Source organism: Taudactylus pleione, unplaced genomic scaffold, assembly GCF_031769625.1.
Source record: "Taudactylus pleione unplaced genomic scaffold, aTauple2 ptg001336l, whole genome shotgun sequence".
Classification (NCBI taxonomy): Eukaryota; Metazoa; Chordata; class Amphibia; order Anura; family Myobatrachidae; genus Taudactylus; species Taudactylus pleione.
In genome coordinates this window covers 190,408-262,496 of record NW_028285736.1, presented here as the reverse complement: position 1 = coordinate 262,496, position 72,089 = coordinate 190,408, and the positions used below count along the sequence as shown (strand labels likewise).

Below are 72,089 nucleotides of genomic sequence, written 5' to 3'. Positions count from 1 at the left end.
AGTTTTTAACGAATTGATACACGTATTTACATATTTTTAAAATATTTTTTAATAAAGTGTACACATTTTATATCTTTATGAACCTACCTAATCGTTATTATTTCCAAAGATTCCTTTTAGTAGATTTTATCACCAATAAATGTCATATTAGATTACTGAGACTCTGAGTATGACAATCGTATATTTGCTCACAAACACTGGAAATTAGCCAAAAATGGTTGTTCAGACAAACTGGTTAAAACACACAAATGTAATAAATGTGAACAATTTTTTTTGTCCTTTTTTCAGTGTTTAAAACCATATGATGGACTGTCATGTGCTCCCATACATTACCAGGTTTTCATTCTAACCAGCCAGGTGGACAGATATCTGACAGAAAATTGTATACTGTATGCTCAGCTTAAGAGCTGGAGCTAAAGCAGAGCTGAGCGGTGACCGATTGCAGCTGGAGCTAAAGCAGAGCTGAGCGGTGACCGATTGCAGCTGGAGCTAAAGCAGAGCTGAGCGGTGACCGATTGCAGCTGGAGCTAAAGCAGAGCTGAGCGGTGACCGATTGCAGCTGGAGCTAAAGCAGAGCTGAGCGGTGACCGATTGCAGCTGGAGCTAAAGCAGAGCTGAGCGGTGACCGATTGCAGCTGGAGCTAAAGCAGAGCTGAGCGGTGACCGATTGCAGCTGGAGCTAAAGCAGAGCTGAGCGGTGACCGATTGCAGCTGGAGCTAAAGCAGAGCTGAGCGGTGACCGATTGCAGCTGGAGATAAAGCAGAGCTGAGCGGTGACCGATTGCAGCTGGAGATAAAGCAGAGCTGAGCGGTGACCGATTGCAGCTGGGGATAAAGCAGAGCTGAGCGGTGACCGATTGCAGCTGGGGATAAAGCAGAGCTGAGCGGTGACCGATTGCAGCTGGGGATAAAGCAGAGCTGAGCGGTGACCGATTGCAGCTGGGGATAAAGCAGAGCTGAGCGGTGACCGATTGCAGCTGGGGATAAAGCAGAGCTGAGCGGTGACCGATTGCAGCTGGGGATAAAGCAGAGCTGAGCGGTGACCGATTGCAGCTGGGGATAAAGCAGAGCTGAGCGGTGACCGATTGCAGCTGGGGATAAAGCAGAGCTGAGCGGTGACCGATTGCAGCTGGGGATAAAGCAGAGCTGAGCGGTGACCGATTGCAGCTGGGGATAAAGCAGAGCTGAGCGGTGACCGATTGCAGCTGGGGATAAAGCAGAGCTGAGCGGTGACCGATTGCAGCTGGGGATAAAGCAGAGCTGAGCGGTGACCGATTGCAGCTGGGGATAAAGCAGAGCTGAGCGGTGACCGATTGCAGCTGGGGATAAAGCAGAGCTGAGCGGTGACCGATTGCAGCTGGGGATAACGCAGAGCTGAGCGGTGACCGATTGCAGCTGGGGATAACGCAGAGCTGAGCGGTGACCGATTGCAGCTGGGGATAACGCAGAGCTGAGCGGTGACCGATTGCAGCTGGGGATAACGCAGAGCTGAGCGGTGACCGATTGCAGCTGGGGATAACGCAGAGCTGAGCGGTGACCGATTGCAGCTGGGGATAAAGCAGAGCTGAGCGGTGACTGATTGCAGCTGGGGATAAAGCAGAGCTGAGCGGTGACTGATTGCAGCTGGAGCTAAAGCAGAGCTGAGTGGTGACTGATTGCAGCTGGAGCTAAAGCAGAGCTGAGTGGTGACCGATTGCAGCTGGAGATAAAGCAGACTGAGCAGTGACACAGGGCAGCTATAACTGCAGGATACAGCAATAACACAAGGGAGCACAGAGAACTAGCACACAGCTAGCACTGTGTATAACGTTGCACTGGCAACTAAAGGACTTCCACACAGCCATTAAGTACCCAAGGAAGGTGCATGATTGGTTGCTAGGACTCCCAGGATGATGCTGTGACTGGATAGGCAGAACAGGTCACATGCCCAAATCCAAGACGGCGGCACCCAGTAGCTGCTTGTCATGAGCCACAGCCTGCAGCCCAGCCACCGTCCCTCAAGACTAACCTGCACCCCCGCCGAAGGGACCCCGCCAGAGCACACGGACAGGTAAGGACCGCAACCTCCGGCGCTGCACAGCCCTGGTCGTGACAAGGATTCTATCAGGAGATACATTGTACAAAACATTATACTCTGGCTAATTTGTCTGTACTGTAAAAGGAATCAGATGATATTCTCTATGAAAGATCTGTGTTGGGATCACCAGTGAATGTGATATAAATAGACATAAGAGTACAGAGAATAAAACGCTGATCAATATTGAGGGATTTGGAATAAAGAATTTATTATCTCAATGAATAACAATATATAACAAGTGAGAAAGACACGTATATATACACATAAATACGACCAATGGTAGGGCCGTACGGCTCAGTATTTCCTTATTACACACGCTTCATTCTATATTCACATTTCTAATTCTCTTTCCTTTAATATCTCACTGACTGCATATAATCTATACATGTTACAGCTAACAATAAGTTATATATTATACATGTGTACCAATGACAGACAACCTCTTCTAGTTCTTCCTTGGTGTTAGCAGAACAAGGCAGTGACCCTCCTGATGAGTAGAGGAGACCATTGGGAGAGGCAGAGAGGAGGTTACAGAGAGTAGATTGGAGACATGAGGTGATTGGGGACTGTCAGTAGTGATACTGATATCACCCATGATGATGGTGGAGATGTCTGAGGATAGGAAGTGAGGGAGCCAGGCAGAAATATGTTGGGGTGGCCCAGGTGGGTGATAGACAGCAACACGCAGGGAGAAAGGGGTGACAGTCCTGACAGAATGTACAAATAATGTAAATGTGAGTGATGGTACCTGTGGGAGAACTGGGTATGTGATAGATTGGGACAGTAATATTCCAACCCCACCTCCTTTACTATTACCAGGCCTGGAGGTGTGTGTGACATGTAGTCACCGTGTGACAGTGCTGCAGGGGAGGGAGTGTCTGATTGTGTGACAGTGCTGCAGGGGAGAGTGTCTGATTGTGTGACAGTGCTGCAGGGGAGGGAGTGTCTGATTGTGTGACAGTGCTGCAGGGGAGGGAGTGTCTGATTGTGACAGTGCTGCAGGGGCGGGAGTGTCTGATTGTGTGACAGTGCTACAGGGGAAGGAGTGTCTGATTGTGTGAGCCATGTTTCTGTTATCGCCAGAAGGTTGAGGTTTTTGAGATAAAGGTTACAGACAGAGCAGCATTCCATAAGGCACATTATAGTGACTGGGAGCAGGGGCTGGCTGGCAACTTTTAGCCTGGGGGGCAAATGCATGCAGGTGGCCTGGCAGAGGAGTAGCGTGTAGCCAGGGTGCCCAAAAGAACGTGCATGCTACGGCGCCCCCCCCCCTGAAGTGTTCTAGGAGGAGGCGGGTCCATATGGGATTAATGTAAGGTAAAAATAAAGATTAGGGACAGCCCTGTCGTAGTGCCCATATGCAGTGCCACAGGAGAGGACACCCTTAAGCAGGCCTCGAGTAGTGCCCCCAGTAGTGATCCCCCCTATGCAGTGCCCCTTGTGCCCCCAGTAGTAAGCCCCTTATATAGTGCCCCCAGTAGTGGTAACCCTTATGCAGTGCCCCTTAAATAGTGGCCCCAGTTGTAGTCTTCCCCCTATGCAGTACCCCCACTATTGTATATAAAGCCCCCAGCTGTGGTCCCTCGATGCAGTGCCCCCAGTGGTAGTCCCCTCCCCCCTATGTAGTGCCCCTAGTAGTAGTCCCCTCCCCCCTATGCAATGCCCCTAGTAGTAGTCCCCCCCAGTAGTAGTACCCCCCTTGTAGTGCCCCCAGTAGTAGTCCCCCCTTGTAGTGCCCCCAGTAGTAGTAGTAGTCCCCCCTTGTAGTGCCCCCAGTAGTAGCAGTCCCTCCGTTGTAGTGCCCCTAGTAGTAGTCCCCCCCTTGTAGCACCCCCAGTAGTAGTAGTCCCCCCCTTTGTAGTGCCCCCAGTAGTGGTCTCCTCCTTATAGTGTCAGACCCCCCGCAGTAGACACACATATTAAAAAAAAAAAAACACTTACCTGACACCAGCTCCTGCTCCTGGTCCCACCGCCGAGATCAGCTCCTCCGTCCGCCGCTTTGCATTATGGGAGTGACGCGTCATGGGAGTGACGCGTCACTCCCATTACCCACTGCGCGAGCCGGAAGATGTCCGGCTCTGGCAGTGGGAGCAGCAGCCGATGAGAGTCTGTCTGACTCTCATCAGCTGCTAAAGCAAACACACAGCTGCCGGCTCCGGCGGCTGTGTGTTTGTGCTGTTTAGCGCTGACCGATCGGTCAGCGCTACACACGCGGTGCAGTCTGTGGACGCTGCGGCCCGGGGGGCACATGGCTCCCTGCCCCCCGGCCCAGCCCGCCACTGCCTGGGAGGGTGATGGGAGAAACATGATGTTTATGAGGTTTCTTGGATTATGGTCCGTTATGAGTGGGGCCTAGATTTGGAGATATGTCACCAGCAAATAGAAGCAGGAGAGAGATAATTATAGTTGTAGGAGGTCTATGAAAGATTTTTATGGCGACAGGTTAAGGATGTTTGTCAGTGTATATAGATAAGAAAATAGCTCATGTGTGTATATAATAGGGGAGTATAGTAATGAGGAGGCAATGTGTACAGAGGGGTGAGATATACAGGGAGAGTGACGGGTGTAATAGCCTTAGAGAAGATACCATGGAGTGATATAGGAAAAAGCTCATGTATGTATATAAGAGGGGAGTAGAGTAATGAAGAGGCAATGTGTACAGAGGGGTGAGATATAGGGAGAGTGACGGATGTAATAGCCTTAGAGAAGATACCATGGAGTGATATAGGAAAAAGCTCATGTGTGTATATAAGAGGGGAGTAGAGTAATGAGGAGGCAATGTGTACAGAGGGGTGACATACAGGGATAGTGACAGATGTAATAGCCTTAGAGAAGATACCATGGAGTGATATAGGAAAGCTCATGTGTGTATATAAGAGGGGAGTAGAGTAATGAGGAGGCAATGTGTACAGAAGGGTGAGATACAGGGAGAGTGACGGATGTAATAGCCTTAGAGAAGATACCATGGAATGATATAGGAAAAAGCTCATGTGTGTGTATATAAGAGGGGAGTAGAGTAATGAGGCGGCAATGTGTACAGAGGGGTGACATACAGGGAGAGTGACAGATGTAATAGCCTTAGAGAAGATACCATGGAATGATATAGGAAAAAGCTCGTGTGTGTATATAAGAGGGGAGTAGAGTAATGAGGTGGCAATGTGTACAGAGGGGTGACATACAGGGAGAGTGATGGATGTAATAGCCTTAGAGAAGATACCATGGAGTGATATTAGAACAATCAATATTTAAAACATGTTGATTTTGGATTAAAAGGGTGAAAATTGTAGGACAGTACATAAACAAATGTCAAGTTTGAATATGAAGTTACCTGGTCACAGATGGTGATCAATGTTTGTTACACTGTTTTTTTTTTACTTGTTTAGAAAACCCACTTAGTTATTCTACACTTTGCGTATTACCACAGTTAGTTGCCCCCTCAGCTAGCTGCCCCCTAAGACTGAATGGTAAGATATAGTATGGCTGATAAGACACAGGCCTACATCTGAGCCAATTGGTCAGTGGAATGAAATGCAGAGTGATGAGAGGACATACATAGTACTGTGTGTGTGAGTATATAACAGGCAGTGTGCTACTATAATCTCTGCCTCACTGATCCCCATCACACACAGGTAATGACAATTACAGCAACTCATTACATCACATATGTATAACATCAGATGGAAGATGTGATGTACTCCACGATGGACTGACATTGGGAATATATCACCACATGGATCTCTTGGCTAGAGTTTAAGGAAACTAAGGACTACTTGCTTTCGGTTAGCAACACAAAAACATCTTTCCCTCCCTGCTCTTTGCAATGTCTGTTCCCTTCTGTTGTACATGATTGTGAAATATATACTTCTCTTTTATTACAGGTTGATTGTTGGGTGGAAAATGTACCAATGTTTAGTCTACTGATGACGCTGTTTATTGTCCATTCTACTATTGCTGATATTCAAAACACAAAAGATTAGCCCAAAAAAATCTAAGCATTTGAATAATTTAAAGTATTATGTTTTATGTCTTTCAGCTCTTTTTTTTTTATGTATTATTTGATGTGTAATAAGATTTGATTTCTGTGAAAAACATTTCCCACACTCCGAGCATGGAAATGGCTTCTCCCCTGTGTGACGTCTCTGATGTGTAACAAGAGATGATTTCTTTCTTAAACATTTCCCACACTCAGAGCATGGAAAAGGTTTATCCCCTGTGTGAGTTCTCTGATGTGTAACAAGCAGCGATTTCTGGGTAAACCATTTCCCACACTCAGAGCATGGAAATGGTTTCTCCCCTGTGTGATGTCTCTGATGTCTAATAAGAACTGCTTTCTCTGTGAAACATTTCCCACACTCAGAACATGGAAATGGTTTCTCCCCTGTGTGATATCTCTGATGTATAACAAGATGTGATTTCTTTGAGAAACATTTCCCACACTCAGAGCATGGAAATGGTTTCTCCCCTGTGTGATATCTCTGATGTGTAACAAGACTGGTTTTCCTTGTGAAAAAATTCCCACATTCAGAACAGAAAAAGTTTTTATCACCTCTGTGAGCTGTACTGTGTGTAGCAATATTGGAGGTATCAGGGGAACATTTCCCATGATTAGAGGGACCAGATGATATATCTGCACTGTGACATTCTGGATGCAAATATTGAGTAATGGGGACGTCTCTTGAAGAACCCTCTCTGATGTTGTCTTCTTTTTTAAAATGTAAACACAAAATGAGATCTCCTTCTGAGGTATTCTTGATTGTGCGTCCATCTGTAGGAAATAAAATAAAGTGTATGGATAGAATTGCTTTTACTAAGTTCTCAATGTTTAGTGGTTTTGTTTCTTTTTCCAGATTGTAAGTAAGATACATTTACAAAATAACAAAGATGACTCTTGTCTTAAAATATAAAGAGAATCACATAACCTAGCAATGACAGCCCTCGTCAGTTGGCATTGGATATTTCATGGTTTGTACAATTGTGTAGCATATACTGTGGGTGAAAGGTATAGACAGCACATAAGGGGGTGTATAGTAGTACTGTGCAGCATATACTGTGGGTGAGGGGTATAATGGGATGTATAGTAGTAATGTGCAGCATATACTGTGGGTAAGGGGTATAGACAGCACATAAGGGGGTGTACAGTAGTAATGTATAGCATATACTGTGGGTGAGGGGTATAGACAGCACCTAAGGGATGGTATAGTGGCAATGTGCAGCACATAATGTGGGTGAGGGGTATAGGCAGCACATAAGGGGGTGTATAGTAGTAATATGCAGAATATACTTTGGGTGGGGGGTATAGGCAGCACATAAGGGGGAGAATAGTAGTAATGTGCAGCATATACTGTGGGTGAGAAGTATAGGCAGCACATTGGGGGGTGTATAGTAGTACTGTGCAGCATATACTGTAGGTGAGGGGTATAGACAGCACATAAGGGGGTGTATAGTATTAATGTGCAGCATAAACTGTAGGTGAGGGATATAGGCAGCACATAAGGGGGTGTATAGTAGTACTGTGCAGCATATACTGTGGGTGAGTGATATAGGCAGCACATAAGGGGGTGTATAGTAGTACTTTGCAGCATATACTGTGGGTGAGGGGTATAATGGGGTGTATAGTAGTAATGTGCAGCATATACTGTGGGTAAGGGGTAAAGACAGCACATAAGGGGGTGTACAGTAGTAATGTATAGCATATACTGTGGGTGAGGGGTATAGACAGCACATAAGGGGTGTATAGTGGTAATGTGCAGCATATACTGTGGGTGAGGAGTATAGACAGCACATAAGGGGTGTATAGTAGTAATGTGCAGCATATACTGTGGGTGAGGGGTATAGGCAGAACATAAGGGGGTGTATAGTAGTAATGTGCAGCATATACTGTGGGTGAGGGGTACAGACAGCACAAAAGGGGGTGTATAGTAGTAATGTGCTGCATATACTGTGGGTGAGGGGTACAGACAGCACATAAGGGGTGTATAGTAGTAATGTGCAGCATATACTGTAGGTGAGGGGTATAGGCAGCACATAAGGGGGCGTATAGTAGTACTGTGCAGTATATACTGTAGGTGAGGGGTATAGACAGCACATAAGGGGTGTATAGTAGTAATGTGCAGCATATACTGTGGGTGAGGGGTGTAGGCAGCACATAAGGGGTGTATAGTAGTAATGTGCAGCATATACTGTGGGTGAGGGGTATAGACAGCACATAAGGGGTGTATAGTAGTAAGGTTCAGCATACATTGTGGGTGAGGGGTATAGACAGCACATAAGGGGGTGTATAGTAGTTATGTGCAGCATATAATGTAGGTGAGGAGTATAGACAGCACATAAGGGGGTGTATAGTAGTAATGTGCAGCATATACCGTGGGTGAGGGGTATAGACAGCACGTAAGGGGTGTATAGCAGTAATGTGCAGCATACACTGTGGGTGAGGGGTATAGACAGCACATAAGGGGGTGTATAGTAGTAATGTGCAGCATGTACTGTGGGTGAGGGGTATAGACAGCACGTAAGGGGTGTATAGTAGTAATGTATAGCATACATTGTGGGTGAGGGGTATAGACAGCACATAAGGGGTGTATAGCAGTAATGTGCAGCATATACTGTGGGTGAGGGGTATAGACAGCACATAAGGGGTGTATAGTAGTAATGTATAGCATACATTGTGGGTGAGGGGTATAGACAGCACATAAGGGGTGTATAGCAGTAATGTGCAGCATATACTGTGGGTGAGGGGTATAGACAGCACATAAGGGGTGTATAGTAGTAATGTTCAGCATACATTGTGGGTGAGGGGTATAGACAGCACATAAGGGGGTGTATAGTAGTAATGTGCAGCATATACAGTGGGTGAGGGGTATAGACAGCACATATGGGGGTGTATAGTAGTAATGTGCAGCATATACTGTGGGTGAGGGGTATAGACAGCACATAATGGGGTGTATCGTAGTAATGTGCAGCATATACTGTGGGTGAGGGGTATAGACAGCACGTAAGGGGTGTATAGCAGTAATGTGCAGCATACACTGTGGGTGAGGGGTATAGACAGCACATAAGGGGGTGAGGGGTATAGGCAGCACATAAGGGGGTGTATAGTAGTAATGTGCAGCATATACTGTGGGTGAGGGGTATAGACAGCACGTAAGGGGTGTATAGCAGTAATGTGCAGCATACACTGTGGGTGAGGGGTATAGACAGCACATAAGGGGGTGAGGGGTATAGGCAGCACATAAGGGGGTGTATAGTAGTAATGTGCAGAATATACTGTGGGTGAGGGGTATAGACAGCACGTAAGGGGTGTATAGCAGTAATGTGCAGCATACACTGTGGGTGAGGGGTATAGACAGCACATAAGGGGGTGTATAGTAGTAATGTGCAGCATATACTGTGGGTGAGGGGTATAGACAGCACGTAAGGGGTGTATAGTAGTAATGTGCAGCATGTACTGTGGGTGAGGGGTATAGACAGCACGTAAGGGGTGTATAGTAGTAATGTATAGCATACATTGTGGGTGAGGGGTATAGACAGCACATAAGGGGTGTATAGTAGTAATGTGCAGCATATACTGTGGGTGAGGGGTATAGACAGCACATAAGGGGTGTATAGTAGTAATGTTCAGCATACATTGTGGGTGAGGGGTATAGACAGCACATAAGGGGGTGTATAGTAGTACTGTGCAGCATATACTGTGGGTGAGGGATATAGGCAGCACATAAGGGGTTGTACAGTAGTAATGTGCAGCATATACTGTGGGTGAGGGGTACAGACAGCACATAACGGGGTGTATAGTAGTAATGTGCAGCATATACTGTGGGTGAGGGGTATAATGGGGTGTATAGTAGTAATGTGCAGCATATACTGTGGGTAAGGGGTAAAGACAGCACATAAGGGGGTGTACAGTAGTAATGTATAGCATATACTGTGGGTGAGGGGTATAGACAGCACATAAGGGGTGTATAGTGGTAATGTGCAGCATATACTGTGGGTGAGGGGTATAGACAGCACATAAGGGGTGTATAGTAGTAATGTGCAGCATATACTGTGGGTGAGGGGTATAGGCAGCACATAAGGGGGTGTATAGTAGTAATGTGCAGCATATACTGTGGGTGAGGGGTACAGACAGCACATAAGGGGGTGTATAGTAGTAATGCGCAGCATATACTGTGGGTGAGGGGTACAGACAGCACATAAGGGGTGTATAGTAGTAATGTGCACCATATACTGTAGGTGAGGGGTATAGGCAGCTCATAAGGGGGCGTATAGTAGTACTGTGCAGTATATACTGTAGGTGAGGGGTATAGACAGCACATAAGGGGGTGTATAGTAGTAATGTGCAGCATATACTGTGGGTGAGGGGTGTAGGCAGCACATAAGGGGTGTATAGTAGTAATGTGCAGCATATACTGTGGGTGAGGGGTATAGACAGCACATAAGGGGTGTATAGTAGTAATGTTCAGCATACATTGTGGGTGAGGGGTATAGACAGCACATAAGGGGGTGTATAGTAGTAATGTGCAGTATATACTGTGGGTGAGGGGTATAGACAGCACGTAAAGGGTGTATAGCAGTAATGTGCAGCATACACTGTTGGTGAGGGGTATAGACAGCACATAAGGGGGTGTATAGTAGTAATGTGCAGCATGTACTGTGGGTAAGGGGTGTATAGTAGTAATGTATAGCATACATTGTGGGTGAGGGGTATAGACAGCACATAAGGGGTGTATAGTAGTAATGTGCAGCATATACTGTGGGTGAGGGGTATAGACAGCACATAAGGGGTGTATAGTAGTAATGTGCAGCATATACAGTGGGTGAGGGGTATAGACAGCACATAAGGGGGTGTATAGTAGTAATGTGCAGCATATACTGTGGGTGAGGGGTATAGACAGCACATAATGGGGTGTATCGTAGTAATGTGCAGCATACACTGTAGGTGAACGGTATAGACAGCCCATAAGGGGGTGAGGGGTATAGGCAGCACATAAGGGGTGTATAGTAGTAATGTGCAGCATATACTGTGGGTGAGGGGTATAGACAGCACGTAAGGGGTGTATAGCAGTAATGTGCAGCATACACTGTGGGTGAGGGGTATAGGCAGCACATAAGGGGGTGTATAGTAGTAATGTGCAGCATGTACTGTGGGTGAGGGGTATAGACAGCATGTAAGGGGTGTATAGTAGTAATGTATAGCATACATTGTGGGTGAGGAGTATAGACAGCACATAAGGGGTGTATAGTAGTAATGTGCAGCATATACTGTGGGTGAGGGGTATAGACAGCACATAATGGGGTGTATCGTAGTAATGTGCAGCATACACTGTAGGTGAACGGTATAGACAGCCCATAAGGGGGTGAGGGGTATAGGGAGCACATAAGGGGATGTATAGTAGTAATGTGCAGCATATAATGTAGGTGAGGAGTATAGACAGCACATAAGGGGTGTATAGTAGTAATGTGCAGCATATACTGTGGGTGCGGGGTATAGACAGCACATAAGGGGGTGTATAGTAGTAATGTGCAGCATATTCTGTGGGTGATGGGTATTGACAGCACGTAAGGGGTGTATAGCAGTAATGTGCAGCATACACTGTGGGTGAGGGGTATAGACAGCACATAAGGGGGTGTATAGTAGTAATGTGCAGCATGTACTGTGGGTGAGGGGTATAGACAGCACATAAGGGGGTGTATAGTAGTAATGTGTGGCGAGGAGACTGGTCAGATCTCTGGGCTGGTAACAAACAGTGACATGATGTGAGGAGGAGAACAGTAGTATAATAGGGGCTGATGGCTCCTGATGTATGAGATACACCAGAGAGTGCAGGAAGGAGACTGGTCAGATCTCTGGGCTGGTAACACAAAGTGACAGGATGTGAGGGAGAGAGCAGGAGTATAATGTATGAGATACACCAGAGAGTGTGGGGGGAGGGGGGGAACTGGTCAGATCTCTGGGCTGGTAACACGACATGATGTGAGGGAGAGAGCAGGAGTATATTAGAGGCTGATGGCTCCTAATGTATGAGAAATACCAGAGAGTGTAGGGTGGACACTGGTCAGATCTCCGGGCTGGTAACACACAGTGACATGGTGGGAGGAGGAGAGCAGGAGTATAATAGGGGCTGATGGCTCCTGATGTATGAGATACACCAGAGAGTGTGGTGAGGAGACTGGTCAGACCTCTGGGCTGGTAACACGAGATGATGTGAGGGGGAGAGCAGGAGTATAATAGGGGCTGATGACTTCTGACTCCGCAACTGGGCAGTTACATTTTCTTTATTAGTCTGTACTGACAGAGCAGGGTGTAGGATAAGACATTATTGTAGTGATTGAGAAACTGTAATAAGTGTTTTTTCCTCACCTGTGCTAATATCTGTAGGGATTTCCTCATGCTTATACTGCAGATTACTCATCACATACGTCTCTTCTTCTCCCTCTACATCATCTGCCTTCATATCAGTCACATACGTCTCTTCTTCTCCCTCTATATCTTCTGCCTTCATATCAGTCACATATGTCTCTTCTTCTCCCTCTATATCTTCTGCCTTCATATCAGTCACATACGTCTCTTCTTCTGCCTTCATATAAGTCACATACGTCTCTTCTTCTCCCTTTATATCTTCTGCCTTTATATTAGCCAGACTTTCACCCTAAGTAACCCACAAAACTAGAAAATAACATTTAAAAAATGTCAGAAATTAATTCACATTAAGTAAAAGAGTTATGGTTAATAATACACACACAGTTTCTATAAGGATCACATAGTGACAGTCACTTTGGTATATTGGTGAGACTATAAATCCATCTACCTGATGATCCTGTGGGATCCTGTGATTCTCCTCTGTACAATACTGTAAATACAGAGGACGGGGACATCTCTCTGGGGTATGTCTGAAATTGGGTCCATCTGTAGGTGACACACAGTGACTTAGTACATTGTATATATGTGATTATCAGATGATGTGTGTATATAGGGGGCACCCATACCTGCTCGACCGTGTACAATAAATGACAGTCTCGTCTTACCCAGTGATGTGAGGGGCCGATGTTTCTCCATCATCACATCCGTGTTCAGACCCCTGTGTTCCTCTATATACTTCCCCTCCTGCATGGAGACATAGACAGTGACATCCAGACACCTTATAGGAACCTGACACACACAATGATACAGTCATCGCCCAGACACATCCCCTGGTGTTACTGTATAATGTCCCATTTCCAGCACCACCCAGACACATCCCCTGGTGTTAGTGTATAATGTCCCATTTCCAGCAGTCACCTCTCCAGTCATCACCCAGACACATCCCCTGGTGTTACTGTATAATGTCCCATTCCCAGCAGTCACCTCTCCAGCCATCACCCAGACACATCCCCTGGTGTTACTGTATAATGTCACATTCCCAGCAGTCACCTCTCCAGTCACCACCCAGGCACATCCCCTGGTGTTACTGTATAATGTCCTATTCCCAGCAGTCACCTCTCCAGTCATCACCCAGACACATCCTCTGGTGTTACTGTATAATGTCCCATTCCCAGCAGTCACCTCTCCAGTCATCACCTAGACACATCCCCCGGTGTTACTGTATAATGTCCCATTCCCAGCAGTCACCTCTCCAGTCATCACCCAGACACATCCCCTGGTGTTACTGTATAATGTCCCATTCCCAGCAGTCACCTCTCCAGTCATCACCCAGACACATCCCCTGATGTTACTGTATAATGTCCCATTCCCAGCAGTCACCTCTCCAGTCATCACCCAGACCCATCCCCTGGTGTTACTGTATAATGTCCCATTCCCAGCAGTCACCTCGCCAGTCATCACCCAGACACATCCCCTGGTGTTACTGTATAATTTCTCATTCCCAGCAGTCACCTCTCCAGTCATCATCCAGACCCATCCCCTGGTGTTACTGTATAATGTCCCATTCCCAGCAGTCACCTCTCCAGTCAGCAGCTGAATGATCCTTTTGGTGAGTTCCAGGATCTTCTGGTCATTGTCTCTCTCATGTATCAGTGAGTGAGGTGGAGGCACCGTGATGGGGCTCTGGGTCCTGCTCAGTTCTCCTGACACACAGGGATGCCTGCTGGGTGTCTGACACTCACTGGATGTCTTCTTCACTACTGTGTAATCCTTTTGAGATATCAATAAAAGGGTAACATTATACTCATGGAGCTGTTTACTTAGGTGTCATCAGTGCACAATATGCAAGATGGGTCAGTCTTACAAATAAAACCCCTATCCTATCTGTAACCATTTACCATATATAGGAAAGTGGACAGAATATACCACATCTCCTGCCATCTTGTGATAGAAAAGAAACTAAACATGATACCCGTGAGCAATGTGATATATCCCAGCTACTGTGAGTATTGATGCACTGATAATATGTAGGTCTATATATTATTACTATAGATATGTGATGTCACTGTGATACTCACAGATCCCTTCAACTCCCCAGTCATATATCTGTCTTATAACCATAGATATAAATGATGTCACTGTGACAGTAACAGATCAGTTTACCTCCCGTCATGTCCATGTATTACTATATATATATGTAATGTCACTGTAATACTCCCAGATCCTCACCTCCCCAGTTATGTCCCTGTATTACTATAGATATAAGTGGTGTTACTGTAATACTCCCAGACCCTCACCTCCCCAGTCATGTCCCTGTATTATTACTATAGATATAAGTGATGTCACTGTAATACTCCCAGATCCCCTCACCTACCCAGTCATGTCCCTGTATTACTGTAGATATAAGTAATGTCACTGTGATACTCCCAGATCCTCTCACCTCCCCAGTCATGTCCCTGTATTATTACTATAAAGTGATGTCACTGTGACACTCCCAGATCCCCTCACCTCCCCAGTCATGTCCCTGTATTATTAGTATAGATATGTGATGTCACTGACACCCAGATCCCCTCACTTTCCCAGTCATGCCCCTGTATTATTATTATAGGTATACCGTATATACTCGAGTATAAGTCGACCCGAATATAAGCCGAGGTACCTAATTTTACCACAAAAAACTGGGAAAACTTATTGACTCGAGTGTAAGCCTATGGTGGGAAATGCAGCAGCTACTGGTAGTAATCCCCCCTCTGGTACTGTCCCAGTAGTAATTCCCCCCTGGTAGTGCCCCCAGTAGTAATCCCCCCCTGGTAGTGCCCCCAGTAGTAATATCCCCCCCTGGTAGTGCCCCTAGTAGTAATATCCCCCCCTGGTAGTGCCCCCAGTAGTAATACCCCCCCTGGTAGTGCCCCCAGTAGCAATATCCCCCCCTGGTAGTGCCCCCAGTATTAATCCCCCCCTGGTAGTGCCCCAGTAGCAACATCCCCCCTGGTAGTGCCCCCAATATTAATCCCCCCCCTGGTAGTGCCCCCAGTAGCAATATCCCCCCCTGGTAGTGCCCCCAGTATTAACCCCCCCCTGGTAGTGCCCCCAGTAGCAACATCCCCCCTGGTAGTGCCCCCAGTATTCCCCCCCTCCCTGGTAGTGCCCCCAGTAGCAACATCCCCCCCTGGTAGTTCCCCCATTACTAATCCCCCCCTCTGGTAGTGCCACCAGTAGCGATATCCCCCCCTGGTAGTACCCCCCGGTAGTAGCCCCCCCAGTAGAAAGAAATGTAAAAAAAAACAAAACACTTACCTGTAACCCCGCTCCTGGTCCCGACCCTGTTACAGGCTCCTCCGCCGCTTTGCATAATGGGAGAGACGTCGTCTGACAGACTCTCCGTGGCTGCTGATTACACCAAACACATAGCTGCCGGCTCCGGCGGCTGTGTGTTTAGCAGTGTGTAGTGCTGACCGAACTCCGTCCGGTCAGCGCTACACACGCGGTGCAGGCTGTGTCACAGTGACACAGTCTGCACCGCAGCCCGCATGGTACGCTACTCAGCAGCATACCATGCGGGCATGACTCGAGTATAAGCCGAGGGGGTGCTTTTTCAGCACAAAAAATGTGCTGAAAAAACTCGGCTTATACTCGAGTATATACGGTAAGTTATGTCACTGTGACAGTCCCAGATCCCCTCACCTCCCCAGTAATATCCCTATATTATTACTATAGATATAAGTAATGTCACTGTTACAGTCCCAGATCCCCTCACCTCCCCAGTCATGTCCCTGTATTATTATTATAGATATAAGTGATGTCACTGTGATACTCCCAGACCCTCTCACCTCCCCAGTCATGTCCTTGTATTAATACTATAGATATGTAATGTCACTGTGACACTCCCAAATCCCCTCACCTCCTCAGTTATGTCCCTGTATTATTACTATAGATACATGATGTCACTGTGACACTTTCAGATCCCCTCACCTCCCCAGTGATGACCCTGTATCATTACTATAGATATGTGATGTCACTGTGACATTCCCAGATCCCCTCACCTCCCCAGTCATGTCCCTGTATCATTACTATAGATATGTAATGTCACTGTGACACTCCCAAATCCCCTCACCTCCTCAGTTATGTCCCTGTATTATTACTATAGATACGTGATGTCACTGTGACACTTTCAGATCCCCTCACCTCCCCAGTGATGACCCTGTATCATTACTATAGATATGTGATGTCACTGTGACATTCCCAGATCCCCTCACCTCCCCAGTCATGTCCCTGTATCATTACTATAGATATGTGATGTCACTGTGACACTCCCAGATCCCCTCACCTCCCCAGTCATGTCCCTGTATTATTACTATATATATAAGTGATGTCACTGTGACACTCCCAAATCCCCTCATCTCCCCAGTCATGTCCCTGTATTATTAGTATAGATATAAGTGATGTCACTGTGACACTCCCAAATTCCCTCACCTCCCCAGTCATGGCCCTGTATTATAACTATAGCTATAATTAATGTCACTGTGACACTCCCAAATCCCCTCACCTCCCCAGTCATGTCCCTGTACTATTAGTATAGATATAAGTGATGTCACTGTGACATCCCAGATCCCCTCACCTCCCCAGTCATGTCCCTGTATTATAACTATAGCTATAATTAATGTCACTGTGACACTCCCAAATCCCCTCACCTCCCCAGTCATGTCCCTGTACTATTAGTATAGATATAAGTGATGTCACTGTGACACTCCCAAATCCCCTCACCTCCCAGTCATGTCCCTGTATTATAACTATATCTATAATTAATGTCACTGTGACACTCCCAAATCCCCTCACCTCCCCAGTCATGTCCCTGTACTATTAGTATAGATATAAGTGATGTCACTGTGACACTCCCAGATCCCCTCACCTTATCAGTCATGTCCCTGTAGATATACAGTCAGGTGCATAAATATTGGGACATTGACAGTATTCTCATATTTTGGCCTCTATTTACCACCACAATGGCTTTTAAATGAAACAAACAAGATGTGCTTTAACTGCAGACTTTCAGATTTAATTTGAGGGTAATTACATCCAAATCAGGTGAACGGTGTAGGAATTACAATGGTGTCTATATGTGCCTCCCACTTTTTAAGGGGCCAAGAGTAATGGGACAAACTAAACAATCCTAAATCAAACTTTCACTTTTTAATACTTTGTTGCAAATCCTTTGCAGGCAATTACAGCCTGAAGTCTGGAACGCATAGACATCACCAGACGCTGGGTTTCATCCCTGGTGATGCTCTGCCAGGCCTCTACTGCAAATGTCTTCAGTTCCTGCTTGTTCTTGGGGCATTTTCCCTTCAGTTTTGTCTTCATCAAGTGAAATGCATGTTCAATCGGATTCAGGTCAGGGGATTGACTTGGCCATTGCATAACATTCCACTCTTTAGCCTTAAACTCTTTGGTTACTTTTGCAGTATGCTTCGGGTCATTGTCCATCTGCACTGTGAAGCGCCGTCCAATGAGTTCTGAAGCATTTGACTGAATATGAGCACATAATATTGCCCGAAACACTTCAGAATTCATTCTGCTGCTTTTGTCAGCAGTCACATCATCAATAAATACAAGGGAACCAGTTCCATTGGCAGCTGTAAATGCCCACACCATGACACTACCACCACCATGCTTCACTGATGAGGTGGTATGTTTTGGATCATGAGCAGTTCCTTTCCTTCTCCATACCCTTCTCTTCCCATCACTCTGGTACAAGTTGATCTTTGTCTCATCTGTCCATAGGATGTTGTTCCAGAACTGTAATGGCTTTTTTAGATGTTGTTTGGCAAACTCTAATCTGGTCTTCCTGTTTTTGAGGCTCACCAATGGTTTACATCTTGTGGTGAACCCTCTATATTCACTCTTGTGAAATCTTCTCTTGATTATTGACTTTGACACATACACACCTACCTCCTGGAGAGTGTTCTTGATTTGGCCAACTGTTGTGAACGGGTTTTTCTTCACCAGGGAAATAATTCTACTGTCATCCACCACAGTTGTTTTTTGTGGTCTTCCGGGTCTTTTGGTGTTGCTGAGCTCTCCGGTGCGTTCTTTCTTTTTAAGAATGTTCCAAACAGTTGATTTGGCCACACCTAATGTTTTTGCTATCTCTCTGATGGGTTTGTTTTGATTTTTCAGCCTAATGATGGCTTGCTTCACTGATAGTGACAGCTCTTTGGATCTCATATTGAGAGTCGACAGCAACTGATTCCAAATGCAAATGTCACACCAAGAATCAACTCCAGACCTTTTACCTGCTTAAATGATAATGAAATAACGAGGGAATAGCCCACACCTGTCCATGAAATAGCTTTTGAGTTGATAGTCCCATTACTTTTGGCCCCTTAAAAAGTGTGAGGCACATATAGAAACCGTTGTAATTCCTACACCGTTCACCTGATTTGGATGTAATTACCCTCAAATTAAATCTGAAAGTCTGCAGTTAAAGCACATCTTGTTTGTTTCATTTCAAAGCCATTGTGGTGGTGAATAGAGGCCAAAATATGAAAATTCTGTCAATGTCCCAATATTTATGCACCTGACTGTATGTATCACCGAGAAGAGGTGAGGCGTATAACACCTGCGCACTCCCAAGTAGGCAACAAAAACAGCCCACAAAATGGTACTGAGTAGTATGTGACTGACCTCACAAATACTTTGATTTATATAAGTGAGGTACACAGAAAAACGCCCCTCCCCAACACACCTGCCCGGGCCGTAGGAGAAGGAAAGGGATAGGTATAAGCTGACAGTAAGTAGAAATAAGTCACAGACAGCACTAGCAAAAGTCTCATACAATATAGAGAAGATATACTCACTGCACCTTTTGCTACAATCAACCGCCCAGATTCAGTGTCTGGGATGGCTATAGCGCTGTGTACACTGTCCTTTAGCAGGGGAGAGGTACACAGGGGGACCGGACCACTTGAACCGCCTGGGAGATCTGCGATGCTTTGCCAAAAGAAGATGGCCACCGGAGACCTCAGAGGAGGAGTGGCCGCAAGATAAGAGCAGCACAGCGACGCCAGCACACTTGAGCGAAGGCGCGCTGAGCTGAGGGGAGGAGCCGCTAGACAGGGAAGGCTGCCTCCCCTGGCTAGCAATAAACCCCAGGGTTGCCGGTTCCCGCTGCCAGCCTGACACCCTGGTGGTCTAGCGGTCACGCGGGGCATGCCTCCTCAGAGACCGGAGGCATCCGACTGCATTTAGTAACAGCGGGCCACCACACTCGGCGACCCGCGGCTTACCTGATCCCTGGCGCTTCCGGCAGCAGTCGAAGGGAGTCCCCAGAGCCCGGCTAGTACAGACTCTGGTGTCCCGCCGCGATCCCCAGATCTGTACTGGCGTCGCGGCGCCAGCGGGGTGTAGGAGAGGCAGTATAAACGTCCTAATGGACAGTCTGATGCTGCCGCTCTGAAGAGTGTAAAAAACAAGAAAAAATAAAAACTTTTCTTCTTTAAAGATAAGCTTAGGAGCTGCTCCTGCAGGGTGACCAGACTCCAGCCGGGCACCAACGAAAACTGAGGTGCCTGTGGCTCAGGGGCGGGGTATAGAGGAGGATGGACCCAAGTGCATCCTGGGAGCAGGAAAAGCTTTAATTGCGTGGTGCCCGTGGATCCAGATCCAGCTATACCCCCAAGGTCAACCCTGTGGACCCCCTATGGACCCTGAAGTAGAAATCGTTCATTACACTTTAAAAAATCTGACAGATAATCGTTCATAAAATAGTTCATAAAATCGTTGGTAAAAAAATCGTTGTGTGTGTATGCAGCTTTAGAGGTCGATCCAATTAGCCATGATGATGTCGCCAGTGCAAGTCATCGCGGCAATGGCCGCACTTACGGCAGCCCGAATTTGTGGAATTTTTCGCAGCCCCATTGGGCTGCGAGCAAAATTCTGCGAATTTGGGCTCAGTGCGGGCCGCGAAGGGTGCGAGATGCCGGTCTGTTGCTGGCGTTTTTTTTTTATTACATTTGCAAATATCTAAAAAAAATGTTTTACTCGTTGTCATTATGGGGTATTGTGTGTAGAATTTTGAGGGCAAAAATTTAGTTATTCCATGTTGGAATAAGACTGTAACATAACAAAATGTGGAAAAATTTGAAGTGTTGTGAATATTTTCCGGATGCACTGTAGATAAAAGTGATGTCACTGTGACACTCCTATATCCCCTTCACCTTCCTTTTCATGTCCCTGTATTATTAGTATAGGTAATAGTGATGTCACTGTGAAACTCCCAGATTCCCTCACCTCCCCAGTCATGAACCTGTATTGTATAGGTAAAAGTGATGTCACTGTGACACTCCCAGATCCTCTCACCTCCCCAGTCATGTCCCTGTATTATTAGTATAGGTAAAAGTGATGTCACTGTGACACTCCCAGATCCCCTCACCTCCCCAGTCAGCAGGTAGATGATCTCCAGGGTGAGATCTATTATTCTCTCAGTCATGTGACTCTTGTCATTGTCCATCCTCAGTAATTTATACAGGACTCTCACGTGAAGTCTAGTATAGACTCTCTGGTTCCTTACAGCTGAATTATCTAAGAATGAAAATATTATTTACAATAAATATCAGAGTACATGTCACATACTCAGGTAGGAAACACCATGTGACCAGTAAGCCCTCCTCCCCGAGCTATGGAGATCTGGTCAGTGTTTCTTAGATCCAGCTACATAAGGCGCCTCAGATGCAGTCACACAATCCTATGTTGCTAAAGGACAAACCACCACAACTGGCGGCTGGGGGCTAGAATTAGCCGGCTGCCAATTCTTTGCAGTTTAAAACCAGAAATATAAAACGGTAAGGCCCAAGGAGCATTGTTCCTCCCAGACACCTCTTTTATTCAAATTGCTCAACTTTAATTTTGTTACAAAGGGATTAATTAAAGAGAATTATTATTTATGGCTTTTGTTATATCATTCCAGAAAATTTTAGATTTTCATGCCCACAATCACATTAAGAGGAGAATTCAATTAGACACGATATGCTTCTTTTTCATGAAAAATGGATTATGGTGCAAATATATACTTATCGCGCAATCTTATTAGATGCGTTTTTCACGGGTGCAAATTCTACATAACTTTTTTTGCGACTTTATTATAACCAAAGCAGGTGAAAAGTTGGGGAAAATCCCTATATAAAGGAAAAATGTCAGGACTTAGGCCCTCATTCAGAGCCGGACGCTCTGAGCAGAGCGCACGCTCTGAATGAGGGCCGTCCTCCATAATTATGGAGCGTCCTCCTGGACGCTCGTATAGCTGTGGGTCACCACCCACAGCCTATACGAGCGTGCAGGTTGATGGCCGCGATGGTCTTGACCATCGCGACCATCGCCACTGCGAGCCGGAGCCAGCGGTTGAGTTTCTCAACCGCAAGGCCCGGAGTGATTTTGGCTCTATCAGAACCAAAATCACTCCCACTGACATCACTAGTGATGTCAGTGGGCCGGCTTCTGACGGTAGGCGTTCCCTTGGGAACGCTCCCGTCTGGGAGGCACGCCCCCGGCACGCCCACCAAAGGGGGCGTGCTGTCAATCAACATCGACAGCACGCCCCCTTTGATCAGACACAACGAGCGAAGGAAAGTCCTTCGCTCGTCGCGTCTGGCGCATGCGCACGACGGAGCTCCCGCCGTCGTGCGCATGTGCAGTGCACACCATCGACCCACTTGCGAGCGGACAGCCACTCGCGAGTGGGTCTGAATCAGGCCCTTAGTTAAGAAACAATGGGACACCCTCCTTAAGGACTTATTTGGCAATATGAATTTTTTAAATAACGCAACTTACCCAATAATGATATGTCATTTTTGGAGTGATAAATTGCAAAGTGGAGGAAAATTGCATAATTGATGAGTACTGTAGAGTCCCTTCTCCCCTATATAATAATACCAAATATCAGTGTGTGATGAGAGCTGTATTATTCCCCCTCATATATCACAGTACGATCCCCTCTCCCCTATATAATAATAATACCACATATCAGTATGTGCTGGGAGCTGTGTTATTCCCCCTCATATATCACTGTACGGTCCCCACCCCTATATAATAGTAATACCACATATCAGTGTGTGCTGGAAGCTGTGTGATTCCACCTCATACAACACTGTACATAGGCCCTCATTCAGAGCCGCTCGCTAGCGGCAGTACGCTCGTTCCGAGCGATGTTTGCACATCTGCGCATGCGTACGGTTTTTAGTACGCATGCGCGAACCAGTCAGTGCGGCCGAAAATCGTTTGTACGCTATATAGCGAGTGCCTGCTATTTTGAGTGACAGAATGAGGCGTATGTGGGTGGTAACAGGGGAAGGTGCTTGAAAACGGGGGAGTGGAATTCGAACGCAGGCGTGCTTAAAGGTCAAAACGGGCGTTTTAAGGGAGTGCATAATTAATACAGCAGCGTCATTGACCACGTCACTTGGTTTTTTTTAACTCAGAACTGCTCGCAAAATAGCGGTTGAAAAAAACCAACCACAAGAATAGCGAGCAGTTCATACGCTGTACGATGTACTCGATTAATCTAATAAATAGCGGACATGACGTATGGTGCGAGCGGCCAGGGGGCGTTTTTATCATATAAACGAGCGTATGTTTTGCTCGCTCGTTCAGACTTAGAGGTGTGAACAGACTGCAATGTGCGAACGGATCATTTGAATAGCCACCCCTTGTTTTTGAACGAACGACCGCAAATAGCGAACGGCTCTGAATGAGGGCCATAGTCTCCTCTCCCCTATATAATAATAATACCACACTGATATGTGTGTGCTGGGAGCTGTGTTATTCCCCCTCATATATCACTGGACAGTCCCATCTCCCCTATATAGTAACAATACCACATATCAATGTGTGCTGGGAGCTGTGTTATTTCCCCTCATATATCACTATACGGTCCCCTCCCCTATATAATAATAATACCACATATCAGTGTGTGCTGGGAGCTGTGTTATTCCCCCTCATCCATCATTGTACAGTCTCCTCTACCCTATATAATAATAATACCACATTGGTATGTGTGTGCTGGGAGCGGTGTTATTCCCCCTCATATATCACTGTACAATCCCCTCTCCCCTATATAATAATACCACATATCAGTGTGTGCTGGGAGCTGTGTTATTCCCCCTCATATATCACTGTACAATCCCCTCTCCTCTATATAATAATAATACCACATATCAGTGTGTGCGGGGAGCTGTGTTATTCCTCCTCATATATCACTGTAGGGTCCTCTCCCCTATATGATAATACCACATATTAGTGTGTGCTGGGAGCTGTGTTATTCCCCCTCATAGATCACTGTACAGTCCCTTCTCCCCTATATAATAATACCACATATCAGTGTGTGCTGGGAGCTGTGTTATTCCCCCTCATAGATCACTGTACAGTCCCCTCTCCCCTATATAATAATACCACATATCAGTGTGTGCTGGGAGCTGTGTTATTCCTCCTCATATATCACTGTAGGGTCCTCTCCCCTATATGATAATACCACATATCAGTGTGTGCTGGGAGCTGTGTTATTCCCCCTCATAGATCACTGCACAGTCCCCTCCCCCTATACAATAATAATATAATATATACAGGACACGTTACCTGGCTCTGGCTGTCAGGAATGTCTATGACAAAATGGCAGCTAAAGCCCCTGTGTCCCCTCCCCCTCTGCTCTGTAACTGGTAGACTATAAGAATATGGCCGCCGGTCACGCTTTATGAGGACACCATTAGACTATATATAGAGGTGTTACTCTAGTGAGGAAGCTCTGAGCGGCAGGTGCAGGTGGCTGCTAGTTACAGGACGTCCTTCCTACTTTGTGCCGCCTGATTGGCTACTCGCTGCTGGCAATCACTGCACTAAGGGGAATGAGCGGAGGGTGGTTATTTAGTTAAGAGTGGCGGGGCAGACAGTAGCCATAGCTACACGGAGGAGAGAGGGGCGTGGTTTTTCATAGGGCGTTTTTTCTACATCTGGAAAAGTGAGAGAGCGGGTTGGAGCAGGTAATGGTATTTATTATTATTATTATTATTATTATTATACAGGGGTAGCAGCTTGTAGTGTCCTGTTATTATTATTTTTATACATTGGGAGCAGCCTTTGTTGTCCTTTTATTACTCTTATACAGGGAGAGCAGCCTGTGCTGTCCTGCTATTATAATATAGGGGAAGCAGCCTGTAGTGTCCTGTTATTATTATTATTTTTATTATTATTATTATTATTATTATTATTATTATACATGGGTAGCAGCCTGTAGTGTCTTGTTATTATTATTATATAGGGGGAGCAGCCTGTAGTGTCCTGTTGTTATTATACAGGGGGAGCAGCCTGTGGTGTCCTTTTATTATTATTATACATTGGGAGCAGCCTTTGTTGTCCTTTTATTAATCTTATACAGGGGGAGCAGCCTGTAGTGTCCTGTTATTATTATTATACAGGGGAGCAGCCTGTGGTGTTCTGTTATCATTATTATACATTGGGAGCAGCTTTTGTTGTCCTTTTATTACTCTTATACAGGGGGAGCAGCCTGTGGTGTCTTCTTATTATTATACAGGGAGAGCAGCCTGTGGTGTCCTGTTATTATTATAATACAGGGGAAGCAGCCTGTAGTGTCCTGTTATTATTATATAGGGGTAGCAGCCTGTAGTGTCCTGTTATTATTATACAGGGGTAGCAGCCTGTAGTGTCCTGTTATTATTATTATTATACATTGGGAGCAGCCTGTAGTGTCCTGTTGTTATTATACAGGGGCAGCAGCCTGTGGTGTCCTTTTATTATTATTATACATTGGGAGCAGCCTTTGTTGTCCTTTTATTAATCTTATACAGGGGGAGCAGCCTGTGGTGTCTTGTTATTATTATACAGGGAGAGCAGCCTGTAGTGTCCTGTTATTATTATAATACAGGGGAAGCAGCCTGTAGTGTCCTGTTATTATTATACAGGGGTAGCAGCCTGTAGTGTCCTATTATTATTATTATACAGGGGGAGCAGCCTGTGGTGTCCTATTCTTTTATTATACAGGGGGAGCAGCCTGTGGTGTCCTGTTACTTTTATTATACAGGGGGAGCAGCCTGTGGTGTCCTGTTATAGCAGCAGCTGCAGAGTAATAGTAACAGTAATGAGTCGTCAGGGAATAACACATAATAGATATAACATGTATGTACTGTATATACCATATAATTCATAACAGGAGCTGGGGAAGGATGTGTGAGAAGGACACAGACAGGCCATGTAACAAAGGGCTGCACTCCCTGAGCTGAGACTGTCTGTCAGGGCGTCTTGTTATCCTGAGCAATAGAGACTCTCTCAGAGACAGCCAGTGGCTGTGACAGTCCCCAGATCCTCAGAGTGTCACTGATTATCCCCCAGGACATGTCTCACCCCACCCTACGCTGCACACACACGGCCGGCAGGCTGGTCACACATGTAACATACATCTGAGGTGCGGTCATTTGTCATTTCATCATTTGTGCAGAGTGACTGATGGGATTCTGTATTGTGTAACCCTTTGTGTGTCCCCTGGGCTGCCTGCTGTCCTATCCCTGTGTTATTAACCTCTTCTGTTCCCTTCCCCCTCCCCTGTGTTACTGACACCTCTGTACAGCTGTTACACCCCCTGTTGTGCGCTGACATGTCTGGGGAGGTGAGGGGATCTGGGAGTGTATGCAGTGATATTTGGTGTCTCCCCAATACACAGGATTACACAGTAGTGAAGAAGACATCCGGTGAGTGTGAGACACCCAGCAGCCGTCCCTGTGTGTCAAGAGGACTGATCAGGACCCAGAGCCCCATCACGGTGCCTCCACCTCACTCACTGATACATGAGAGACACAATGACTAGAAGATGCTGGAACTAACCAACAAGATCATTCAGCTGCTGACTGGAGAGGTGACTGCTGGGAATGGGACATTATACAGTAACACCAGGGGATGTGTCTGGGTGATGACTGGAGAGGTGACTGCTGTGAATGGGACATTATACAGTAACACCAGGGGATGTGTCTGGGGGATGACTGGAGAGGTGACTGCTGGGAATGGGACATTATACAGTAACACCAGGGGATAGGTCTGGGTGATGACTGGAGAGGTGACTGCTGGGAATGGGACATTATACAGTAACACCAGGGGATGTGTCTGGGGGATGACTGGAGAGGTGACTGCTGGGAATGGGACATTATACAGTAACACCAGGGGATGGGTCTGGGTGATGACTGGAGAGGTGGCTGCAGGGAATGGCACATTATACAGTAACACCAGGGGATGTGTCTGGGTGATGACTGGAGAGGTGACTGCAGGGAAGGGGACATTATACAGTAACACCAGGGGATGTGTCTGGGTGATGACTGGAGAGGTGACTGCTGGGAATGGGACATTGTACAGTAACACCAGGGGATGTGTCTGGGTGATGACTGGAGAGGTGACTGCTGGGAAGGGGACATTATACAGTAACACCAGGGGATGTGTCTGGGTGATGACTGGAGAGGTGACTGCTGGGAAGGGGACATTATACAGTAACACCAGCCGGGGGTGTCTGGGTGATGACTGGAGAGGTGACTGCTAGGAAGGTGACATTATACAGTAACACCAGCCGGAGGTTTCTGGGTGATGACCGGAGAGGTGACTGCTGGGAATAGGACATTATACAGTAACACCAGCCGGAGGTGTCTGGGTGATGACCGGAGAGGTGACTGCTGGGAATGGGACATTATACAGTGACACCAGGGGATGTGTCTGGGTGATGGCTGTATCATAGTATGTGTCAGGTTCCTATAAGGTGTCAGGATGTCACTGTCTATGTCTCCATGCAGGAGGGGGAGTATATAGAGGAACACAGGACGTGATGATGGAGAATCACCGGCCCCTCACATCACTGGGTAAGTGGTGACTGTCATTTATTGTACAGGGGAGAGCAGGTATGGGGTCCCTATATACACACATTACCTGATAATCACATATATATACAATGTACTCTGTCATTGTGTGTCTCCTACAGATGGACCCAGTAACAGAAATACCCCAGAGTGATGTCCCCATCCTCTTTATTTACAGGATTGTAGAGAGGAGAGTCATCGGACCCCTGAGGAGCATCAGGTAGGTGGGATTTAGTTCTCCCCAAATAGCAATATACAAAGTGACTTTCTATGTCAGTACTCCATGGCAGACCCCACAAAGGGTTATGTCTATAATTAGGCTTCTCGACGTCAACTGTTTCCTTTCCATTTTAGGTCAGTTAGTTTGTATGGTCTCTGTAACAGAGGCTTACCTCTCTCATCATTCCCAGCTGTAACAGAGGCTTACCTCTTTCATAGTTCCTGGCTGTAACAGAGGCTTATCTCACTCATCGTTCTCGGCTGCAACAGAGGCTTACCTCTCTCATCATTCCCAGCTATAACAGAGGCTTACCTCTCTCATCATTCCCAGCTGTAACAGAGACTTACATCTCTCATCATTCCCAGCTGTAACAGAGACTTACATCTCTCATCATTCCCAGCTGTAACAGAGGTTTACCTCTCTCATCATTCCAGGCTGTAACAGAGGCTTACCCCTCTCATCATTCCCAGCTGTAACAGAGGCTTACCTCTTTCATAGTTCCCGGCTGTAACAGAGGCTTACATCTCTCATCGTTCCAGGCTGTAACAGAGGCTTACATCTCTCATCGTTCCAGGCTGTAACAGAGGCTTACATCTCTCATCGTTCCTGGCTGTAACAGAGGCTTACTTCTCTCATCGTTCTCGGCTGTAACAGTGGCTTACCCCTCTCGTCGTTCCCGGCTGCAACAGAGGCTTACCCCTCTCGTCGTTCCCGGCTGCAACAGAGGCTTACCCCTCTCGTCGTTCCCGGCTGCAACAGAGGCTTACCCCTCTCATCGTTCCCGGCTGCAACAGAGGCTTACCCCTCTCATCGTTCCCGGCTGCAACAGAGGCTTACCCCTCTCATCGTTCCCGGCTGCAACAGAGGCTTACCTCTCTCATAGTTCCCGGCTCTAACAGAGGCTTACCTCTCTCATAGTTCCGGCTGTAACAGAGGCTTACCTCTCTCATAGTTCCCGGCTGTAACAGAGGCTTACCTCTCTCATGGTTCCCGGCTGTAACAGAGGCTTGCCTCTCTCATGGTTCCCGGCTGTAACAGAGGCTTACCGCTCTCATAGTTCCAGGCTGTAACAGAGGCTTACATCTCTCATAGTTCCTGGCTGTAACAGAAAAACTACATGGTGGTAGATAATCTAGAGATCTCAGTTGCATATATTTGCAAAAATATGGCTAAGCCTCCAGGCCGCATCACGGCGTCTCAGATACTGGAGGTCCCTATCACTTGGTCTGGGGTGCAGAACCCCAAAAAAGCCGGCGAAGGCCAGCCACCCCAGTGAAGCACACCAGTGAAATACTAAAGTGTTAATATGTATTAATAAGAATAAAGGAAAAACTGTGTTAATAAATGATACATACAGTAGGTGAAAGGTGTAATTAAAATGCTAAGAGAAGAATAATAAAGAAAAAAATATATAAATAAATATATATATATTGTGATAGGATCACTGGTAAAGTGGTCTGTGACAGGGACATTTATCCCAGATTCCTGTCTTATGTGTTTTAAACCCCCGGGAGAAAGTCTGCAGTGTAGCAGGCTTGAGTTTCGGCTTATTGAAAAGCCGGTTTGGGACCTGGGGGTTGTGGGTGAGAGGAGAGGGAGGGCTCCACCCACGGCCGCTCCAGGTTTTGGTTCTCGCAGCCTGGTAACAGGTTGTTAGGGTTTCCACCTGAGAGTGGCCAAGATAAGCCTAGTGTGTTGAGGGCTGATTGCCTCACCTGGGAGAGCAGGCAGGGAGTTTGCTCAGAGACACTAGAAAACCTATCTGTAAGTGTTGTGCTGTGCCTTGGTTGCTGGTGAGGGCATTAGGCCCTGCCAGGTTCTGGTAGTGAGGGAACTACCTGTGAAGTTAGTGCCCCGACAGGGCTAGGATTTATGTTTTTGTTTCTTTATGTTATTTCTGACATTGTACAATAAAGACTGGCGCCGACCAGCTTGTACTTGCATCCAGACTGGTGTGCTGCTTCCCTGCTGCTGCTGTGTGTGTAAGGAAGGAGTCCTCTACCCAGGAGAGGGACCCCCTAACCGGACTGTGTCACAATGTGGTGGAGAATGCGGGCATCCACACACACTGAAGAAAACTTTCCATTTAAAAATTAAAGGGACAGACACCCAATTTGTGAGTGTGGAAATAACACTGTCCCATAGAGGAGGCGTCAGCCAATGCTCAGAGAGGCAAGGTTCAGCTTCCAGCCTACACCCCAGGACAAAATGGAGGACATTATTAAGGCCTTGCTCCAAGCTACAGCAGCTCAGCAGGAAGCTACCAGGGCTCTGCAGGAATCCACCAGGGTGCAACTGTTGGCCTTGGAGACAGCCCAGGGGCAACAACAGGTTGCCATCGAGGAAACCCACCAGGCCTTAGCGGAAAACAGCCAGGCCATAAAAGAGGTGGTACAGAACCTGGTCGCCCGGCCCAGAGATGTTATTACTGGTCCTCCCACCACCACTCACTCCGTACGAGCCAGTCACTTCCTCCAAAAGATGACTTCGGGCGATGATGTGGAGGCCTATCTCGCTGCATTTGAAAGAACGGCCGAAAGGGAGAGTTGGCCCAAGGAGCAGAGGGCAAGTCTGGTGGCCCCTTTTTTGTCTGGGGAGCCACAAAAGGCCTATTTCGACTTATGCCTGGCTGATGCCAAGGACTATAAAAAACTAAAACAGGAGATCCTAACTCGCTTGGGAGTCACCTCCTTTGTTCGTGCCCAATGGGTCCACCGCTGGGAGTTCCATATGGACAAGCCTCCACGTTCACAGATGCATGACCTCGTCCATCTGTCCTCAAAATGGCTACAGCCCGAGACGCTGATGGGACCACAGATCGTGGAAAGGGTCGTGATGGACCGGTACCTGCGATCGTTACCTGCGACTCTGCGCAAGTGGGTGAGCCATGCAGACCCTAAGTCCGCGGACCAGTTGGTTGAGCTGGTGGAGAGGTATGTGGCAGCTGAGGAGCTGATGAGTATGCCCCACCAAGCCCCGATGGCGTCCCGGTGAACTCCCACAGACACTGGTAAGACTGTTCCAGGGGAGAAGGGTGCTGGGCGGTGGAATGTACCTAAGACTGAGGGTGTAGAACCTGGAGATAGGCCTGCCGGGCCAGGAAGGTTCTTGCCCCGTAAACGACTAGACATTAATATGATTCAGTGTTTCCGCTGTGGTGACTTCGCCCATATTTCCGCTAATTGTTCACTTACAACTGAACCTATGCAATGTGATACTGCTCATGTCTACCGCAGGGGGTCTTTCTTTGCACAGACAGCCTGTACGGCTGACCGGCAGGCTGAGACTGATAAGCACATGTGTGTACTCACTGTAGATGGCATACGAGTAGAGGCACTGTTAGACTCTGGTAGCTTGGTGACACTTATAAAAGCTGAGCTGGTGAACCCCTTGAGGCGTACAGGGAAATGTTGTTGGGCCAGTTGATCGTCTGCCTGATTTAGAGGTCAGAAGAGAGGTCTTTGCCGTGGAGCAGTTGAATGACCCTACTTTGGTAAAAGCCAGGGAGAATGTAAAAGTAGTTGATGGTAAACCCATAGACGCTGATAGTCCTTTGTCCTATCCCCACATGGTAATGTGTCAGGATTTGTTATATCAGGTGACTAAGAAGGGGGAAGATGTTGTGGAACAACTAATAGTTCCCAAAGCCTACAGAAGAACAGTGTTGGATCTGGCCCATGGTCATATAACGGCAGGCCATCTAGGGGTAGAGAAAACCACTGAGCGAATAATGCAGAGGTTTTTCTGGCCCGGGCTTCATAAAGGTATCTGACTTTTGCGCATCCTGTCCTGAGTGTCAGTATCATGCTCCCAGACCACATTTTAAGGGTCCACTAGTTCCATTGCCTATTATAGAGGTGCCGATAGTGAGAGAGCACCTGAAACAGGCTCAACAGGCACAGCAGAGGGTATACAACCGTAATACTCGGTTACGCAGCTTTGCTCCTGGGGACAGAGTGTTAGTGTTGGTTCCCACTGTGGAAAATAAACTTTTGGCTAAATGGCAAGGCCCCTTTGAAATCTTAGAAAGAGTGGGACAGGTCAATTACAAAGTTTACCAGCCGGGGAAAAGAAAGCCGGAACAGATATACCATATAAATCTGTTAAAGCCCTGGAAAGATAGAACGGTACTGTCGGCAATTCAACAACAAGAGGTCAAGGAGTTTCTGGTCAGAAATAGGGTGCTGTTCTCTGACATACCTGGGAAAACCTCGGTCGTTAAACATGACATCATCACTGACCCAGGGGGTAAAGTTAATATAAAGCCCTATAGGTTACCAGAAGCACCAAGAGAATTGGTGTCGAAAGAAATTAAAAATATGCTAGAGTTAGGGGTTATTGAAGTATCACATAGTGAATGGTCAAGTCCCATTGTGTTGATTCCAAAGCCCGACGGGAGTGTGCGTTTCTGCAATGACTTCCGAAAGTTGAACAGGGTTTCATAATTCGATGCCTACCCGATGCCACAGTCGAGAAGGAGGTGTTGGCCATAAAGTGTGCGTTAGAGGCTCTCAGGTACTACTTGGTCAGAAGGAAGTTCAAATTGATCACTGACCATGCCCCTTTGAAGTGGATGTACGAAAATAATGACAGTAATGCGAGAATTACGAGATGGTTCCTGGCGTTACAAACTTTTAAATTTTCAGTGGAACACACGCCAGGAAGCCAGCTGGCCAATGCAGACGCGTTGTCAGGCGTTCATTGGGGGCTTCAGTTGTTCCGCCCCACAGATCAAAACAAAGGGGGGGGATATGTGATAGGATCACTGGTAAAGTGGTCTGTGGCAGGTACATTTGTCACAGATTCCTGTCTTTTGTGTTTTAAACCCCCAGGAGAAAGTCTGCAGTGTAGCAGGCTTGAGAGGAGAGGGAGGGCTCCACCCACGGCCGCTCCAGGTTTTGGTTCTCGCAGCCTGGTAACAGGTTGTTAGGGTTTCCACCTGAGAGTGGCCAAGATAAGCCTAGTGTGTTGAGGGCTGATTGTCTCTCCTGGGAGAGCAGGCAGGGAGTTTGCTCAGAGACACTTGAAAACCTATCTGTAAGTGTTGTGCTGTGCCTTGGTTGCTGGTGAGGGCATTAGACCCTGCCAGGTTCTGGTAGTGAGGGAACTACCTGTGAAGTTAGTGCCCCGACAGGGCTAGGATTTATGTTTATGTTTTCTTTATGTTATTTCTGACATTGTACAATAAAGACTGGCGCCGACCAGCTTGTACTTGCATCCAGACTGGTGTGCTGCTTCCCTGCTGCTGCTGTGTGTGTAAGGAAGGAGTCCTCTACCCAGGAGAGGGACCCCCTAACCGGACTGTGTCACAATATATATATGTCTCTTTAAGCCAGCACTCCACAACAAATGCATTATAGTGGCCCTGGTGCCATCTGTAGTATAAAATACTCAATATATATGCAGCAAAACACAGCGGCACTCATGGGTCTTGTAATAAAGAATGACGCCAACCAAGGGCACGTTCGCTCAACGTTTCAGTCGCTTAGACTAGTTCTTGATAAAAGTGTAAGCGACTGAAACGTTGAGCGAACGTGCCCTTGGTTGGCGAGAAAAAAATATAATTTGAAAGTGTTAAAGTGCTAAATAAAGTGTTAAAGTGTGCCACCCCAGCGCCATACCCACCCCGGGGGGCACTGTGACATGGCCTGGAGGCTTAGCCATATTTTTGCAAATATATGCAACTGAGATCTCTGGATTATTTACCACCATGTAGTTTTTCAAATCTTATTGCTGATTTCATTCTGAGTGCTGGGGGATTACTTATTGTTGTTTCTAGTATAGAATAACCCCTCCCTTACATGCATCTGAGCAATATTACTGAAGTGATTGAGCAGCTACCAACATGTATTGCTGTAACAGAGGCTTACCTCTCTTATTGTTCCTGGCTGTAACAGAGGCTTACCTCTCTTATTGTTCCTGGCTGTAACAGAGGCTTACCTCTCTCATGGTTCCTGGCTGTAACAGAGGCTTACCTCTCTTATTGTTCCTGGCTGTAACAGAGGCTTAACTCTCTCCTCGTTTCCGGCTGTAACAGAGGCTTACCTCTCTCATTGTTCCTGTCTGTAACAGAGGCTTACCTCTCTCATGGTCCCCGGCTGTAACAGAGGCTTACCTCTCATTTCCGGCTGTAACAGAAGCTTACCTCTCTCCTCATTTCCGGCTGTAACAGAGGCTTACCTCTCTTTGTTCCCGTCTGTAACAGAGGCTTACCTCTCTCATGGTTCCCAGCTGTAACAGAGGCTTACCTCTCTCATCGTTCCTGGCTGTAACAGGCTTACCTCTCTCATGGTTCCCGGCTGTAACAGAGGCTTACCTCTCTCATGGTTCCCGGCTGTAACAGAGGCTTACCTCTCTCATGGTTCCCTGCTGTAACAGAGGCTTACCTCTCTCATGTTTCCCGGCTGTAACAGAGGCTTACCTCTCTCATTGTTCCTGTCTGTAACAGAGGCTTACCTCTCTCATGGTTCCCGGCTGTAACAGAGGCTTACCTCTCTTATTGTTCCTGGCTGTAACAGAGGCTTACCTCTCTTCTCGTTTCCGGCTGTAACAGAAGCTTACCTCTCTCCTCATTTCCGGCTGTAACAGAGGCTTACCTCTCTTTATTCCCGGCTGTAACAGAGGCTTACCTCTCTCATGGTTCCCGGCTGTAACAGAGGCTTACCTCTCTTGTTGTTCCTGGCTGTAACAGAGGCTTAACTCTCTCCTCGTTTCCGGCTGTAACAGAGGCTTACCTCTCTCATGGTTCCTGGCTGTAACAGAGGCTTACCTCTCTCATGGTTCCCGGCTGTAACAGAGGCTTACCTCTCTCATGGTTCCCGGCTGTAACAGAGGCTTACCTCTCTCATGGTTCCCGGCTGTAACAGAGGCTTACCATTCTCATCATTCCTGGCTGTATCAGAGGCTTACCTCTCTCATCATTCCTGGCTGTATCAGAGGCTTACCTCTCTCCTCGTTTCCGGCTGTAACAGGCTTACCTCTCTCATCATTTCCGGCTGTCACAGAGGCTGACCTCTCTCATCGTTTCCGGCTGTAACAGAGGCTTACCTCTCTTTGTTCCTGGCTGTAACAGAGGCTTACCTCTCTCATGGTTCCCGGCTGTAACAGAGGCTTACCTCTCTCCTCGTTTCTGGCTGTAACAGAGGCTTAACTCTCTCATTGTTCCTGGCTGTAACAGAGGCTTACCTCTCTCCTCGTTTCCGGCTGTAACAGAGGCTTACCTCTCTCCTCATTTCCGGCTGTAACAGAAGCTTACCTCTCTGATGGTTCCTTTCTATATCAGAGAATTACCTCTCTCATCGTTCCTGGCTGTAACAGAGGCTTACCTCTCTCATTGTTCCTGGATATATCAGAGGCTTATCTCTCTTATTGTTCCTGGCAATGCACCATAACAGTTCTACAAGCTGAGGACGGGCAGTCTGACCTGCGTGCATCACTGTAAGTGAGTGATGTAACATAAAGCACCTAAACTAAACGGATCGATGCACTGAGGATGCACACGCTCCACGGCACGGTCGTAGCACCGGACAGGATGCGAGAAGTCGGGAACCTTGAGCAATATTGTTCTTGCTGCAAGGGTGAAAGAAACCATGCCTGGAAACCGGTTGGAGCGGGAGCATAATCCCACACACTTGGAAGTCCCCTGCCCAAGGTAATTCTCTAAATAGGGGGTGTCCATATGCTGTACCCTGATGCATAGTGATTAGTGTTTCTCTTCAGTGCCCATGCAGAGTCTTTGGGGGTGACGAACAAGTGACCACATAATAAGCTCTGTGCAGCCTGTGATGGGAGGTTTCCTGCACACAATAAAGGAGTACTGTGTAGCAAACGCAGATCCCAGGATAAGGGATGGAATCAGCCTCCAGAGCAATTTATAGAATAACTTACATGGACAGGCTAGAATAACAAGGGTGAGATATATCAAACAGGGCTGTGAAGTCGGTAACCGAAACCTTAGACTCCGAGTCCTCAATTTTACTAAAAAGTCGGTGTTGGTGGTTTGTTTTTCTGACTCCATAGGTAAATGGTCAAGTACAAAAGTTGCTCATACAACCAATCAGCACACTTAAGAAGCTTTAAAACATCTCCCCCCAAGATCCCCTAAAAGCCTGGACTCCGTGATGGATTCCCCTGATTAGTAGAAGATTCCTCTAGAGCTGGATCTGAAGACAGTGAGGAAACACTGATGATATTTAGCTCATTAATGAGGAATCTGTGCTGATTAACATAAATCTATGGGAATGACAGCACTAATAACACCCACATTAGCAGGAAAATCTCTGAGGATTGCAGCCACAAGAACAGAGGTTCACAGGAACATCGGGAGGTGGAGGATTTAGTCCTTTGGGAACAGGATCACCTGGAGAACGCCAGTATAATGCTCAAAGACTTGTCTGTATCCATATCTGTGTGAAGCTATTTTAAACACCACAGCTTCATCATGAAGATCAGCATTAGTGGCCAGATGCCCTGTCTGATTACGCTCTTTTGCAGCTGTTGCCCAATCAAAGACCATTTTGATAATCTGCTTATTGCATGAAACCTTTTTATTCTGAGGAAAACTGGATAATGAAATCCTCTGGAGAAAAATCTAATGAAAAGATCCCGGCTCTTCCAGCCTCTCTCCTCATGTTTGCAAATCCTTCTACCTCTAGACAGCCCTTTTGGACCTTCAAAATGAAGACTAATATGTAGAAACCCACAATAACTATTGGTATAATCAATCCAATCTAACACCTGTAGGGAGCAGATTTTTGCACTTTACACACACAGTTTATCGTAACATGTACTCAAAGACTAATGGGTTCTGGACATTATTAAGTATGGATGCTAGATAGTTTCCTCATTGTATCTCTAGTCCCCACAGTGTCCCTCCGGCCCCCAGTGTATCTCCAGTCCCCACAGTGTCCCTCCGGCCCCCAGTGTATCTCCTGTCCATACAGTATCTCTCCATACCCCAGTGTATCTCTAGTCCCCACAGTGTCCCTCCGGCCCCCAGTGTATCTCTAGTCCCCACAGTGTCTCTCCGGCCCCCAGTGTATCTCCTGTCCATACAGTATCTCTCCATACCCCAGTGTATCTTTAGTCCCCGCAATATGTCCTTCCAGCCCCAGTGTATTTCCAGTCCCCACAGTGTCCCTCTAGCCCCCAGTGTATATCCAGTCCCCACAGTGTCCCTCCAGCCCCAGTGTATATCCAGTCCCCACAGTGTCCTTCCAGCCCCAGTGTATTTCCAGTCCCCACAGTGTCCCTCTAGCCCCCAGTGTATATCCAGTCCCCACAGTGTCCCTCCAGCCCCAGTGTATTTTCAGTCCCCACAGTGTCCCTCTAGCCCCCAGTGTATATCCAGTCTCCACAGTGTCCAGAATCCAGAAATAACTTTTTTCATATAAACTAAGACTCCTTTAGAATTAATGGAACTAGATTATCTACAGAACCTCCTACAACCTTTAATAAGAACAGCCACAGTTATCCCAGTTCCTTCAGGTCAGAAGAGCAAAGGCTTTTCCTTATAGGAGGACATTAGGATTCTTTTGCACCATCCTCAACCTGAGGAGACTAAACAACTATGTCAGTGTCAGACCACTTTGCATGGAAATAGTGAATTTGATCCTCTCTGTTATCAGCCAGGAGGATTTCCTCACACCCATAGACCTGCAGGACGCTTTCTCTTATGTTGTAGTGTAGCACAGGAAGTGTCTCAGGTGCTGGATGAGGGACACCATTACCAGCTCACCGGCCTTCCTTTTGGCCTGGCAACTTCTCTATGAACCTTTATGGAAATGCTGGTGCCGGTGCAGAACTAAGAGATCTGGGGGCTAGATGTAGGAGAATCAGAACATGTGACAGACATCAAGAAAATACAGGTGATGACCTTATTGCAGAAACATGGCCGGATTGTGGTCAGGACAGAAAGTCAGCTTGTTCCCTCAAAGCAAATACAATGTCTAGGAGCACAAATACCATATATCACACAGTAACTCTGTCAGAGGACAGATGTCTCAGACAACAGCACTTAGCGTATGATGTACGGATTCATCACTGGTCACCAATGAGGAGAGTACTGCAATTATCGGGAATGTTCTCAGCCATAGGAATAGTTCCTCCCGGGCAAGATGGCACCTGCACAGTCTCCAGCTGGGGTTGGTTACTCTCTGGTATCACAAACAGCCTGTCATCACCTACCAGGAGATCTCTAATCTGGTGACAAGACCCAGGACTGATGACACCGGGTATGTCACTCTCAGATCCATGGGCAACATGGACGACAGATTCCAGCTCATGTAACTAATATGATCACACAAAGGACTTGGTCACAGAAAGAAAGGAGACTCCACATAAATGTACTAGAAATGAGAGCTGTATGGGATGCAGTTCAGCAATTCCATACATAATTGCTGGGAAAGAAGATAACTGGGAGTCCATCATACATCACCAAGGAGGCACCAGAAGCAGAACTGTGATGTTGGAAGTAGAAAAACTAATCTCTTGGGCAGAAGAAAACCTCCGGCCTCTTTCAGGATTCCATGTCTCAGGCAAGGAGTATACTGTGGCAAATTGCCTGGGCTGTAGGCAATGTTGAATCGTAAATAAACCTTTAGTACATTCCTGCCTATAAACCTCTAAGATTCACCTGCCTAGAACCTCTAAGACAAAACCTGCCTATACCTTCTAAAACCATAAGGTGTCGCTAATTAGCGCTGTGTTTAATTATACCATTAATAAAACTGTAAGACAGTTGAATAGCGGTCCAATGCGCTAAAGATTATTATTCAGGTAAAAGTACAGATGTTACCACGCTATGATCTAACAATGAGCGCAAACTAAATTGTACAAACATTAGGTCATAAGGTACAGTCAATACATACGCGTGCGCTCTGGGACCAGATACCGGCATCAGTAATGAGACCTTTCGTCAAACGGCATAACAGGAACACCGCAGACTGGCATCTTGTTACAGAGTACTCACATATATACCCGTACTGGGATAAGCAATACAATAGAATACGTTGGCAGGTTCTCATTGGTTCCTCTTCTTGCTTCTTCCATTACGGTACAATTCATAGGTCAGTGCAAAGACTCAACCCAGCCTCTAACAGCCTGATTGTGTTCACCTTCCCGCTCCATAATAAATCTAATCTAACTATGGCATACAACATTTCAAGAAGTTATTCTCTCTAACATTCATATGTCTTTGCCGCATGTTCTGATCTTCTCACCGATGCCACTGGAACGCTGTGGGAACAGAGTAGATCAGTACGGCACCAAACACAGTCCAATTGTCATTTACTAAGCCATAGTTACAGAAAACATTCATTTCTTTATATGCTGACATTGCGATTAAACCAAGTAATAATCATTCCTTTTGCGCTGCAGGACCATTGCTTTTAAATGTGTATGCGGGGAGAAATGACACTAAATTGTGTTGTGTGTTTGAGGGTCTGTGGGGCACTTAGCGACCAGCACTAAGTTGGAAAGGCTTCTGTGTATGTGTATGAGCATGCCAGTATGGGTTTGGGAAAGGTCACTAAAAAGCTGGCTGTGCGTCTAAATAGCTATTTTGCATTGTCCTATGTTTAACATGAAGTGCAGGGAAAACACCACTAATTTGCTACTTTTTGCTACATCGCGTATGTGTTAATGTGAATGCAGGGAAAACACCACTACTTTGCTACTGCTGAAATATAAGTTTGTGGTGATTTTAATGTGTTGGAAAGTTATTTTATTTCTGCTAAACACCATCGGTAGGTGTTTGGGGAAGATTGTTAAAAAGCTGTTCGTGCTACTTTTTAGCAACTTTGCGTTGTGAGTAGCAAAATTGCTACTTTTATCAATATTGCACTGTGGATTGTGTACTATGTATTTTTGACAAAATGGCGCTTGTGTAAGCTTTCCTTTCTAAAATGGAGTCTTGCTGCCATTCACAAGATGGCGTCGTGCAGGTTTTCCTGATTGGCAAACAGATTCTGTCCTACCCAATTATTCGGTTTCGACAGCAAGTGGCCCCAGGAGAATAGTCCCTGCATCAGGAAGTCTTCTAATGGTTGATGGCAAGCTTCTGTCTTCTACAGATGGGCAGTATGGCAATAACCCAGAATGCCAAAGTACCAGTATTTTTCTCTCAGCACACCGTTCCTGGGACTGAGTAGATGCATGGACAAGGCCATGGAGGGTTCAGCTAGCCTATGTCTTTTCCTCTGATTTATCACCTGCAGTAAGAGACTTGCCTTATATACACACATGGTACATGTATCATCAGTAAGTTCTTTCTTACATGCTAATTTGGTTTCAGGGCATTCTTTGTTGTCTCCAGGTGTTGAAGAGAATCCATCTGTCTGTAAGATCCTTTGTGGCCCCATGGGCTCTCAGTCTAGCACTGGATACTTTAATAGGGCGATTCAGGAACTTCTCATGAGAAGGATGAGTATTTTACCATCTTACCCACAGCCAGTGGGGAGCAAAGTGAGGAGACGTCAGTCACTGGGCTTAGTGTGAGCGATTACTGTGTGTTCTCTCAGGATAGAGTGTCCTAAGTATATAAAATATTTATTGGTGATACCCTAGGGACCACAGAAAGTTTGTGCCCCTTCCAAACATTTCACGGAAGTAATCACACACGGATACAAGAAATATGCACATAAGGTACCAGGGGTAATAATAAGCCCCTATGCTAGAACAGAGGTAACTTTTTTGGCAAAGGAAGCTCAGCCCTCAGTGACAGAACTTAGCAGAGGCAGCTGGATGACCTCACTAGTCATTACCACTGGGATATATTATCCTCTGCTGATTCTCAGTGTGCGATACGTTCTCCACACAGCCATATAATAAATGTATTATTATGCAGCATATGTGGCTTTAAAGATTTCTTTGTGGCCCTCGCTATTGTATTGTCTGGGTATGACCCATGGTAAGTGCTGCCAAGGAGGACTGAAGGCGAAACCAGTGATTTATGTACCTGATAATTCCTATTCCTCTCAGCACTCCATGGTGGCCCAGTGTTCCCACCCATCTTGTTTCATATTATATATATTTCAGAGACAGCTGGGAAGTTTCTCAAAGACACAGTGTGTCACATGACCTGGGTATAAACTTACCAAGTGAGGTTCAGGGGAGGATTCCAGTGGCAGGAGCTGGTGCAGGTATGGCAGCGAGAAGCAAGTAACCCACAAGATGTTTTGGATGCAGTGAGTAAACATAAAGATATGTGTAGCACTGTTCTGCAGGGTCTGCACACTAGCAGCCATATATAAGAACAGGAGAGACCTTAGGCAGCTATCTGGTGTAAGCTTTTCAGTTCATTGGCCAGTGCACTAAATTATAGCCAAGAACAGAGCCAGGTTTGGAACAACATATCAGCAGAAGGATTAAAGGAGAGGTGAATAGTTGCACACAAGCCAGGATCAGACACTGTATCAGTAGCAGGAAGATCAGAGAAGACGTGAGTAGCCACACACAAGCTAGGATCTATACACAGTATGAGCAGGAGGAGCAGAAGAATGTAATCAAACACAAGCAAGTAGTGGTATACTTTATCGCCTAGCATTGTGTGCAGGAATAGCTGTGATAGCATTAGCAATCACCTAGCATCCCTACTTTACAGTGTCAGATGACGCAGACAACTTGCACATGCACAGAAGAATTTCCATAATGCTGGGGACTCGCACTACACCTGTCACATCTACTCAGCCAGGATACTTTCTTTCCAGCTTCTCATACTACACAAAACATGACATGAAATGAGGATCCACATTATGGGCCTAATTTAGCAGTACATGTTACTGCACAATGATCAGGAATCTGCCCAGGCACCAGACCCATTCTGTGCATGTGCAGAACGGGTCTGAGAGCCTGCATGGAGACTGTCAGCAGACTGTCAGTGATTGACACTCTGCCGCGGTTGTGGGTGGGGAGAGGGCGACGACAGCCTCCGTTACCCAAAACGGAGGTGTGTTGCCACTGTTGGGGATGAGGGAAGAGGCCAGGATCTCCGTCGGCTGATGGAGATTCCCTGGCCTCTTCTTCGCAGCTGCGACGGCCGGCTGCATGACCCTATTAGCCGACCGATGGTCTGCAGAGTATCTGATTCTGCATTGGACAACGCAGATCGGATACGTAATGCAGCAGGAGCTGAGTAAGGCCCTATATACCATCCTATTGCCTGTGTTTTTATAAAGCTGTCTCTAGCTAAGTTAGATGGAACTTAACACACTGTAAGAGCTGCCATAAAGAACATCAATGAAAAGTACTTTTCAGGCACATCATTTGCTGTTTTCTCTAACATCTACTTGGAGGACACTGAATACTATGAGGCAGAGAAATAAGCAGGAGTATGACAGTTTCCAGGTAATATAAAGTGACCATGCTCCTGTTTCCACACTCCGTACCTCATAGTATCCAGTGTCCCTCAGAGGACTGAGAGAGAAGGATTCATAATGCAAGTACAAAAATCCAATGTTTCATTATATGACCTGTGTGCATCTAATACATAAATATTCTACAGAAATTACTAAAGTGTTATTTTATTATTTTGTGGATTATATAGAGTGAAAATCTGACTAATATGAAGGCAGAAGATCTAGAGGGAGAAGAAGAGACGTATGTGACTGATATGAAGGCAGAAGATATAGAGGGAGAAGAGACGTATGTGACTGATATGAAGGCAGAAGATATAGAGGGAGAAGAAGAGACGTATGTGACTGATATGAAGGCAGAAGATATAGAGGGAGAAGAAGAGACGTGTGTGACTGATATGAAGGCAGAAGATATAGAGGGAGAAGAAGAGACGTATGTGACTGATATGAAAGCAGAAGATATAGAGGGAGAAGAGACGTATGTGACTGATATGAAGGCAGAAGATATAGAGGGAGAAGAAGAGACGTATGTGACTGATATGAAGGCAGAAGATATAGAGGGAGAAGAAGAGATGTATGTGACTGATATGAAGGCAGAAGATATAGAGGGAGAAGAAGAGACGTATGTGACTGATATAAAGGCAGAAGATATAGAGGAAGAAGAAGAGACGTATGTGACTGATATGAAGGCAGAAGATATAGAAGGAGAAGAGACGTATGTGACTGATAATAAGGCAGAATATATAGAGGGAGAAGAAGAGACGTATGTGATTAATATAAAGGTAGAAGATACAGAGGGAGAAGAAGAGACATATATCAGGGGTGATCAGCAGTGTAAGGAGGAAGAAATCCCTACAGATTTCAGCACAGGTGAGTAATAAACACTAATTACAAAAGAGCCTCAAATATTCTCTCCATACACCGTGATGATTGTGTTCGGCTTGATTTTAACCAGTGTCTTATATGTGGAATGTTTGTATGTACTCCCAATTTACGTGGCTTTGCTTCCCCAGTCCAAAATTTACTTCTCAGTTAATAATTCAGTCTGTACAATAATCTCTTTCTAAACTCTCTTCTGCCACTATTATACTCCTCCTCTCCCCCTCACATCATGTCACTGTGTGATACCAGCCCAGAGATCTGACCAGTCTCCTCCCCACACTCTCTGGTGTATCTCATACATCAGGAGCCATCAGCCCCTATTATACTCCTCCTCTCCCCCTCACATCATGTCACTGTGTGTTACCAGCCCAGAGATCTGACCAGTCTCCTCCCCACACTCTGTGTATATCATACATCAGTGCAGGGGACATTGCTATAATGATTAAATCACTGGTCAATGTGATGAAACCCCTTGTAACATTATCCATGATCCTACTGATTTGCTTCTGTTCCCTGCTCTGCACTTCTGCTTTTTTCCTCTTTCTGCTGTTGCCCATCTGTGCCCTGTGCCATTCCCCTATATTGTCCTTCTGCCTCTCCTGCTCTATGCCCTGCGCCATCTATCCTGTCCTGCTGCCTCCCCCACTCTGTTCCCTGCACCAATACTTTACCCTGTCCTGCTGCCTCTTCCACTCTGTGCCCTGCACCATTCCCCTACCCAGTCCTGTTGCCTCCCCCGCTCTGTGCCCTGCACCATTACCCTACCCTGCCCTGCTGCCTCCCCCACTGTGCTCTGCACCATTCCCCTACCCTGTCCTGCTGCCTCCCCCACTCTGTGCTCTGCACCATTCCCCTACCCTGTCCTGCTGCCTCCCCCTGCTCTGTGCCCTGCACCATTCCCTTACCCTGTCCTGCTGCCTCCCCCACTCTGTGCCCTGCACCATTCCCCTACCCTGTCCTGCCTACCCCGCTCTGTGCCCTGCACCATTCCCCTACCCTGTCCTGCTGCCTCCCCCGCTCTGTGCCCTGCACCATTCCTTTACCCTGTCCTGCTGCCTCCCCCGCTCTATGCTCTGTGTCATTCCTCTACCCTATCCTGCTGCCTCCTCCACTCTGTGCCCTGCGCCATTCCCCTACCCTATCCTGCTGCCTCCTCCACTCTGTGCCCTGCGCCATACCCCTACCCTGTCCTGCTGCCTCCCCCTCTGTGCCCTGCGCCATTCCCCTGTCCTGTCCTGCTGCTTCCCCTCCTCTGTGCCCTGCGCCATTCCCCTACCCTGTCCTGCTGCCTCCCCCACTCTGTGCCCTGCACCATTCTCCTACCCTGTCCTGCTGCCTCCCTCCACTCTGTGCCGCCATCATTCTGTGTTGCTCTGTCCTATCTTTCTCCTTCCCTCTCAGCGGTTATATACAGTGACTCATTACCCTAAGTTAGTAACATGGCTCTGGTGGGGCTACTCTCCCTGACTATGACCAGAGGACCATATAGAAGCTGCTTTTTCTACATATATATTCACCTGGAGAACTTTGTGCAGTGTGGACGCAGTTGTTGGTAATTCGCCCACAAGTTTCCCGTGTGTGTGTGTGAGAGCGGTCTAGATGGATATTATGGTTCACCAATGTCACTGGCTAATGAGGCTTCCTGCTCTGTGATGATGGCTAGGGAACGTTACCCAGCAAAGACTGCATTTGGGGGGAGATATACATTGGATGTGCCATCTGCCTGTCCCTGGGGCTGGGTCTATGACATGTGCTGATAATGTGGGTGTGGAATGTTATCTGTTCAAAGAGTCTTATTTATTGTTGGTTCATTTGGAAATGAAATAATGTGGTCATAGCTCATACTTGTAAATTAAACAGCCAAACCCCTTCATAATAGTAACATGGTGGTGTAATGGTTAATATTGCTGCCCCACAGCACTGAGTTCATGAGTTCAATTCCCAGCCAAGGTGCTGTGTGGAGTTTGTATGTGTTTCCCCAAAAAATCATGCTGGTAGGTTAATTGGCTTCTGACAGAATTTAACCATAATGTGAGTGCATGTAGATATGGGAGAGAATATAAATTGTAGGGACTGATGTGATTGGCCAAATATTCTCTGTAAAGTGCTGTGTAATATGTGTGCGCTGTATAAAGAACTCTGCTGGAAATACAATAACTGTGTTGTTATTATTATTCAGATGGAAGCACATGCAGGAATGACTTGGAGGAAGATCTCATCTTGTCTACAGATCTTAAAATAGAAGATAACATCACACAGGAATCTCCAGGAGATAATCATGTTACGCTAAATATACATCCAGTACCTCAGAGTGCAGATATATCATCTGATGCTTATAATTATCAGGACTGGTCTCTTGATACCTCAGCTTTTGTTAGACACAGTGCAGCTTATGCACCTGATAAATTATTTCCGTGTTCTGTTTGTGGGAAATGTTTTAAACAGAAATCACGTTTAGTTATACATGAGAGAAGTCATACAGGTGAGAAGCCATTTCCATGTTCTGAGTGTAGGAAATGTTTTACACGGAAATCGGATCTTGTTATACATCAGAGATGTCACACAGGGGAGAAGCCATTTTCATGCTCTGAGTGTGGGAAATGTTTTACACAGAAACCAAATCTAATTACACATCAGAGATGTCACACAGGTGAGAAATCATTTCCATGCTCTGAGTGTAGGAAATGTTTCACACAGAAATCAAATCTAATTCTACATCAGAGAAATCACACAGGTGAGAAACCATTTCTATGCTCTGAGTGTGGGAGATGTTTTAGAGATCAATCATATCTTGTTAAGCATCAGAGAAGTCACACAGGTGAGAGACCATTTCCATGTTCTCAGTGTGGAAAATGTTTTGCAGTTAAATCAAATCTTGTTACACATCAGAGAAGTCATACAGGTGAGAAACTATTTCCATGTTCTGAGTGTGGAAAATGGTTTACAGTTAAATCAGATTTTGTTGCACATCAGAGAAGTCATACAGGTGAGAGGCCATTTGAATGCTCTGTGTGTAGGAAAAGTTTTACACGGAAATCAGATTGTATTACACATCAGAGTATTCACACAGGTGAGAAACCATTTCCATGCTCTGAGTGTGGAAAATGTTTTACACGGAAATCGAATCTAATTCTACATCAGAGAAATCACACAGGTGAGAAACCATTTCCATGTTCTCAGTGTGGGAAATGTTTTGCAGTTAAATCAAATCTTGTTAAGCATCAGAGAAGTCACACAGGTGAGAAACCATTTCCATGTTCTCAGTGTGGAAAATGTTTTGCAGTTAAATCAAATCTTGTTACACATCAGAGAAGTCATACAGGTGAGAAACTATTTCCATGTTCTGAGTGTGGAAAATGGTTTACAGTTAAATCACATCTTTGTAGACATGAGATCTCACACAAGAGAAAAGCATTTTTCTACATCAGGGTCCTTAGGTATCCACAGGGATACCTTGGGGGTATAGGTGAGTTGGGACAACCGGGCGCCATGCAGTTAAAAATGTCATCCTCCCGGGATGCACCAGGCTCCCCTCCTATACTCCGCCCCCAGGCAGTACTGTGGATGTCCACACCGCCGCTCTGTCACCCCGCTGGCGCCGAGACCCCAGTACTGATCTGGGCATCTCGGCAGGCTTCCGGGGTTCTTACTAGCAGGGACCCTGGAGGATCCCTTACTGTGGCCGGACGCCCGGGGATTTGGTAAGTAGCGGGCACCCGTGGTAGATTCTTGCCATCACAGTCACGCTTTTTATTCCCCAGGGCTAGGGTCTCCCTGGGGAAGTGCCCTCCTGGAGCCAGGGACTGAGTCCTGCGCTGCCACTAGACCACCAGGGACAAGAGGACCGGCGCAGAGCGGAACGCTCCGGCGTCCCTGGGGTTAACTGCAGGCCAGGGGAGGATGCCTTCCCTGTTGAACAGCCAACTCCTCACCCACTGCATAGCGCACCATTCCACTGCGATCTGGCGCGCTGGCTATACTCTCCCAGCTTCTTATTTCTGAGCTCTGGCTGCAATTTTCTACAGCCTGTCACAGCCTTCAGCAGTGCGGAGCCGGGTCCCCCTCTGCATACCCGTCCACGTTAGCGAGGTCAGTTATGTAGCTCTTGGTCCTACCATGTACAGAGCCTGTGTAGTTGACGGTAAGCGCCATTATAGCAGGCTATTCTGCATTGTATGTGACTTATGCTAGTGCTGTCTACCTGTATATTTCTTTTGTCTGTCAGCCATTTTAACTGTCCCTTTTTCTCTTTACAACAGACCCCTACAGTACAGGTGCTATTCAGGGGGGGGGGGGTCAATTGTATCACAGATAGTTTTTTTTTTTCTGTGTATAGTGTCACATACACTGTGTCTGCTGCCATGTCAGGTAGTGAGGAGTCTGTGCAGATCTCTGCACCTGTCCTGCTTTCCTGTGTCAGATGTAAGGCAGGAATTGGGGAAGAAAATAGGGATAGGGTAGACTTGTGTGCTACATGTGCTTTCCCAGGTCCCTCTACAGTATCCTGTGCTACTGAGGAGCCCCCTTGGGCCTGTCTTGCTCAGGTGTTAAAAGCCCTAGCGGGACGCTTACCGGCTCTGCCCGTGTATTGCTCCATAGGATTCACGCAGCAGCCATTGGTCCCAGCTCCCTTGCAGGGGTACCCCGGGCAGATGTTGGTGGCACAATGTCCCCCTCAGCATACACCTCAAGTATCTCCGGAAACCTATTAGGTGAACTCTGTCTACCACGGTACAAAACCGAACAGAGATTTTGCCCGAATCACTGCTTCAGCCTGCTAAAAGGCTATTATTCTCATCCCAGTCTACACATTATGAGGAGAATGACATGACGTCAGATGATGGTGAAATTCTTGACTTATCTGATTCTGAACCCCCTCCGAAGTCTAAGATATATTCCAGGCCTCATACGGGTGGTCCATATGGGCATGGTGATTGAGGACAAAGACCTACCTGTGGCTAAGCCTACATATGCTTACTTTAAGGATGTTAAAAGCACTGTTGCTGGGAAGGGGTTTCAGCCTCATCGACATTTTGGCATATGCCTACCCTTTTGCGGAGGATTATTTCACTAAATGGGAAACTCCACCCTTAGATGGATTCTCACGTAATGCGCTTGGTGAAGAGAGCGACCCTACCTATGCCTTCCATGTCCTCTCTGAAAGATACTATGGACCACAAGGTGGAGGTATGTCTGAAATCAATTTAATCCCTCGCTGTTGGGGCCACCAGACTGGCTATGGCTGTCTGCTGGGTGCCCAGAGCCAAGGAAAAAGGATGCCTTGGAAGTGTCATTGTCTTCAGGGGCTACCAGTGGGTAAATTGTGCTAGTGGGCACATTAATGAGGCACCCTTGGATGTTAGCCTGCTTCTAGGCAATTTCAGCTCGACGCTCCCTGTGGTTACGCTGTTGGAGAGCAGATGCAGATTCCAAGAAGGGCTTGGAATGTTTACCGTATAATGGTCAGGTCCTGTTTGGTCCTGACTTAGACAGATTTGTGGATACGCTGGCGGCAGCAAAATCTGCATGTCTACCTTCAGCTCCGACTCCATCAGGGTCTGTGACCTCGTCCTTTCAGTTCTATCAAGCTCAAGGTAAGACTAAAGTGCAGTTCATTTCGAGACCATCAGGTGCCAAGATGGCTGAAAAGCCCAGGAACCAAGCTTGGAGCACCAGACATCCGGCGGCTAAGCCCGATGACAAACCCTCAGCCTGACGGGAAGGGCCTCCTCTTGGGGGACTCCAAGGTGGGAGGCCGACTTCTTCAGTTCACCCAGTGCTGGTGCCAGACCACCACAGACACTTGGGTAAGGGAAGTGGTCTCACAGCTATGCCCTCCTTCCGCAAAAGGCCCCCCCATCAGTTCTTTACCACAGACCTTCATTCACACCAGGAGAAGGCTCTGGAAATCCACAAGGTAGTGCACTCTATGCTCCAGGCAGGGGTTGTAGTGCCGGTCCCGTTACCCCAAAGGGGGACGGGTTATTACTCCAACCTCTTTCTGGTACAAAAAAAATGGATCGTACCATCCTATCCTCAACCTTAAGTCCCTAAAAAAGTTTCTGAGGGTACCTCGGTTCAGGATGGAAATCCTGCGTTCCATTATATTGGCTGTGGAACCTGGGGATTTTATGGTGTCTGGATATTCAGGATGCCTACCTGCACATGCCGATTGCTTCCACTCATCTGTTTCCTCAGATTTGCAGTGGCAAACCAACATTACCAGTTTCAGGCATTACCATTTGGCCTCTACAGCTCCAAAGTGTTTACCAAGTCATGGCGGTTATGGCAGCCCATCTGTGCCTATTACCTTACCTGGATGACCTCCTACTGTTAGCCGGGTCTCCAGAGGTACTTCACTGCCATCTGCAACTGACAATATCGGTGTTGCAGGCTCATGGCTGGCTGATAAATTGGAAGAAGTCCTCCCTAACTCCTCTGAGGATGTTCCATCTCGGGGCACTGTTGGACTCTCAACAGCAGAGGATCTTTTTGACAGAGGAAAAGATCTCTGTTGCAGACAAGGATTCGCAATTGCCTGCACAGTCGCCGAGTGTCCATTCACTACTGGGATCCATGGTGTCGACGTTAGACATGGTGGAGTATGCTCAGTTCATTCAAGACTTCTGTAGAAGTTAATCCTCTCCAGATGGGATGCATTGCCCCATAGGTTAAAGACACAAATGATAGTGCTTTTTCTGGAGGTACGTCTGTCTCTGACCTGGTGGCTACAGATGTCTCATCTTGACAAGGGATGCCTTTTTTGGATCCCGGACTGGGTCCTTCTGACGATGGACACCTGTCTCCGGGGGTGGGGCACTGTGACAGGTCCACACGTGTTTCAAGGCCAATGGATGTTGACTGAGTCTGCCTTTCCAATCAACATATTGGAACTGCGAGCAGTTTTCAAAGCTCTACAACAGGCACGACTCATTCTTCGCGGGAAACCCATGCAGATTCAGTCAGACAACGCCACCACGGTGGCTTACATAAATCGTCAAGGAGGAACTCGAAGTCAGGCAGCACTAAAAGAGGTATTCTGAATTCTGACTTGGGCGGAAGGCAAACTCCCAGCCATTTCGGCAGTGTTCATCCCAGGAGTACTCAACTGGGAAGTGGACTTCCTCAGCCATCACAACATGCATCCAGAGGAATGGTCTCTTTACCAGGAAGTATTTCAGCTCCTAGTGGACAGGTGGGGCCTACCCAAAATAGACCTTATGGCCTCCTAGACACAACCGCAAGCTGCTGGTGTATGGGTCCCGAACAAGAGACGCAGAGGCTCTTCTGGTAGATGCTCTGTCGGTACAGTGGACCTTCCAGTTTGCGTACCTGTTTCCTCTGTTCTTTCTTGAGTACTTCAAAAGTTCAAGCAAGAAAGAGGCACAATCCTGCTGGTAGCTCCAACGTGGCTCAGACGTCACTGGTACTGAGATCTTTGGAGTCTCTCCATCGACACTCCGTTGCTGTTGCCTCAATACCTGGATCTGTTGTCTCAGGGTCCTTGTCTTAACCCAGATCTGGGTCACCTGTCTTTGACGGCGTGGCTCTTGAGACATCCCTCCTAAGGTCGAAGGGTTTCTCCAGCTCCATGGTGAACACCATGCTCAGGGCTAGAAAGCCTGCTTCGGCCAGGATTTACCACAGGGTGTGGCATACCTATTTTGAATGGTGTCACCCTAAAGGGTATGATCCTCTGGCATTTCGGATATCCAGAGTTCTAGCCTTGGCAGGCTTGGATCAGGGTCTCTGCCTCGCCACCTTAAGGGTGCAGGTTTCTGCCCTGACGGTGTGGTTTCAGTGTAGGATTGCTCCTCTTCCTGATATCCGCACCTTTATGCAGGGGGTCCTTTGCATTCAGCCTCCCTTTTTCCCTCCAGTGGCTCCTTGGAATTTGCCTGTGGTCCTGAGGGCTCTACAAGGACCTCCATTTGAACCCCTGGGCTCAGTGGATTTCTAATAGTTTACAGCTATGGTTTCCACAAGAAGGGATGGCCGGCCAATAAGCAAACTTTGTCCTGGTGGATTCGCATGGCGATATCTGAGGCTTATACTCATGAGTGCATTCCAGCGCTGCCCTCTGTGACTGCTCATTGTACTCGGTCTGTGGGTCCCTCGTGGGCAGCTCGGCATGGCACCCCGGCTGTTCAGCCGTGTAAGGCGGCCACGTGGTCTTCTGTCCAGACCTTTGTGAGGTATTATGCTTTTGATACATTTGCCTCTCAGGATGCTTCCTTCGGGAGGTGGATTCTCTTTCTGCACAGGAGCGTCCCCACCCTTGACAGATGCTGCTTTGGGGCATCCCCAAGGTATCCCTGTGGATCCCTAAGAACCCTGATGTAGAAAACGAGAAATTATAAGAACTAACCTTTATCTCTGTTTCTATGAAGTCCTTAGGGTCCACAGGGCGCCCGCCCTGTCACCCTGTGCTTCAGTATGGTGTTGTTCTGGTCACCAGTCTTCTGTCTCCTTTGTGTGAAATGAGATTCTTGTGTGTGCCAGACTTTCTTCTCTTTTTCTCCTCCTCCAGCCTATGTCTTAGTACGTAACTTAAGGTGCCTTGGCCTGGGGGCGGGGTATAGGAGGGGAGCCTGATGCATCCTGGGAGGATGAAGTTTTTAACTGCGTGGTGCCCGGTTGTTCCAACTCACCTATACCCCCAAGGTATCCCTGTGGACCCTAAGGACTTCATAGAAACAGAGATAACAAAGGTAGGTTCTTACCATATCTCTTGTTGTATGAGCTGACACACAACAGGGTTATAGCAACACTCCAGTCACACAGTATTACAACATTTTAAGTTATCCATCCACAGATAATTGGGATGTGTGCCATTAATATAAAAAGAGGGTGGATGTACAGGGCTAGGGAAATCTTAACAATAAATATAGGGTTAGATAAAGATGCAATACAAATGTATAATATTTTATTATGAACTATCCCAGGGGCAATGACAGATTTCAATGTCTATGCCGTCAGGAGGTGTTTTGGATGCTGCCACAAAGCCGCCATCGCAGCATGTTACCTTCTCGCTCCCTTTCCGGGACGCCATGTTCTTCTGCCGCAGCTTCAGACAGCCTCCTCTGTTACCAGGCAACATAGATGCCGAACTGGGATGACGCCTGCTGGGAGGTCAGGACGCCAGGCAGCCACATACTTCTGGGACCACTGGATGATGGACACTGGCTCAGCTGTTGGTCATTAGCTAATCTCCAGCTTTCCTTGTTATTGGTGCAATATCTTTTAAAAGCCTGCCGGTTCTGCACCATCTTGCTGGTTATAGCGTACGCTTAGCATGTGTATTCCGGTTCCTATCAGTCGTATTCCCTGTCAGTATACCTTTTCATAGTGTGAGACTTCTGCATAGCTGTGACTCCCATGGAACATCTAATCGTTCACTCGCTGCAGTTATCCAGAGCAGTGCCACCAGCATTCGGGAAGTTCACAGCAAGTTGGCTTTCATCTCAAGCCTGACCTTTGCCTTCGGGCTTACTGCACCTGTGGCATACCCATCTATCGGCCTCCATTTGTAGCCTGGTCCTCAGCCTTCAAGGCCACATACCACCTTGGCCCTCAAGGCTGCACCTTGCCACTAAAGCTGCAACTCGGCCCTCAAGGCCACATACCACCGACAAGGCCGCACCTCGACCCTCAAGGCTGCATACCACCTACAAGGCCGCACATTACCATCAATGTCACACCTTTGCCATTTTGGTCGCCTATCTGCATTCAGGTCACTTCTTTGAAGTACAATAAAATACAATACTTTCTGTACGTTATTATAAATATTATTTTCATTGTTATTTCCCTATGTTTTGTTAAATTTGTATAACTATATTGATGTTTAGTCTTATTTTAAATGGCATGTGATATGTATTTTATAGATAAATACTGCATCTCTCTATAAATGTAATATTATTGATGTAATTGTTCTAGATCCCTTTATTTGCAGTTAAGCAATGTAATGTGCTGCCCTTGAAACTCAATATTTCCCCTCACCCATGAGAAAAACAAAGGAAATCCAGCACGGGATAGTTATTGGTGAAGCCTTCATGCTTTATGAAGATCTAGTCGCACACACAAAGGAGAAGGTCCTGACCTATCCAACATTGAGTATACATAGATCCCTGCCTGTGCCCAATGATTTTTTTTTTTTTGAATCGAGCAATTTTTATTGAAAAACAAATTTCCAAAATTTACAAAAATACAAACAAAATAAAGTCTTCAGTTACATATATGATAAATCATACATATGATACAAATAGACAGAAAATATCTGTTCATCAGACAATATACAAAAATCAACAAAGCAGGTATAAAAAAAATCGCCTCAATATACAGAACATACAATATCAGTGATTAAAGAACATAGATATTCTTATATCACGGAAAGCACGATATATTTGGATAAGTCGATTATCTTTGCCCGAGCCCAGGCACACACATCCCACCCAAAATGGAAAAAAGGGAAGAATAGTTAGCTCTGCCCAATCTTGAATGGCACCATCTATCCCATTTGTCATGAAATTTAGACATAGTATTACGGGATTTGAACATATGCTTTCCGTGTCTAATCACATCACCCACCAAGATTCTCCAATTAAGCACATCAGGAGGGTCAAATGCAAACCACCTTCGGGCTACAATTACCTTGGCCAGTTTAGAAAGACACACAACATAACGGTATAATATCAGGGAGTGTGTTTCCTCCAGGTCAAGTCCGAACAAGCAAATTTCAGGGCTGAAGCTCGGTAGAGAGGGGTCCGTTATCAAGATGTCCCTCCAAACATGATCCCAAAATATATGAACTAGCGGGCATTCCCATAGCAGGTGCCAGAAACCAGCATTCTCCTCCCTACATCTAGGACAGATAGAATCATCCCTAAGACCAGCACGGTGCAAAAAAACAGGTGTACGATACACTATGCAGGACATAAAAATTTACCTGTTGATACCTAACACAGGGTGTAGTGTATTTAATTGAACTTAATATTTGAGACCAATGTTCATCAGAGAGTTGGCCCAAATCTCTGTCCCATTTTAGCCTAAGGGGTATAAGCAATTCTGGAAATATTCTATCATTGAGAACTGCATAGATAGAAGACACCCTATACTATGGACTTAACAGGAGATGGGGAGAGTACAGGAGAAGCACAGGCAAATTGTGTATGTACAGCATGTCGTAATTGCAAGTACCGAAAAAATGCTGTATTAGGAATATTAAAGTCAATTTGTAGCTGCTGAAAAGATTTAAAGAAATATGCAAGAAAATAAGCAGCGCTTGAAGCATGCAATCAATAGAGAAGGTTATTTATTCATACATTGATGAAATATTGTAATATCAAAAACGTGTACAGTTATAGAACACATATAAAAAGAGGAAAAAATCCCCACATATACAAAACTATAAAAAAAAGTCACAGCTGATGCATGTAGTGGTAGCACTGAAGGGTGAATGCTGTTTAGAAAGGGTAAAGAAACTTACATATGTTCAGATAAAATATCTTATATAACAAGTTTATGTCCAAAAGCAATAGTAGCAATTCCTGTTGGTAACAAAGTGTACTGGTGAGTTTGAATGAAGTGGGCTCAGGAAAAATGACCCAATGTGTAAGAGCCAAATGGGATATATGGAGTCACCGTGAGTTGCCCCTGTGCCAGCCCTCTGATATGCAGGTAGTTGATGTCTCACATCCAGGTGGGGGGATAGTTACCTGGGGTAAATACCTGTATTATCCCTGGTGTAGTCACAGAGTGGAGCGGGTGAATGGGAGGCTTGGGCTGCTGTGCGGTCAGTGGCGATTGTCTCTGCCATTAGGGGCAATCTCTCGTGTTGGAGGATTAAGGTGCCTGTGAGCTCTGTGGTTTATGCGGCAGCTCTGTATTCAAATCCGTCCCAAACCATGTAGTACGTGGCGTTGAATGGAGTTTGGCAGCTGTAGTCTGCGGAATACCCTGCCTGGAGGGGAAAGTCTGGTGATATGCGGCTAAATGCAATGCACGCGTAGCAGACTCCTCTTTCCAATGGTAGGTATGTCCCAGAAAGCTCCGTGTGTGCAATAATCCACTTGATGCCGGTCACTGGTGAAAGCCCGTGGGGTGTCCTGGAAAGCTGACCGCTCAGTTCTTAGAATTGATGAAAGAAGGTTTTGGGCAAGTTGCTTATGCCAACCACCCTTCAGTGAGTTGCCTAACACGTTTCCCTGTTAACAGCTTCGTCAGAGGCAGTAAGAGAGGAATGTCTCCAGGTACTCCTGATATAAATACCTGCTTTCATAATGACTAACTGAAAGGTTCTGGAGACTACCTAATTAGTAGCATAGTAATCAGCTGTGGGTGAGGTTCTCACATAATCCTAAGGAAAAAGATGTTGTGCAAATGCACCCTTACTTTTAACTTTGCTATAGTATATAGAAAATAATCGAAGAAGCATAAAAGTTAGAATAATTCAAATTAAAATATAAAACAGTGTATAAGGATCACAAATAAAATTGTTAGATCTTATTGTTTATATACAAAGTTATTTCCCCACTGGATAATGCAGCGATCCTTAGTACTCTTAGCAATTTAATTTAATTAAAATAAAAATGAAAATAAAAGTCAAAAAATGGTATCAACAACCAAAGGATATATAGTTGTTAGAAACATAAATTATTATTTTTGGGACATACTGTATACCCCTTTCTAAAATTGTATAGACAATATATAGTCTTCTCTTTTATATGCATTACAAATAGGGTAATATATAATCTTGTTTGTACTGAAGACATGGGTAATAAAGTATGTAGTACTGATAATTATTGTGAAGTTATTCATATGGACCTCTCTTAGTAAAAATCCTAATGAGAGTCATTCTCAATGTTGCATGTGAAAAGATATTCTTATATAGTGTGACTTTGTTCCACAGGTGTAAAATGACAGGGTGTGGGGCGATGGTACCAAGAACATACGCCTAACATACCGTCTCCCCTATGGTGCTGCATTTGAAAATAAAGAATAATGGTGACACTAAACAATAATATTCTTTTGTTAGATGTAAATCCTTTTACATAAAGACGTTTGATGATCACATGTTGTGCTGTTTATATAGATCTGTATAGACCCCATTACTGATGGATAATAGTGGGTAGGGTAAACAGGCCAGGAGGCCAGTGTAATCCAATATTATAGTATTCTAGAGTAATGAGGTAGTGTCTGGAGCAAACGAGGTGGTGCGGGGCACGGTGCAGGATAGTGGGCCCGCATAGTCCCTAAAATACTGCATCCATGTCCCACATTTCTTCTCTAAACAACACAGTTCTATTCCACCGCCCCATTCAGACCCTCAGGAGAGATGGTATTGAGCTTAAACATCCAGTACAGTTCCTGTTGACACAGATGTTGATAGCGATCTCCCCCACGATCAGTACTCTTTACATGCTCTAGGCCCACAATTCTTAAGCAATCCTCTTTGCTGTTATGACATTTCATAAAGTATCTGGAAACGCTATGATCCGTTTTGCAATTTATGACATTTCGTCTATGTTCCAAGAACCTCTTTTTAAGAGGCCTTGTAGTACGGCCCACATAATAAAGTGGACAGTTGCAAAATAATAAATATATTACAAAATCGGTGTCACAGTTCATGAACTGTTTCATGTAATTTGAATCTCTCTAGATGAAGGCGTAAATTTGTTATGTACCTTGTGGACATGTTTGCAAGTAATGCACTGGTTTTTCCCACATTTAAAGAAACCTTCTGGTCTGCTTGGTAACCATTGTTCCTTGGTGGTAAACTGTTTTTTAGGCATATTCCTCAGAAAGCTAGGTACTGTACTAAGATGCTCTTTAAATTTTTATTCTTTTTATAGATTACCGTAGGTTTACTTGGAATGTTAGTTCTAAGAATGGGATCACATTTTAAGATAGAATAATTTCTTATGATAGTATTTTTAATCTCTGCTGACTTACAATTATACTTAGAAACATATAATAGTGCTTCTTCCCCTACCCCACATGAGTTTTCCCTGTTCTTCCCTTTTATTGTAGTAGATCTAGCTGACTAAGGTTCTTTGTATCCTGTAATGCTTTTTGTTATAATGATTCTGGGTAAAATCTCTCTCTAAAGTGATTAATCATAGTCTCTGCTTGTCTATTAAAAATTTCTTGGTCAGAGCAGTTCCTCTCAGTAATTGCCACCTCGGTATATTGGTTTTCCATGGTCTGTGGTGACTACTGAAAAATTTAAGTAGTTGTTGGCATCCGTCGGTTTACAGAATGTCGATGTTACTATAGTATTACCTCGAATTTCTAGTGTAATGTCCAAAAAATTTATAGTGGACCTGTTATATGTATATGTAAAATTTAAGTAATATGCATTTAAATTGAGATATTCCACAAATGAAATAGCTGTTTCCATTGGACCATTCCATATTATGAATCGGTCGTCTATGTATTGACCTTAGAGCACCAGGTTCGCAGCCCAGGGCGCCCCTCCACATGGGAAGACTCAAAGTCGCCCATGTAGAGGTTTTCATAACTGGGCGCAAACCTGGCGCCCATATCAGTCCCCATTGTTTATAAATAATATTTATTTTGAAATAAAAAATAATTGTGATGGAGAGTGAAATTTATACACTCAATGATACATTTTTGATGGTCCTCTGTGAGGTCATTATCTTTAAATAGTTTTGATTTAATTGTGGAAACACCCAGTCCATGTGGAATGTTGGTTTATAAAGCTGACACATCTAGTGTCAAAAATGCATACATGTCCTGCCAAGTGATATTCTGTATTAGACTTAAAAAATGAGTGGTGTCTCTGATGTAAGATTTCAGAATGGTAACCTGAGGTTGGAGAAACTAATCAATGTAAAATGAGAGGTTAGAGGCCAGAGAATTTACCCCAGAATTATTGGGTGACCTGGGGGCGAAACCAAAGATTTATGTAATTTGGGTAAATAATAAAAGGTTGGTGTTACCGGGAATGGAATAAACAAAAAGTTTTTTTTCTTTTTTATTTATGATACCCTTATATGCTTTATCCAATATTATCAATAGTTCCTCCTGAAAGCGGGATGTAGGGTTCGAGGGAAGAACCTGATAGAAGTTTTCATCTCCTAGCTGCCTAAGCGATTCCTGTATATAGTCTGTTTTGTTTAGTATAACAAGACCCCCCCACTTTATCGGCCTCCTTAATAATTATTGTAGTGTCTTTAGTCAGGTTTTTAAGTGCAATTTTTTCCTTTTTGTTGAGATTAGATCCAGTCTTATTATCCTTCCTATTGCATATTTTCTTAAAACCCTCCAATGTGGTGTTATAAAACTGATCTATATATTTGGTTTTATAGGACATGGGGTAAAATTCTGATCTAGTAGTAAACTTATCTCTATTGTTGATGGAAAATAAAGATATTGGCAAATTATGTGGGGGTGGACTAATGCCCACTTCATTTTGTATACCAGATTCTCCTAGTAATTCTGTTAATATATTAAGTGCTGGAATATCATGAGAGTCTAGAACAATGGGAAAAGCTTCCTCTCTATTCTTTTCAATACTTTTATTGCAAAAATATTTTTTGCGACACAGAGTTCTTGTAAACCTGTTGAGCTCCACAAAGAGATCAAACAGGTTTGGCTCAGCTGTATGGGAGAATTTTAGTCCTTTAGTTAACACTGAGACCTCATCAGGGCTAAGTAGTTTACTCGATAAGTTAAAGATCCCTGTTTTTCTTTTTTCCAGTAGTGTTTGTTTTTTCTCTTCTGTTGAATGTGTCTTCCTCCTCTCCCCCCTCTGGGTTTCCTACCCTTATTCCTTTGTAGGGACTTGTGTATTGCTGTGCTCTCCTTTGTGGTTGTTCTCTCCAATCTAGATCCCGCCTCCTGGATAAAAAATGAGCCTCAATAGGTCTATTATGTTTGGGGGGGGTTCCTTACTTAAATGATTATCCTTTGGTCTCGCTCCCATATCTCTTTGTTTATCATATCTGGGAGTGTCATTAATGTTTGTTTTTTTTTTTTTATAACTGCATCCCTCTATGTATCAGATGGGGTGTACGTCTATTTTACCCTTTTTTCCTGGTTGGTAGATCTAATATATGTCTTTTGCTCTGTTGTTCTCCCGAAGGAAATGGATCTAAATTGGGGTGTCGGCCACTGAATCTTTTAAAATTCCTCTTCAAATATTGAATTTTTATTGTTTCTCAAACCCATGGGAATCATTTTATTATCCACATATTTTTGGAGGTTAACGCTATCCAGCCAGTGGTGCATTTCTGCCTTTAGGAGATCTTCCAAATTGAAAAAATCCTGATAAGAACCCATGTCCTGGTTGTACTCAGTAATCAAGTAATGATTTATAAACTTGTCTCCGACTGTTTCTATCCATAACACAAGAGAATGAACTCATATTGCAGCTACACAAACTATAAACAAACCAAGAGAATAAAAAGAGATGAAAAGGTAATGCTATATGGGTATTCTGAGATATCTCTATCTATGGATGCTTCAGCTGCTGCAAAACAAATACCAGGTAGTGTCCTGGTGAAGTAGAGAAATATGCAAGAAAATAAGCAACGCTTGAAGCATGCAATCAATAGAGAAGGTTATTTATTCATACATTGATGAAATATTGTAATATAAAAAAACGTGTACAGTTATAGAACACATATAAAAAGAGGAAAAAATCCCCACATATATAAAACTATAAAAAAGTCACAGCTGATACATGTAGTGGTAGCACTGAAGGGTGAATGCTGTTTAGAAAGGGTAAAGAAACTTACATATGTTCAGATAAAATATCTTATATAACAAGTTTATGTCCAAAAGCAATAGTAGCAATTCCTGTTGGTAACAAAGTGTACTGGTGAGTTTGAATGAAGTGGGCTCAGGAAAAATGACCCAATGTGTAAGAGCCAAATGGGATATATGGAGTCACCGTGAGTTGCCCCTGTGCCAGCCCTCTGATATGCAGGTAGTTGATGTCTCACATCCAGGTGGGGGGATAGTTACCTGGGGTAAATACCTGTATCATCCCTGGTGTAGTCACAGAGTGGAGCGGGTGAATGGGAGGCTTGGGCTGCTGTGCGGATTGTCTCTGCCATTAGGGGCAATCTCTCATGTTGGAGGATTAAGGTGCCTGTGAGCTCTGTGGTTTTTCTGCAGAACAACCAGTGGGAGAAGAAGAAGACACAACAGAGTCAATATTCTCCCTCCACCAGTCCAAATGACAATCCATGACATTATTAAAGTCACCCATACATATCACAGGGGTATCAGGGGATTGGGCAATAAATAGAGCAGCCTGTCAGAGAACCTCATTATTGTACAGAGGAGGAATGTATACAGCTAGTATATGAAAGAGCACATGATTAATAGTGGCCCGGGGAAATACAAACCTGCCATGGGCATCAACTAGACTAGATTCCAAGTGGAATTGCAAAGATTTTTTAATTAAAACCGAGATCCCCCTTGCATTATGCGAGAATGTGGAATGATACATATGCCCTATCCAGGGTTTTAGAAGTGCCAAAACTTTACTGCCATATAAGTGGGTTTCCGACAAACATATAATTTCAGTATGATACTTCTTAACCTGGGACATAACTAGTGGACGTTTAATTCTATCATTTAGACTCCAAACGTTCCAACCAAGGAGACGGATGCACCACCATCAGCAATCACTGGAACTCAGGAATGGCATCAAGAACAGGATAAAATAATAATAAAAATATCATAAATATAAAAAAAAAAGGGGGGGAGACAGTGAGATGGCTCAACGTGGACCCAGGTAAACACATCAAACAGATAGCATATTGCACCACAGAAAGCAATAGAAATAAAAACATATACACTGATGACATAAAAAGAAAAAAAAAACAGAACAAACAAATTGGCCCTTCCCTAACCCACCCTGTATAACCTACAAAACCTGAGGTATACTTATTCCCCATGCCCTATCCCAACCCCTAATAGACTAACTAAACAAACTAATAGTCCAATCTAAAATATGCGTAGAGCACAGAGTAGTGAGGGTATAGAAAAGAAATTCCTATAACTATATCCAGCAGGAAACTCCCTCAAAAATAATTAGAACCGGTCCCCTGGTGGAACAATCATTTATAAATCTTACATCAGTATGTAAACTGATTTAAGGTACTATACATTATATGCAATACAGTACTATATAGACCAGCATACCATAGTGATCAAACACAAAATATACCCAATAAAATAGCAAATGGTAAAAACATAAGAACTTGCAAAAATTACTACAGAGACCTGTATCAGCGTAAAGGGAAAATGCCTAAATTGAAGGATTCAAATAATTTGAGGCAGAAAAATTTCAACTAGTAGCACGGGGCTACCTTTCCAACCAAACTTCCGCATTATGGGGGGGTAGCAAAAAAATGTGCAGTATTATTATGCACCACTCGCAATCTTGCAGTAAATAGCAGGAGCTCCAGGTGGAGGAGGTCTAGAGGGGAGCCTATGGGCATGCTCCACAGCAAATTGGGGGCTAAAGACTTCCCGAGTAAATAGATGAATTAGCCAGTCCTCAAGAAATTTCTCAGGGGTAGAGTCTTCCGACCGCTCAGGAAGCCCAACAAGATGGATATTGTTACATCTAAGCCGACCTTCAACATCAGACAGTTTAGCTTGATTGGATGCCACCTGAGAAGACAAATCTTCAACCTTATGCTTTAAAGGAGAGGTGACATCTTCCAAGTCTGAAATGCGGTGCTCGGCTTCACCCACTCTCTCCCTTATTTTTTGTAATTCCTGGCGGAGCAAGGACACATCAACTTGAACCTGGCCAATTTTATCAGTAACTCTTTGCTCAGAGGTAGAGAGAGCCTGTAAAATTTGCTGTGTAGAATGTGACGCACCACTATGATCAGCATCACCCTCAAGAGGCGGAGGAGATGGGGGGGGGGCAGCCGCAACTTGATTAGATGATAGAGGTACCTGAGATGTTCTTGCATACTTCTCCAGTCTGGCAGCAGCCCCAGTGGCATTTCCAGTTTTACCCATGTTGGTACAAATAATATGAGGACACTCCAGATGTAATATAGTGCAATAGAAGCACTATGAGAGCCAGCAATTGTAGAGATAAACACTTAGGACCTCATTCAGAGTCAGTCACAAGCACGGAGCGCTCGCAACTGACTCGGTGTTTTGGCCCTGCGCACGTGCAGTGGCTGCACTGCACGTGCGCAAGCCCCGGAACGAGAGAGAAACACTCTCGCTCCGGGGCTCGCTACCAAAGGGGCGGCTGTCGATGTTGACCAACAGCTCGCCCCGTTTGGTAGGCGGGCCAGGGGGGGTGGCTGAACAAACGGAGGCGTTCCTTTAGGAAAGCTTGCCGTTTGTGGGCGGCCGCACTGACATCATCAGTGATGTCAGTGGGGAGCTTCCTGCTCGAACATAGCAGGAAGCTCCCTGGGGCTTATGAGTGCTGAGACCTAACCTTAGGGTCTCGTCGTAAGCCCCAATGGTCGCGATGGTCTTGACCATCGTGACCATCACCCTGGTCGCTAGCTAAGCTGTGGGTGGTAACCCACAGCTTAGCTAACGACAAGGAGGCCGCACTAAAAAATAGAAGCAGCCGCCCTCATTCAGAGAGAGCGGTCGTTTCTTACGACCGCCTCTGAATGAGGGCCTTAGTGCCAACAGCCTGCTGCATAGCTAATAGGAATTCAATATGTCCCACTATACAGGATCCAGCAGGTGAACCCAATCAGAGCACTATTGTATAAATCAAAAGGTCACCGACAATAAGGAGTACTGCAGGCAAGCAGTTTCATCCAGAGAGCAGTACAGGTTATGCAGATACACTCCTATAATGTAGGCAACAGGAGAAGTGTAATGGAGGAGTGTAGCACAGGAGGCTCTAGGATCTAAGATGGCAGCCGCAAGGTGACTCACCACACCAGAGACCCAGCGGAGGAGTAGTAGCAGGAAACAGACACCCAATGCTGGCGATTGCAGAGTGGAGCGCCACAGAATGACCTCTACAGCAGCAGGAGGAGGCAAAGTTCAGCCGCATGGCAGCAGCCCACAGCAGTCAGGGGCACTCACTGACAGGAGAGCAGACACCGCTACAGTCCTCAGGATGCTCCGTCGCAGATTCAGCCACTGCAAGGCACCGGAGACCTCAGGAGACATACCCGCACCAGCAGGTAAGATTGCAGCCCTAGACCACCAGGGGAACAGGAGAAATTCCAGAGAAATCACGGGAACTGCAGCAAAATGCTGTCACTCCATGCAAAGCCAAGCCACGCCCCATGTACCCAATGATTTTATTCCCTGCGGACTATTTGAATGTTAACCTTTAAATTGTACTGTGTGTGTTTGTGAGTGGTGTTAATTGGAATGTTTCTTCTGGTGGTGGTGGTGTTTTGGGAGTGAGAAGGAGGGTGTGATTGGGTATGGAGTGTAGTTTGGAGTAATGTGAAAATGGGAATCAAAATGAGGCCAGCGAGACACAGTAGTTTGGGGCAAAATCTTTTATTGAGTAGTCACAATGCTGCTCTGTTGAGATCCCGGGGTGACCCCCCCCCACCCCCCTCCCCAGTCTCATCACCACTCATCAATGAACCCCACCCACCTGCCCGGGAACTCAACAGAGCAGCAGGTGCACAGCTGTTCTGATTGGTCTGTGGAGGTCAGCGACTGGAGTGTGCAGCTGAGGTTGGCTCTTGGTTGTGCCGCTGGTGGTGCAAAGCCAGAGGTGTGGATGGGTGAGCCGCTGGAGGCTGGGTTGCAGCAGGTGTGCTAGGACCACCCCTGGGTGGGGAGGTGGTCACCCCGGGATCTCAACAGAGCAGCATTGTGACTACTCAATAAAAGATTTTACCCCAAACTACTGTGTCTCGCTGGCCTCATTTTTGATCCTATCTTATTCCCATTTTAACATTACTCCAGACTACACTCCATACCCAATCACACCCTCCTTCTCACTCCCAAAACACCACCACCACCAGAAGAAACACTCCAATCTTGTGATTCTATTCGTATGATCCCTCCACTTCATATATATATATACACTGCTCAAAAAAATAAAGGGAAGACTAAAATAACACATCCTAGATCTGAATGAATGAAATATTCTTATTAAATACTTTGTTCTTTACATAGTTGAATGTGCTGACAACAAAATCACACAAAAATTATCATTGGAAATCAAATTTATTAACCAATGGAGGTCTGGTTTTGGAGCCACACTCAAAATTAAAGTGGAAAAACACACTACAGGCTGCTCCAACTTTGATGTAATGTCCTTAAAACAAGTCAAACTGAGGCTCAGTAGTGTGTGTGGCCTCCACACGCCTGTATGACCTCCCTACAACGCCTGGGCATGCTCCTGATGAGGTGGTGGATGGACTCCTGAGGGATCTCCTCCCAGACCTGTACTAAAGCATCTGCCAACTCCTGGACAGTCTGTGGTGCAATGTGGCGTTGGTGGATGGAGCGAGACATGACGTCCCAGATGTGCTCAATTGGATTCAGGTCTGGGGAACGGGCGGGCCAGTCCATAGCATCAATGCCTTCGTCTTGCAGGAACTGCTCACACACTCGAGCCACATGAGGTCTAGCATTGTCTTGCATTAGGAGGAACCCAGGGCCAACTGCACCAGCATATGGTCTCACAAGGGGTCTGAGGATCTCATCTCGGTACCTAATGGCAGTCAGGCTACCTCTAGCAAGCACATGGAGGGCTGTGCGGCCCCCCAAAGAAATGCCACCCCACACCATTACTGACCCACTGCCAAACCGGTCATGCTGGAGGATGTTGCAGGCAGCAGAACGTTCTCCTTGACGTCTCCAGACTCTGTCACGTCTGTCACATGTGCTCAGTGTGAACCTGCTTTCATCTGTGAAGAGCACAGGGCGCCAGTGGCGAATTTGCCAATCTTGGTGTTCTCTGGCAAATGCCAAATGTCCTGCACGGTGTTGGGCTGTAAGCACAACCCCCACCTGTGGACGTCGGGCCCTCATACCACCCTCATGGAGTCTGTTTCTGACTGTACGAGCAGACACATGCACATTTGTGGCCTGCTGGAGGTCATTTTGCAGGGCTCTGGCAGTGCTTCTCCTGTTCCTCCTTGCACAAAGGCGGAGGTAGCTGTCCTGCTGCTGGGTTGTTGCCCTCCTACAGCCTCCTCCACGTCTCCTGATGTACTGGCCTGTCTCTTGGTAGTGCCTCCATGCTCTGGACACTACGCTGACAGACACAGCAAACCTTCTTGCCACAGCTCCCATTGATGTGCCATCCTGGATGAGTTGCACTACCTGAGCCACTTGTGTGGGTTGTAGACTCCGTCTCATGCTACCACTAGAGTGAAAGCACCGCCAGCATTCAAAAGTGACCAAAACATCAGCCAAATAGCATAGGAACTGAGAAGTGGTCTCTGGTCACCACCTGCAGAACCACTCCTTTATTGGGGGTGTCTTGCTAATTGCCTATAATTTCCACCTCTTGTCTATTCCATTTGCACAACAGCATGTGAAATTGATTGTCAATCAATGTTGCTTCCTAAGTGGAAAGTTTGATTTCACAGAAGTGTGATTGACTTGGAGTTACATTGTGTTGTTTAAGTGTTCCCTGTATTTTTTTGAGCAGTGTATATTTACAGTATATATATATATATATATATATATATATATAATTCAGGGAACTACTCACTGCTTGACCCCTAACATACAGGCAGTTAGTCTGAAAATATAACAGCTTCGTTGAGTCCTCACTGCCTCCTGTAGGTATGGACACTGGCCTCCAGGCACACTTAAGGTGCCTACACACTTGACGATGTGCTCACAATCTGACATCGTGTACAATTTCCCATGAACTCTCCCCGGGAGCTCCCCGGCAGTCGTGGGCATGATTTGGTGTAAAAAGCCGCCAATTTGATACAAGATCGCGCATCATGTACAATGTCCAAATCGTGAAATCGTACATGATAAATTGTGAGCTTACCAAACAAAACACAAGGATCTTCACGATTGGTTGGAAATTTAAATAATGGATGGGGCTAGCTAGGGGGTATAAAAAGCAGGTGCCATTTTATCTCTGTGCACATTCTGCTCTGTACTAGTGAGGCTAGGTGTATACCTGCTGAACCCTGTACATAACTACTGTGCTCTGCTTTGTATTTGGCTTGCCTTTTGCAAAGTGTGTTCTACCTGCAAGTGTGTGCTACCTGCATTCCATCCTGTTCCTGAATTCTGTGCTGATGGATCCCTATCGGTATAGAGTGTTGGTCGCCTATGCTGGGGACAAGGTGATGAAGGAGATGGCCCAGCGAAGGAGAAGAGCATGCTGGACCAAGGAGTGGCTGCTGCAAAGGGATACTCGCTCTCACATGTCCCTGCTGATGGAGATCAAGGAGAACAACCCGGCGACTACCACAACTACCTGCGCATGGATGACGCCACCTTCCAGGAGTTGCTGAGTATGGTGACCCCCCACATCCAGAGGCAGGACACAAGTCTGCAGAGGACAATCCCTGCTAAAGAGAGGCTGGTGGCTACCCTGAGGTACCTGGCTACAGGAAGTTCACTGGAAGACCTGAAGTTTGGGATCCTCATCTCCCCTCAGTCCTTGGGAATCATCATCCCAGAGACCTGCAAGGCTATCGTTAAAGTGCTGCAGTACCAGTATTGTAAGGTAAGAAAAAAAACACTACAGATTTATTTCTTGTTAAAGAAAAACAAATTCTTTTTTTTTCACTCTTTAAATACAAATATTGTCTGCCAATAACACTGTGCCAACAACACTGTGCCAATAACACTGTGCCAATAAGGCTGCACCAACAACACTGTGCCAATAACACTGCACAGTAATAAATAAATTCTTCCTTTTCCTCCTCCTGTTGGGACTGAGGAAGTCCCTCATATCTTTCATCCACCCCTCTACCTAGCCTATCGGACGCTCATCTGACTATACTCAATGAGCGTATTTCACATAAAGAGACAATAGTTGCTATAAAATCAATGCGAATCTCTGTCACCCCAGGTCCTGACGGGTAATTATTTGCAAAAGAACTTGCTCCACACCTTACTTACACCTTATTTAATGACATCATGGAGTGCGCCTCCTCTGCTCTTAAAACAACCTGGGCCAGTATTGTGATCCCAAAGCCTGATAAAGATCCGAAACAATGTATTAACTATAGGCCAATTTCGTTGTTGAATGTTGACCTGAAAATGTATGCTAAAATCTTAGCCAATCGCTTGGCCCCTTTATTTTCATACCTGCTATATCCTGATCAGGTCAGGTTTATACCAGGGTACCAGGCATTGAACAACACTAGAAGGACTATTGACTTGATTCACTCTATTCATAAACAGAAATGTCCCTCTCTTATTTTAGTGCTTGGTGTGGAGAAGGCCTTCAGTCGCATTTCCTGACCCTTTGTTTATGCAGTTCTTGATACAATGGAATACTCTGGTAAATTTTGGATGGCGTCCTGTCGCTTTATCGCTCAACATTGGTGCGGTTCTGTTAATAACGTTAGCTCCTCTAACTTTAGGATTGCTAGCGGTACCAAGCAGGGTTGTCCTCTCTCACTTGTTATGGAACCTCTGGCGGCAAGGATCTGATAAGACTATCGTGGTATAAGTACAGGCCCTTCAGAATATAAAATCGTGTTATATGCTGATGATGTTTTAATTTCCCTCACTGAACCAGCCCAAGCTCTTAAATCACTCCTTTCTGATATACAGCAATACTCTCAGCACATACTTTAGAAACCCTGCTGCCATGCACAGGGCCGGATTAAGGTCTGTGGGGGCCCCTGGGCAACAAACATGTGTGGGCCCCTATTAAATGTGACAAACTGGGGGTATGCGCAATGAGGAACTTATGTAGAGCCCCCAGTAGTCAGTGCACCCAGTAGTAGTGCCCTTATGCAGTGCCCATATGCAATACTCCCATTAGTAGTACCCCCTGTAGTAATGCCCTCTGTACAAATGCCCCCAGTAGTAATACCCCTGTAGTTGTGCCCCAAATAGTAATGCCCCCAGTAGTAATGCCCCCTGCGTGTGCCCAATAGTAATGCCCTAGTAGTAATGCCCCCTGTATAAATCCCCCAGTAATAATACCCCTGTAGTTGTGCCCCCAGTAGTCCTGCCCCCAGTAGTAGAGCCCTCTGTAGAAATGCCCCTCTATTAGTGCCCCCAATACTAATGCTCCCTCTCTAGTAGAGCCCCCAATAGTAATGCCCCCTGATTAATGCCCCCAGTAGTAATGTCTCCCCCTCTGAGTAATAATGCCTCCCCCCTCTGAGTAATGCCCCCCAGTAATGCCCCAGTAGTAATGCCCCCCCAGTAATGCCCCCAGTAGTAAAGCCCCAGTAGTAATGCCTCCCCCCCAGTAATGTCCCCTGTATTAATGCCTCCCCCGAGTAATGCCCTCTGTAGTAATTCCTCCCTCCCCAGTAATGCCCCCCTGTAGTAATGCCTCCCCCTCCAGTAAAGCCCCCTGTAGTAATGCCTCCCCCACCAGTAATGCCCCCAGTAGTAATGCCTCCCCCCAAGTAATGCCCCCAATAGTAATGCATCCCCCACCACTAATGCCCCCAGTAGTAATGCCCCCCTGAGTAATGGCCCCAGTAGTAATGCCTCCTCCCCAGTAATGCCCCCAAAATTTTCTGAACTCCAAAGATTTCTTTCACTTTCTGCAAATTAGGCACTTTCATTCTAAAATGAATCTTACTCTGACGATCAAACCTTTAACCTCTTTTGAGTCTATTTGTTGGAAATGCTCCTCTACCAGAGGTCTAATCTCCACTATTTATGCTTTATTAGATGAAGAAGAAGGCCCTAACCGGGACTCTCATGAACTGGCATGAGACTTAGATCTTGGACATACTATGGATAGTGGAGATTGGATGGAAATCTGGGACAATGCCGCATCTAGTTCTGTGTCAAGGTTAAGGAATATATTTATAAATTACTATATCGGTGGTATTATATACCATCTCAATTAAAAACTATGTTTCCTGAAGGTGCTGGAGGGGTTGTTAGAACAAGGGCACCTTTTTGCATATTTAGTGGTCCTGTCAAAACTGGCCTGTATATGGCAAGAGGTTATCAATCTCTCTAACCTATATGACAGGTCTGGCCAACCTGTGGCTCTCCAACTGTTGTGAAAATACAAGTCCCAGCATGCTTTACCAGCTGTTCGGTGGGATGGTATGCTGGGACTTGTAGTTTCACAACAGCTGGAGAGCCACAGGTTGGCCAGGCCTGCTGTATGAGTACTATTCCTCCTGACCCTAAATACTTCCTCCTACCCTTAAATCTCCCTAACCTCTCCCGTTATCAAAATAAACTGCTGCGGCACATTGTCTCTGCCATGACCTGGCAGGCAATCTTAACACAAATTTGGTATGTATATAAAGTGGAATATATGACTGCTATAATAAGTCACTCCTCGAAATCCTTTAACAAAATATGGTCCCCCTGGCTGACCTCCCATCATGCTTCTTCTCCATTCAGTACAATTTATTTTTGTTATTATTTTGTTTTTGGGTTTTCTGAAGAGTGACCATCCCCTCGCCCTCTGTCTACTTTTTTCTCTCTCTCCTTTTGTCCTTTTTTTAATTTTACTTTCTCTCCCCTTCTTCTCTAGTTTCTTTAACTTCCTTTTTCGGACATCTTGCCACACCGTTGTTTCAAGATTGTTGTTTTACTTTTATATATGTTTCTTAAAAATGTATCACTATATTGTGGTTTGATTTAAATTTGAAATTGTTTTATATGTGTATTATGTATTTTTGAGTTATGTTTGTTCTATATAACTGATTTGCTGAATAAAATGTGTTTAATAAAATATAGTGTCTTATGGTTTTTTACAAAAATAAGACTAAATAACAATATTTATACTGATCTTTTTTAACGTAAACAGCATTTTATTAACATTTCAGAAAAAGATAAGCACAAGGCTGGTCACAGGGCACAAGCTTCTCATCATCCAACATATCCAATATAACACAATATAAGTCACATTACAGCCGGATGCCATAACCTGCAGAGTGATATAACACAATATAAGTCACATTACAGCTGGATGCCATAACACGCAGAGCGATATAACACAATATAAATCACATTACAGCCGGATGCCATAACACACAGAGCAATATAACACAATATAAGTCACAGTACAGCCGGATGCCATAACATGCAGAGCAATATAACACAATATAAGTCACATTACAGCCGGATGCCATAACACAGAGCTATATAACACAATATGTCACATTATAGCCGGATGCCATAATACACAGAGTGATATAACACAATATAAGTCACATTACAGCCGGATGCCATAACACACAGAGCGATATAACACAATATAAGTCACATTACAGCCAGATGCCATAACACACAGAGCAATATAACACAATATAAGTCACATTACAGCTGGATGCCATAACACACAGAGCGATATAACACAATATAAGTCACATTACAGCCGGATGCCATAACACGCAGAGCGATATAACACAACATAAGTCACATTACAGCTGGATGCCATAACATGCAGAGCAATATAACACAATATAAGTCACATTACAGCTGGATGCCATAACACGCAGAGCGATATAACACAATATAAGTCACATTACAGCCGGATGCCATAACACACAGAGCGATATAACACAATATAAGTCACATTACAGGCGGATGCCATAACACACAGAGCAATATAACACAATATAACTCACATTACAGTCAGATGCCATAACGCTCAGAGTGATATAACACAATATAAGTCACATTACAGCCAGATGTCATAACATGCAGAGCAATATAACACAATATAAGTCACATTACAGCCGGATACCATAACACACAGAGCGATATAACACAATATAAGTCACATTACAGGCGGATGCCATAACATGCAGAGCGATATAACACAATATAAGTAACATTACAGCCAGATGCCATGACATGCAGAGTGATATAACACAATATAAGTCACATTTCAGGTGGATACCATAACACACAGAGCGATATAACACAATATAAATCACATTACAGCCAGATGCCATAACACACAGAGCGATATAACACAATATGTCACATTACAGGCGGATGCCATAACACACAGAGCAATATAACACAATATAAGTCACATTACAGCCGGATGCCATAACACACAGAGCAATATAAAACAATATGTCACATTACAGCCGGATGCCATAACACACAGAGCGATAATAAGAGATATAGTAAGAACTTACCCTTGTTATCTCTATTTCTACGAAGTCCATAGGGTTCCACAGGATACCTTGGGGTATAGGTGATGACATCAGGCATCGGGCACCACAGAGTTAAGTTTTTCATCCTCCCAGGATGCACTGGGGTCCCTCTCCTATCCCCCTGCCTACGAGCCTCAGGCACTCAGTTATGTTACAAGCCATAGGAGGAGAAAAGAGAGAGAAGAAAGTCTGGAACACACAAGAAATCACATTCTTACCAGAAGGAGACGGAAAAACCGGTGACCATAACAAAGCCCATTTGCAGCACAGGTGCAACAGGGTGGGAGTCCTGTGGAACCCTATGGACTTCATAGAAATAGAGATAACATGGGTAAGTTCTTACCATATCTCTTATTTTCTACTGTAGGGTCCATAGGGTATCCACAGGATACCTTGGGGATGTCCCAAAGTAGTATCCTTTAAGGGTGGGGACGCTCCTGTACTGAAAGGAGAATCCCCGCCCAAAGGAAGCATCCTGAGAGGTGTAGGTATAAAATGCATAATACTGTACGAAAGTATGGACAGATGACCACGTGGCTGCCTTGCAAAGCTGAACTGCTGAGGCGCCACGTCGAGCTGCCCACGAAGGACCCACAGACCTAGTGGAATGAGCCCTAACAGAAGATGGAACAGGAAGGACTTCATGAACATAAGCTTCAGAAATAGCCAGGCGAATCCATCCTGCCAACATTTGCTTAGTGGCAGGCCAGCCCTTCTTCCGAAAGCCATAAAGGACAAACAAAGAGTCCGACTTTCTAAAAGAAGCAGTGCGGTCAACATAAAGTTTTAAGGCCCGCACCACATCTAAGGTGGCCTCACCAACCGAAAGGTCCGGTGAATTAAAGGCCGGCACAATAATTTCCTCGTTGATATGGAAATTAGATACCACCTTCAGGAGAAAACCAGGGCGAGTGTGAAGCACAGCCCTGTTTCTATGAAAAATGAGAAATGGAAGTCATCATGAAAGAGCCCCCAATTCAGAGACCCTTCTGTCTGAGGCAATGGCCAGAAGGAATACAGTCTTAATCGTAAGCCATTTCAAATCCACAGAGCCCAAT

The 72,089-nt window shown here is 45.6% G+C and overlaps 2 protein-coding genes across 2 annotated transcripts in view; one reads left to right on the top strand and one right to left on the bottom strand.

Annotated features, from left to right (window-relative positions):
• Positions 1–13,130, bottom strand: part of LOC148443078 (uncharacterized) — a 14,211-nt gene extending 1,081 nt beyond the window's left edge. The window contains exons 1-5 of the mRNA XM_088463266.1: positions 13,097–13,130; positions 12,880–12,977; positions 12,432–12,615; positions 6,252–6,842; positions 5,852–6,028 (exon numbers count right to left, since the gene is read on the bottom strand). Coding sequence (XP_088319392.1) covers positions 5,852–6,028; positions 6,252–6,842; positions 12,432–12,615; positions 12,880–12,977; positions 13,097–13,130 — 1,084 coding nt within the window. The remainder of the gene's footprint in view (positions 1–5,851; positions 6,029–6,251; positions 6,843–12,431; positions 12,616–12,879; positions 12,978–13,096) is intronic.
• Positions 13,131–41,849: 28,719 nt separating this feature from the next.
• Positions 41,850–48,494, top strand: LOC148443077 (uncharacterized). The gene is made up of 4 exons (XM_088463265.1): positions 41,850–41,888; positions 45,125–46,215; positions 47,763–47,965; positions 48,199–48,494. Exons 1-4 carry the CDS (start codon positions 41,850–41,852, stop codon positions 48,492–48,494), a joined length of 1,629 nt encoding a protein of 542 aa, XP_088319391.1.
• The last annotated feature ends 23,595 nt before the right edge of the window (positions 48,495–72,089 follow it).

Bases quoted from the DNA above. Each gene is read 5' to 3' on its own strand.
- LOC148443077 (XM_088463265.1), top strand. From the start codon at position 41,850: ATGAGGCAGAGAAATAAGCAGGAGTATGACAGTTTCCAG. The intron at 41,889-45,124 runs GTAATATAAAGT...TATAATTATCAG, and splicing joins AGGAGTATGACAGTTTCCAG to GACTGGTCTCTTGATACCTC. The intron at 46,216-47,762 runs GTATCCACAGGG...GCTTACTTTAAG, and splicing joins TTCTACATCAGGGTCCTTAG to GATGTTAAAAGCACTGTTGC.